This window comes from Sebastes fasciatus, chromosome 11 (assembly GCF_043250625.1).
Source record: "Sebastes fasciatus isolate fSebFas1 chromosome 11, fSebFas1.pri, whole genome shotgun sequence".
Taxonomy (NCBI): Eukaryota; Metazoa; Chordata; class Actinopteri; order Perciformes; family Sebastidae; genus Sebastes; species Sebastes fasciatus.
The window spans coordinates 6,113,254-6,185,342 of record NC_133805.1 but is presented as its reverse complement, the minus strand read 5'-3'; the positions used below and the strand labels follow the sequence as shown (position 1 = coordinate 6,185,342).

At 40.7% G+C, this 72,089-nt stretch overlaps 2 protein-coding genes across 3 annotated transcripts; both read right to left on the bottom strand.

The window, feature by feature from the left end:
* Nucleotides 1-35,047: 35,047 nt before the first annotated feature.
* Nucleotides 35,048-49,422, bottom strand: klhl20 (kelch-like family member 20). Of its 2 annotated transcripts, XM_074650192.1 has the most exons (16): nt 49,325-49,403; nt 46,122-46,185; nt 45,567-45,636; nt 45,114-45,371; nt 44,913-45,021; nt 43,368-43,574; nt 43,068-43,226; nt 42,836-42,930; nt 42,518-42,633; nt 42,137-42,320; nt 41,887-42,030; nt 41,612-41,745; nt 41,124-41,332; nt 40,856-40,962; nt 39,059-40,496; nt 35,048-38,484 (listed from the first exon to the last, which is right to left on the bottom strand). In XM_074650192.1, the coding sequence occupies exons 3-15, from the start codon at nt 45,596-45,598 to the stop codon at nt 40,412-40,414; spliced, it is 1,839 nt and encodes a 612-aa protein (XP_074506293.1). In that variant the 5' UTR covers nt 45,599-45,636; nt 46,122-46,185; nt 49,325-49,403; the 3' UTR covers nt 35,048-38,484; nt 39,059-40,411. The 2 variants fall into 2 exon arrangements, with proteins under 2 accessions (XP_074506293.1, XP_074506295.1); XM_074650194.1 differs by lacking the exon at nt 45,567-45,636 and having other exon boundaries at nt 49,325-49,422.
* A 1,547-nt stretch (nt 49,423-50,969) lies between these two features.
* LOC141776540 (LIM/homeobox protein Lhx8-like) lies at nt 50,970-57,720 on the bottom strand. The gene is made up of 8 exons (XM_074650191.1): nt 57,294-57,720; nt 55,935-56,093; nt 54,624-54,745; nt 53,844-54,064; nt 53,573-53,676; nt 52,354-52,449; nt 52,030-52,207; nt 50,970-51,897 (listed from the first exon to the last, which is right to left on the bottom strand). The coding sequence occupies exons 1-8, from the start codon at nt 57,432-57,434 to the stop codon at nt 51,821-51,823; spliced, it is 1,098 nt and encodes a 365-aa protein (XP_074506292.1). The 5' UTR covers nt 57,435-57,720; the 3' UTR covers nt 50,970-51,820.
* Between the last annotated feature and the right edge of the window lie 14,369 nt (nt 57,721-72,089).

Genomic DNA, 72,089 nt, shown 5'->3' with positions numbered 1-72,089 from the left:
ACAACCAGCCAGTACGAAATGGAGGGCGAGGTTCTAACAAAAATTCTCCTCAAAAGAAAAGGTTTATCTGCTCGGCTCAGAACCGCTCGTGTGAGCAGAGTGACGAGAGTGAGACAAGGAAGGTGCGCTCCTTATCTTTGACAGAGGTCAGCTCTCGCAAGGAAAAATGCAGCGGGGGAAGAGACAGAGAGGGATTAGCTCCAATCCTAATTATGGGACGCCTGGAAATGATGTCCCAGCCAATCAATGTGGGAGGTCACAGTAATTCCCGTTTGTGTCACAGCAGGACATGAAATGGAAATTGGTCACACGGATACTTGGGAGGCGACCTCTCGCATACAGCAGCAAACTGCAGACAGGAAGAGCATGTATTAATCATCTGCTTTGGAGTGACTGTAATGTAATTCAGAGGACTGACTATGCTTACAGAATTTATTCATATACAGGATGCCTCTGGAGTTGACAGAATGGATTTCAAGGAAATACCAAAAAGAAGCAATGATGAACTTGATATACATATACATATACATACATACAGCTTTATTCAAGGACAGTATTAGTTGTTTTTATAGTCTGTTTTATTTTTAATTCTGACACCCGTGGGATCACAGGCGATCCTCGACCAACTTTACTGTAGAGTGAACATAAGAAAATCGAAGGAATCAATTTGTACCGACCATGTCATGCTGGCATGCCGGGAAGGAGGCTAAATAACGCTCCAAACGTATGCTACGTTTTGGCGCGGAAAAACTGGCATGGCCATTTTCAAAGGTGTCCCCTGACCTCTGACCTCAAGATATGTGAATGAAATTGGGTTCTATGGGTACCCACGAGTCTCCCCTTTACAGACATGACCACTTAATGATAATCACATGCAGTATTTAAATGCGGTATAAATGTGTTATTTTCTCCTATTCTAAAAATGGTGTATTTTAATATTTCTACATACTGGGGTCCCTAAACAGTCTTGGAATTGTATGAATTTGGTATCACTGTAAAGCTGCGACTCTTGTGGATCTAATGAGCCCAACTGTATTCATGTGTGATGATGTTAGTCCCCATAGTAGCCATTTCATTGTAGTGGTACCATTTCTTTTTTTAAATTCAACCTCACTGTATAAAATGACCTGTGGTGACCTCTAGGATAATCACAGCCTCATGAAACTTCACAGCCACAAACTAGAGACCTAGAACATTCAGAGGATGGATGGCTTTCTTAGGTAGATTGACAATAAGGGGGTTTCTGAGCAGTTTACACAACAGAAGTGCTCGCCATCCAATCGCCAAAAAATGCAATTCTTGCAGAAACCTCCAAATGTCAAATGTTTTGATCCCAAATCACAACATGGCTTTTTCTATGGTGTTCCTCAAGGTCTTGGTGTTCTAATGTGGTATTCTGGATGGATTATTGATCATTTTTATTAATTCTCGAGTGGTAAAAAAATTTGAAATTTAGCACCAAATCTGTGTAACAAATGGTATCAACCCAAAGATTGCTGCAACAACTGATAGTAGAAAAAGTATCCCAAATTATCACAAGCTGACAAAACCATGTTTACCTGTCCAACCTCCTGGGGAGCATGTTTCCCAAAATGTTGAGCTATTCCTTTATTTGGTACAGTTTTGACTACAATTTTGTAGAGTACCAGTCGTCATCAGAAACTACAAGTTCGACATGCTTTGCATTCATGTTTCATGTCTGCCCAATGGCATGTTTAGAAAAATCATACTAAGACTCAACGAGATGGTAGAAATGGTATTTGACATACAGTACCTGCTGATTATGTCACTGAGTAACTGCAGACTCGAGAGCCATGCACAATCCCCCAGCGGCGCCTAATAATATTAATGGTGTTGATATTTATCTTCAAAATGAGTTTAATCTAGAATCTGATTGAATTTCAAGTAAGTAATTAAAGCAAGTAATTTGAGGAAGTAATTGAACCTTATATTGGGGCCAATTATTCTTGGTGTGCAGAAACTTGTTAATTGAGGTGTGAGGAAGGCAAGATCCATTATCACTCTGAACCGTCGGTTTTAATAAGGAAGCCACCGTTGTGTAACCGCGGCGGTACCGGCTTCACTGGAAGAGAAGTGAGAGAGTTGTTAAGGACCAGATTTACACTGTTTGCCTTTGATGATGATTGGCTCATGAGTTGCTATTGGTTTCTCAAATAACTACTTTGTTCTCTTACAGATGATTCATGAGGCTATTTTGGACAGGAGAACACACTTCCATGACTACATAGTCAAATGACCACAGAAATGTCTGTCTACTCCTTTTCTATTTTTAAGGTTGTCACCCTTTTAATGTATAGTGTAGTAATCTGTGTAGTGTGAAATGTACAATGCACTGTAGAAATGAACAGCAAACTTTTTTACCTTTGATATGCAGTCTGGCCAGACCTCAGTCAGAGTAACAAACTATTTTCCCAAACTCTATTGGCAGAACAGAATGATGCTTGCCAGTGAGTGTTGTTTTCCATCTATGCCAGATTAATCAGAGCTGTGGTACACTGCCATGACCAACGATGTGTTTGCAATGGCTGAAGCAGCTCATGGAGAAAATGACTGTCAGCTGAGCCAATCTCGCTCCTCCAGAGTGAAGTGCAGGAGATGAGTGTATGTTACCCTGCCAGCCCTTCAACCACGCACAGTCGCCCGGGCCAACGATGAAATCACATCCAGAGCCTGATTGCACCCAAACACACTGAGTAAAGGAACACCTGGATTTGTGACATTTTCAGATTTGACATAGACATCAGTCGACGATATTGCAAATATTATTTTTAAATGACCTCCTACATTATTCAAATGTTCTATATCAGTACTGGCAAAAAAAAGAGCAAACAAATCTTTTCTACTGATACTTTTTGAGGTCAGCATGTATAAGATCTACACTGGTCGGTACTGTCTCCAGGAAATAGCCACAGCCCTGCGCTCTGAGTCCAACACTGACAAAAGCACACACCCTCTCCTGCTTACTCCTGCCAGCGACTGAGATGGAACAACCTGAAACAATGGTCCAAAATCACTTCAGTACTGTCACAGTACTCTGTAGCTCACTTTGAACAAAACAAGTAACCAGAACGCTGGAACGCTAGGCAATGCACACTAGAGAATCTGGCAAAGAATGAGTGAGACTGGACCAGTATAATGCTGCATTCCAGTCAAATTCAACATAATTCGCCAGTTGAAATTACCAACTTCTGAAATCCAAGCTTTCCAGGTGCATGGTGCCAAACATAAAGAAAAAACATGGCTGACCAGTGGCAAGTGTATACACAATTGAATTCTAAGAAGTTCAGCCTCCTTGCATATACAAACGAAACAGAGGCAGAAAAACGACACGTGACACATTCAGACATTGTTTACCATAACCAGCTACCTAATAACATTGGTAACAAATTTACCGACCACGACAGCGACACTGGTATTGTTTTCACCTTGTGAGTCTGTGTGTGTGTGTGTGGGCCAAATGTGGTCCTTGGGATTACTTTGCCAGGAGTCTATATGCCTGACTGCCTGATTTTGTCACCACGACAGTGTCACAACTGTGCAAGATGCAGTCACAAAACTTTACAGGTGTGTAGTTGAGATCTAAATGAAGGGCGAGTTTGAAGGTGGGTGTGGCAAGGGCATTGAAAGTAGAAGGGTAGGAAGTGGGGAAAACCTTGATAACCTGCCACCCGCTTTCTCCAACCCCTAGTAGCAGAGAGAGTGTAGAGGCAAAGGGGTTGTTTAGTCTACTCTGTCTGACTCATTGATCCTTTATCTGACTGAGGTTTGTGCAAGTTAGAATCTACGGCCCCGACCACGGCTCTGAAATATCAGTAAGTTAGAATCTGTGGCCTCGACCACGGCTCTGAAATATCAGTAAGTTAGAATCTACGGCCCCGACCACGGCTCTGAAATATCAGTAAGCTAGAATCTATGGCCCCGACCACGGCTCTGAAATATCAGTAAGCTAGAATCTATGGCCCCGACCACGGCTCTGAAATATCAGTAAGTTAGAATCTATGGCCCCAACCACGGCTCTGAAATATCAGTAAGCTAGAATCTATGGCCTCGACCATGGCTCTGAAATATCAGTAAGTTAGCAGCCTAACTGTGCTGTGTATTAGTAAATCCACGGAGCTGTCCGTGGTGCTGAAATAGCAGACGGATTTGTATTTCAACTTTCTCTCTGAGTTCTGTCCTTCTTTCAGTTGATTCTTGGATCTATAATACTCGCGGTGAACAAAACAAACCGGGGCTGTCCCCCTTGTTAAAGATTAACGAATCACCTAAAAGTTTGGTTTAATGAGATGTTACCCGTTAGCATGTGTTAAAGGTTATAAGACTAACTCTGCAATTTCTAACAAGACATGAATTTGAATGGCAGTTGAAGGGGAAGACTACAATAAGCATACCAGATGTAAAAATGACTATAACGAATACCACAACATACTGCAACAGAATCACATTTTCATTTTGCCAGCTACCCCGTGAATTATTAAAGACTTGGCCCAGTCTCTCATTCATGAATCACAATTAACACATAGTTAATTGCAGCAGTTGACAATCAAACAAAACAAACAACAAAAAGGCCGACAGCTTACAGCCCACGTTTCAGAGCCGTCTCCACGCTCCAATACCACAGGTGGTCATCCTTCCTTTTTTCTTTTTCTCATTCTTCCATTATTCCTCACTTTGTTCCATGTCAAGCCCAGATAGCTGTTTCAGTGGGCAACAGAGCGTAGCATCACTGCAGGAAAGGAGTAATCAAGTCATGAAAAATGTCCATCTTAAAAGAATGCTGGAGAGAAAGATGGAGAATGAGAAGGAAAAGAGAAATAAGAGGTGCTGAGCCGATTGACATACTGTGGAAATACAGTACTAACGAAATGGATATCTTTCCTGTGAAGCTCGTGTCTCCAGCACAGTCGGGACATCCATCACGGCGCGGCTGGCAGGGTGATCTGTCACATGAATACTTTATAGCTCCAACATTTATTCATTCCGTATACCCTCTCTATTCACCTTTTATAAGAATTTCATGGAGTCAATTCAATCTGAAATGTCACGCTTAAAAAAGTGCCAGAAGAATCTACTTTTATACATTCCTGCAAAAGTGACCATTCTCTGAATCATAGACCTCTAATATTGATATTGAAAATCAAATGTCAGTCGCATGTTGTCAGTTAGGATTAGAGAAAGAGATTGCGGTTGTATGTCTCCACTAACCAGTCAAATTGGAGTCTACATCCATTTTATCATTTGTGTGAAATTGCATATGATTTCTTGACTTATGGCCAAAACCGTGTTTTGTGAGGTCACAATGACCTGGACCTGTGACCACCAAATTCTCATCAGGTCATCCTTAAGTCCAAGTGGACATTTGTATAAGTTGTACTGAGAGTCCTCCAGGCGCTCTGAGATATCGCTTTCAAAAAATGGGATGGATGTAAGGTCGTAGTGACCTTGACCTCTTACCACCAAAAAAACAAATCAGTTCATTCTTGAGTCCAAGTGGAACTTTGTGCCAAATCTGAAGAAATTGCCTCCAGGTGTTCCAGAGATATCACGTTTATAAGAACGTGACGGACGGATGGACAGACAACCCAAAATTGTAAATCCTCTGGCCACGGCTGTCACCGGCGCAGAGGCATGAAAATCATATCCATGTGCAGAAAACGGTGTAGAGGAGTAGAAGTGCTCTTGTTGGCTGAAGGCCTTGGATGTCCAAAATGTAAACTCCTTCAACAAAAATCAAAAGATTAGATAAAGTAGAACATTATTTATCCTGAAGGGATTTGTTTTTGCCCAAGTTGCCCAGTATTCATTGTAAAATAACTAGGGCTGTCAAAGTTAAAGCCATACCGCGTAAATTTGTTTTAATGCCACTGTAACACATTAAGAAGACAAAAGGAAAACCTGAGAAATCCATTGGTACCAACCATGTCATACTAGCTTGTCGAGAAAGAGGTTAAATAACGTTCCAAACTTAGGCTCAATTTTGGCGAGGAAAAATTGCCATGGCCATTTTCAAAGAGGTCCCTTTGCCCACTCCCATGTTGATAAGATACTTGACGAACCTCCGTTTAAGGTACATTTTGAACAGATAAAAAATGTGCAATCAATTTGCGATTAAAGCTGCAGTGGGAAGAAATGGAGCAAATATGATTAAAAAAAGTTATTTTTATAAAACGGTCACTATATCCTGACAGTAGTACACGAGACAGTTAATCTGAAAAAAAATCATGTGCCTCTGGTGTCCTCTGGTGCTCCTAACGGCATCTGCAAGATTTCACAGACCGGAGGAAAACAAGCAGTCAGAGCTGATCTGAGGTCTGCTGTCCAGCTTCCGTCTGTGAGAGCCAGCTGTCACTCACGAACTCCGATCAAACGGTCAAACTAGGTAGCGCTGATCAAATATGAATCAATATTCTGTTACTGTAATTCTTATTTCTCGCCTCAAATGTTATCAGAAACATCTTGTAGTGTACTGTTTAGCTGTAAAATGACAACGTTTGTGACCCGGCAGCCATATTGAGATTAGTTGAAGAAATACAAAGCACCACCCAGCAGCCGGAGCACAGCCAATAGGAACGCTCTCTCTCTCTGAAATTACCTGTGATTGGCCAAAGTCTCCCGTCACAGGGTAGATATTTTAAAGCCTGAAAACAGAGCCATGAGGCGGTGCAGAAGTCTCTCAGAACACTTGAATTACAATATGCTGAAAGGTTAATATGGAATTTTTGCCCAATGATGCCAAGAAATTTCTGCCAACTGAAGCTTTAATCTTGATTAAATATTTTCATAAATTGACAGCCCTAAGAAAAACGTACATGGGACGGGTCGCCTTCCAGAGCAGCTCTGCCTGTCCACCCAAAATTAAATAAATAAGAATTTAAATATTATCAAATTATTATCAAATATTATATCAACAAAAAGATAAGTCCCTTCAGAAACGGCCCTTCACGCTGGTATCAGTTTGTTGCTGAAGGTGCTCCTGGGGTGAGAGGTATTGTTCATGATACTGTGTAGATTGAGGTTGTTGATCTTGTTAGTGCCAGCTGCTCTCACCACACCACAACGTAGAACATGTACAGCATGATACTGCAGACGAGCAACGGGGGGCCTCTTTAGGAGGAGTACAGTATGTAAGCTCTGAGCCCTCTTGCTGTTTTAGCTTGATTAGCATGTAGCTTATAGAGTTTATCCAGTGAAGCTTTCAAAGCCAAAGGACAGATGACACCATTTTTTCATTGAAGTCAAAGATGCAAAACACTCGAGATGGATTTTCTAAGGCTTTCACATGACAGGAGCAATATGTATCTGTCTGTCAATCAGCGTTCCTCCAGCCTTGCTTTCAAAGTGACTTCAAGTGAGTAATGTGAGGAAGGGGACGTCTCAGCAGTGTGCAGCACAGAGTGATAGAAAATACCTATAGATGACCTTCACCTGCCTGGGTTTCAAAATGCACCTTTTTCTGTTTGGTCCACACGCTGAAATCAATGATGGTTCTATCAGTGTGTGTGTGTGTGTGTGTGTGTGTGTGTGTGTGTGTGTGTGTGTGTGTGTTTGTTACTACACTGCCAGCAGCAACATTGAATGATTTGATTCAAAGGGACTTTGAGGATAATGAAATCCACAGGTAGCAAGCAGCCACCAATCGGAACTGTGCCCGAGCGCCAATTCAAGAACATGTTTTTCAGAAAGCGCGTGTGATGGAGAAGCCCAGTCTGTCATATACAGAAGAAATGTCCTTGGGAAAGACACTGGATCCCTACTGGCTTCTATTCTGTATTTGACCCTGACCTCTGAGTGAAGGTAACAAAAAAGATAACAACTAGTCAATATGATTAAAGGTCCCATATCGTGCTCATTTTCATTTTCATACTTGTATTTTGTGTGTGTACTAGAACATGTTTATATGCTGTAATGTTTAAAAAAAAAGTTTATTTTCTTCATACTGTCTGCCTGAATATACCTGTATTTACCCTCGGTCTGAAACGCTCCGTTTTAGCACATTTCAAAGGAATTGTGTTGCTAGGCAACAGCTTGGGTCCATGTATACTTCCTGTCAGCTGATGTTTTTTACATACACTGCAACAGGAGACAAACTGGGACACATTTGGAATGTTTATGTTTAAAACCGTGTAATTGTCTAAATATTGTATATTTGTGACATCACAAATGGACATAAATCCTAACGGCTTGTTTCAAACACACAATTCCTGAATACGGGCTGTGTGTATTTCTCCGTATATTGAGCGTTTTGATAGTTTAACAGTATTTATATAGCACTTAAATCTGCTTTATAATATAAGAGACATATCAATCTTACTTTTTACAATATGGGACCTTTAAGATAAATATGTAAGTAATGAATTTGTATTTTGAATTAGATACATTTATAAGTAATGAATTTGTATTCTTGATTGATAATGAATTTATAGTTTGATAAGGATAATTAAATCAGTTATTAATTTATATTTTTGTATGACAGAGATAAAAGGTAATAATTATTATATTTAGACAAGTTTAGGAAAATTAATTATGGTATATGATTAGCTCAAAAAGGAAGCTGGTTAATTAGCAATGAATGACTTATGGAGAAGGGATGGGATTAAATAAGTTTCTTCTCACTCCTTTTCAAATATGTAAACCAAGGCATCAAGTGTTTGACAATTTATTTTGCTTATGCTTTTCATTGTATGTAAATATTACTTTTTTCTGTCTGTCCACTTGTTTGTATGATCATTCTATTTTTTTTATTTTACATGTTCGAAATAAATTTTGAAATGAAGGTGGGACAGAGAAGGACTCATCATTTTACTGACGTTATAAAATCCGCTGCAGTGTAATTACAGAAGTTCTAAATTGTGTTTGGAAGTAAGTTTTTATACAATGCTTAACTTTGGATCTTCATAAAAACAATGTAAGACATGTAATTACCTAACAGCAGATGGTTATTGAAAAGTATAGGAGTTACAATTCAATAAACAAAATAAATTTTTAGGTAAATATTGGGGTAATTTGGCAGTAATTCTAAAGAAATTTCAAATGGGTTACTTGCTAATTATCACCTAATACCATGAAATTTGAAAATGAAGTGTTACCAAATAAATAAATACATAAAACGTTCTGAAGTATTCTAATCATTATATTTCATGGTGACGTGTTGTGTTAGAGAGTGGGGAAACGCTAAAATCTATTTTTTTTAGTGTTCTAGATAGTTGTTGTTAAGGTTTTACATGATGCATCTTCAAAATTGCAATCTGGATAAAGTGCGGGACACATTCCTTGATAATATAATGTACAATAAAGATACTTTCCGTGCATATTTATGCATGTAATGTCATGTACAGAGAAAAGGCATTGATGCGGCAGGAATGGCCCCATCATGCTGTTTTATTCAGGTTATTATTTCATCAAAGACAATAATATGACACAAAACATCAAAATGGAGCCAGGATAATAACATATCCTGTATAACATCTAGTCATGTTTTGGGTGGATAGGTATATGGGTTGCCTGTCATCAAAATAGCTGTGGCAGAAGCAGCAGCAGAAATGGGCAGACATGCGGCTTCACTTATCTCGTCCTTTCCAGGTGGCCCATTTCCACAAATGTCCAGTCAAGGCAGCACGCCGAGCTCTCTTTTAGAATAAAATGCAGCATCATTTTACCGCCCTGCTTCAAAATAATGTGCGTGTTCAAAAGCACAGCCCTGCAAATGCCGGTGGCAGATTACGTCGAGAAAACAAACGCCAAGGTGGATTTTAACATACCGGTAAAAGAACCTTTTTTGTCTCATGCTAAACCCGTGTTTAGTTTCCATTCCCTAAGACATACCTGAGACCACAATAGGTAGAGCGCCAGATTGAGCACTGAATGTGGTTTAGTTGTATTTTTCCCGTTTGTTCGGTACGTTTGAATTGGATGAATTGCTGTGGTTTCAAGCCAAAGAGCACAGTGGTTGCACTATTATGGATATCTGTGTCTCCCTGTGAGAGGTATCCCTGACGGACTCTCATCTATACAAAGAAACCTTCCGTGACGGCCCAGTATATAGTCTAAGCGTCGAGGGGAGCTTTTACTCTTCACACTTTGCTGACTTTTGCTCAGCTTCTTAAACTCAACTGTATACTGAATGAATCAGCCGCACAAATCTACCCCCACATAACAACTTTTTCTTTCTTTTCCTTCCTAACATTTGCGGGCTTGTATATATAAAAGCTAAAAGTTTTCCTCTCAAACTTCAGTCACTCCCACAAGTTTGTTCCACTTCTGCTCCTGTCACAATCAATACGGTCGCTAGAGGCCGCTGTAGTCTTGTTTTGTTCCTTCTTTTGATGACTGCACATGTGAATTGATGACAAAACCTACTAGTAGGCCCCTACTGACCCACATCTATGAGGCTCATAACCACTGACAACGCCCATTTAATGAACTGATAACAGTTTAACTGGCTGAAATATCTCAGGTTCAAAAAGTGACGCCGTACCAACTTACAGAAACATGGCGTGCAATGGTCAACCTTCTTTTCCCCTCCCACACACACACACACAGCGAGCGTCGCGGCGCACAGTCCTTGTTTCTGTCCTTGTCTTGACAGTTGTGCTACTATAATGCAAAAGTTGGAAAGTTGGGTAAGTAAGGAAACCTTTTTCTTTCATTTTTGTCCCCCACTTTCTATAATGTACTTCTGCTTCTGTCTGTGTTATCAAGCACTAATACAGAAAGTAAGATATTCTTCATAATACTTTAAGTGCATGCTGCAGGCATTGCTCCCCTTACCGGAATACATCCACCAGTGAACAGTGTTTTCAGACGCCGTAGTTATGGACACTGTGTAGCGTCTTTGGCACACGGCCACAGTCCAGCGGGTCCTCTAACAGCGTCTACCGAGACACGGATAATAAGGAGAGCAGTTAATTGAGCGCAGGTGCCCTTCCTGGTGGGTTTCCCCAGACTCCCCCCTTCCTCCTCATCAACAATCAATCCAACCCTGCATGCAACAAATAACACATGAAATATTGCCTGTAGCTAATATTCTAATCTCTGCAATAGAGTTCCCTAAGCTAGTGGGAAAAAACTTTATAGCTGAGGGCTATACTGCTGAACAAAGCTGTTGCAACACTATGTGTATAGCTTGGTGTAACTTTACCTGTGCAAGGACTTTTAAACCACGCTACCTGCGGGGCTCTAGGAATGGCAATGACAGTTAGTTGGTCGGTCCATCATTTTTGGTCCAGACTGAAGTATCTTAGCAACTACGTGATGGATTTCCATGACATTTTGTACACACATTCATGGTCCCCCAGAGGATGAATCCTAATGTTCACCTGACTTTTCATCTGGTGCCATCAGCAGGCCAAATGTATCACTTATCTAGTGAAATATATCCTGCGTGAGCAGACGTGCAGTGAAAAAAATGATCTTTTGATCGTAATATTGGCATCATACCGGCAACATTACACCATCCACTACATTGTCTGCAGACAATCTGTTGAATATGCACAGCAGGGCCGGTTTAAGGCATAGGCCATAGAGGCAGTCGCCTAGGGGACCGCCTTCTGGTATTTGACCGACCGGGCGCTGGTCGGTCAAATAAATAAAGACTAAAAGAACTTTTCACCCCTGTAACTTTCTTTCTAACACAGTGTAAATTGTAGTGAAACTAACTTTAAACACTTAAAAGCCAACAAAATCAGGGACATATATTATAATAAATACAGTTATTAATGGAAAAAAATTATAATTTTTGTCTTAAAACCATTGTGATGTCTGATGTGTTGGGTTTTTATTTTAAAAACAAGTCTTGCTTTTCCTTCGAGGCCAAAAAGAGGCTTGTCGCTGCCACCTTTATGTCTTTGCTGGACTATGGCGATGTTATATACGTGCATGCATCTTCTCAGAGCCAACGCACGCTGGATACTGAATGCTGATGAATGTTTTTTGATACCTTATGACTCTGTAATTTGCTCTTTGTCTTCGTTTTAAATTGTTATGTTTGTTTTATGTCTGCAACCAATTAACGGTGCTGCTGCCTATCTTGGCCAGGACACTCTTGGAAAAGAGATTTTTATTCTCAATGAGTTAAAACTCCAGGTTAAATAAAGGTTAAATAAAATAATGTGTGTTGCAGTTTATGGATTAACTTTGTCAGCCCAATATATATATATATATATATTTTTCCTTTTTTATTTTTTACGCACTGGTTTCAGGTACGTTCAGGTATCGGAATCTGTATCAGGAAGGAAAAAATGGTCTCGTAACATCTCTAATTGTGAGCGTGTTAGCATGCCGACCTTCTTGCTGTGCCTACAGCCTCACACAGTTGCTAGTGCAGCTAATTGCTGCGCATATGCTGAAATCGCAATATCAATAAAGTTCTCTGATGACTAATAGCTGTTTTTCCCTTATTGATTTCCATTATTAAATCAATACTCACAAAGTAGATTTAGATAAAGTGAAGATGTAACATAATATCAGGAGGATGTGTCTTCTATTTTACCACCGACATATATTCTGGGTGTATTATATCTTCTTTTTTTTTTCATTTGATAGACGTGTATATAATGTCTGCCAGCAGGCATCAATCCCCGGCCCTCTAGTTGGGAAGAGATCTCCCTAACCACTTCACCGTCTGCCATCCATCATTCCACAAACATGCCTTCATTTATGCACGCCGCCTCGGCTCGTCACTGTGCGCCATTATATCGAGTCCAACCTCGTTGTCTGGATGGACCAATGAAGCTGGAGGTTGAGGCATTTGGGGGAAAAAAGAGATGAGCAATGAGTTTTCCACGTTTATGGCCCGCAGCATTACAGCGGTTGACACTGAGAATAGGGCCGATGGTAAATGTAGTGACTTTTATTTCTTAACCAATCATCTCAAATGGACAGCCATTGATGTAGAAGAGCCGTAACCCCGGAATGCATACCTCTTTAACTTTTGGAGAACCGACATAAAAGAGATAAAGGATGTAAAGAAGAGTATCCCAGTGCTGATTAAATATTAACGACAGTATCAATCAACGTGCCACAGCAGTAATTGGTATTGATCAACGTTCCCACAGTGCGTAGCTTCCTTTTTACAAATGCAGATTCAGAGGCAACAATTTTTTTGGATATAACCAATTATTTATCCACATTACAGAATGAAAGATATCATTGTACAGTACATTATAATGAAGGATCAACACTTTGGAAATTGCACACTTGAATAATGAGGAATAATTGAGTAAGAATAACACAGTATATCCTGAAAGCTGCTCCAATCAATAGTTTTTATTAACAATGGATCAAATGACTATGAGTAATGTGAAAGGGGCCGTTCGTAGTGATGAACCCCAGAAGAATTATCACCCAAGTCTGCAGTTTACTTGGCTCTCTAAAGCTTTCCAGCTTGTTTTAGCGCATTGTTACAGTATAATGGACCACAACTTTATGTTTGGACCAGTCTTGCCACTCTCATCAACCCCTTTTCCAGCCACAGCAGGCAGCTATATTCTGTAAAACGGTTCTGATAAACCGCTGTTCACGACCTGCTCAGCATCAAACGGCGGCAGACAGAAAAGCGAGCAAATAGCTGGTGAATAAAGTGGAGCATTTGACTGCTAAGGACCTCAAGAGGAAGCTAAAATGCTTTGCCAAGTGCTGCTTTAAAGGATGGGTTCCGATTTTTTGTCAGTGCTCACATGCCATTCGGTATGCACGTTGAAAGACTTATTGGTTGCTTAAACCTGCAATATAACAGTATTGACATATGACCTTCCTTTTAAGTTGAAATGGCAAACTTGTCAGCAAACAGTTGCTCATTTATACATTATACGGAAGTTACGGAGCAACATATATCATTCATTTGGAGTCGTGTTTCTGTCCAATATGCACTGTGTTCTCGCTCAGTTTTGGTCTCCACCAACTACAGAGAGTGATATCTGTCTCTTTAGCAGCTTAATGCTTCACTTTTGTTCACCAGCTATAGTCTCTAACCGTGTCTGTCTGCTGTTTGGTGCTGAGCAGGTGGGTTTACCAGAGCTTTTACACTGAAAACAGCTGCCTGTTGGTCAGGGGCAACAGATGGGTAAAAAAAACACAAGACTTTCACCCAGGAGAACGATGTTCATGTCCCGTGTTAAACCAAAAGTCAATGTTGACATACTTTAAGTTACGTACGTGACTACGCCACTACGCCGGCATCACGGGAGTAGTTTGACGTGTAGGGCCGCCGAGCAAGCTGCTGTATTTGACAAGTTGGGAGTGAGAACATGTTACATGTAACCACAATGATCCTCCACACTTTCTCTCTCTCTGTTTCAGAGTTTAACAGTGGATTTTTTGTCACTGTGGTTCAGGGTAGCGCAACCCCTTTTAAACACACACAGTGTTAAGCCCGGGACAGGAGTGGCCTCGGGGTGAAAGATTCCCACTGAGCTCTTGTTAATCCAAAATGAATTGCCCTCTGAAATATGCAACCAAGGTTGCACTCTGGAGTGATGCAGAATGTGTGTGCACAGCAGAATACAGCCGATACATCATGTCACAAATAAGCGTGCTTTATTTTGTGGGAAAAAACAAAAGAAGCCAAAGACAAACAAAGAGAAAGACAGAGAAGGAAGGCTATTCGAACAATATCTGGAGTGTCAAGACACTTCTATTCAGCTCTCGAGTATGTTCCCAGAGTGAGCAGACAAACATTACCATCCACTTCAGACATGCCTTGAAGACCAGAGGATTTCACTGCATCAGACTTGTTGTTTTAATGACTTTGGCTGTCATTTGCTTTTAAGTTCAAGAAGTTTGTCCATGTTATATAAGATGCTGGTGGTAACCCACTTTCAGCCTTGAAGAAGAGGGTTAAATGGGGTTAAGTGCAGTATGGAAAAAGGCCTCCTGTGTCGGCTATTGATTACAATAAACTGAAGCGCTGCAAACATAAATAAAGCATTGCCGCTATAGTGAAATAATGGATGGGAAAAAGATTGAGTGGTATTTAAGACATATCTAACCTTAGCACGAATCATTCATTGAATTTTCATTCTTACTTTCTCTTGATTCTGTAAATAAATAAATAAATTGGTCCATATTTCATGTCATTAATCACATCACTAGGTGAAACTCATGGAAAGAAACAACAAAAATAAGCAACAAAATTGCCTGTTAGTTACTGAAGACTGAAAGTGTGGGAGAGCACACAACTGTATATATACGTACATGTATATATACAGTATTATCTCTGGCCTCTGCTGACATTCTGAATGTTGGCATTAAGTGCGTTTACATGGACATGAGTATCCCATTTATGATCGGGTTTTTGAAGTATCCCTTGTGTTTGAGCATTAAAAAAACAACATATCCCGTTCAGGAGAAACCTGGATAAGCCCTTATCTCAGACAAGAAACAAGAAACCAGTAAATTCTAGCTGGGATTTTCCAGAAAAATGCGGGATACTGTTGCATGTATAAACCTCATCCAGGTTATCGAGGGCTGCCGACTACTTGCACTGGCGCAGCTTCAGCGATGTGACTTGAAATTAAGTGATGTAACAGAAACACAAACAATGGCGGCAGCAAAAGCGTCTCACTTCTGGAACGATGAAGAGTTTTGTCGTTTGGTAATGAAAGAGGCTCTCTATCTTCATCCACTGCATACAGGCAGGCAGGCTAACCACCAGTAAGGACTGTAGGGGTTAACTCCAGCCACCATCTGCTGCTTGTGCAGCTGAACACCTTCAGGAGAAATGTAGCTGAAAATGAAAAATGCTCTCACAGCAACAAGCTGACCTTCCACTATTACACCCCACCTGTCTTGGCCTTACATTTCCCAAACCACAGCGATGGCATGCGATGCGCCTCTAGTAGCGATTTCACAGATTTGTGTTCTTATATATTGATTCTCTGTGACATCTCAAATGTAATAGCCTATGGCTGACTAGCACATTTTTTGACTTTCATTTTAATCTTCCAATTCCTTTGTTCAGCCTCAGCAAAAAAAGTTTTAAGATTTACTTTGATAAGATTTGACAAATTAAAAAAAAAAAACTGGAAGAAGCAAGTTTGGTTTTAAGTCATTGTACTTTATTTAAGAATTTCCATTTCATGATACCGGAGCTTTGCCATCTCTGAGCTGCTGTCAATCACTTTTTCGCAAACTCCGATCAAACGGTCAAACTAGGCAGCGCTGGTGGGCGGTGTTTGGTATTTCCTCAATTGATCTTAACATGCCTGCTGGGTCACAAACTTTCTCATTTTACATCTACACTACGAGATGTTTCTGAAAACATTTCAGTCAAGAAATAGTCGTTGTTGTAACAGAATGACAAGTGAGAGAGGTCGTGGCATTCAGAAGAAGGTGTTACTTCAGGCTTGGCTTGATGTGTGAAAGCTTGCACGTTTTCACAACTTTGCAAGTTGTAATTCGCCTCCTGTTTGAGGTCGCTGCTTTTTTTTTTTTTCTCTCCCAGCATGAATTCAGGGTTAATTAGAAGTTACAGGGAAGTTCAGGTGAAACTGAAGCTGGAGTTAACGCTGTATACTATTTACAAGTGTATATGACGGAATAACAACATCACTAGATACTGAACGCACAAAGGTGAGTCGGCAGGAGCCATTATTAATTCTGCACCAGTCAAGAAGGAGATGTGGTGAAAAAATAACGAGACAGTTCAATCAATAGACGGTAGAATTACATGTCATTGCAGCAAAAGGTCAGGTGTTATTAAAACAATTATAAATAGCTGCCTGCATACCATTTTAGTTTTGCCAGTCCCATGGCCCCTTGTATTGTACTGTGGCTCACTATTAATAAATATTAATGTGGTGGTTCCCAAGAGGCACGGCACTGAACTTAAAGCAGATGGAAAGCTCACAAACAGATCAGCTGTAGTAGAAGCGGAAGCTCTCAACCACTGTTGATTCTGTAGCTACCGTTGCACAACGTGGTCGCTACTGGTCGTGGCTTTTAGAGCACTTTCACAAGCTATAGTCCGTTTAGCTAGTCCGAATTACAGTGAAATTTATATTTTTGATTAGTTTTCTGTTTAGTCTGGTTCGGTTTCACAAATTAAAGTGGACCAGATAAAAACAACAAGATGCTGGGGACATGTACGAGGGAGAGGATTTATCTTTTGCGTCTCAAGAGCACTCGTCAATTCTATGCAGGGGTTTGCGGACTTTCAAACATTACTGTTTTTTTCAAATCCCTTCTCCTCCAATTCCTTTCGAATTACTTTATAAACGTTACCTTTTTTGTGGATTTTATTTAGCATATTCTGTATGTTCTCTCCGGCCCAGATATCAGGCAAACATCGGACTTCTGCAGGAGTTCAAGTCAGTCCTGTCGTTAACCTGTGTCCATCTCAACAACTGGCCACACAAGCAGCCTGTGTTTTGGTTCACTTCCTGCAATTGGGTTGGATTATTACCATAGTTGTGTTTTCACTGGTGTTGGTTTGTTTGTTTGTCTGTCTGTCTGTTAGCAGGATTACTAAAAAAGTTCGCGATGGATTTGAATGAAAGTTTTCGGAGGTGTGGTGTGTACCACAATGAACAATCCATTAGATTTTGGTGGCGATCCGGATCATGATCCAGATTCAGGAATATTTTAAGGATTCCGATCAGCCTGAGCATTAAGACCACAGGGTATAACACATGCGCAGTGTAACTGATGACGCGTTGATGACGCATGACCCCGCCTTCTTCCTTCTTCGAGCAGAGAGGTAAGTGTGTGGATGCGTGGCGAGACATCGAGCTGCTGTCTCGTAGTGTAACGTTATACTGACATAACAAGGCTGCTGAATGAGAGAGGCATCCGCCGATACGTTACACGGAAACACACCGTGTTAATAATAAGCCGACCACCTCACGGTACCGCCAGCTGTGAGCTGGGATCTGTTTTTAAGGTCACGCACCTTGCCGGACGTCTGCGCTCTCCGAGTGCCATTCTCGTGTTCTCACTGCAATCAAACTGCACTAGGGTACGCTTGGAAACGGTCCGTGACCACCTCTCGCTAGCCGTCTCAGACCAGCTGTTTTGGTCCGCATCGTAGTACGATGGTCGTATCTAGAAGGCAACTCACAAGTTGCGAAACTCCTACAAGATGGTTAAGGTCAGGCATTGACCTCTAAATAAGGTTAGGATAGGTCGTCGGGCAGCGAGTCTCACAACAGTTTTTGCAAGTTTTTGAAATTTGGGTTTGTCACACACCTCCATACAACTTACCTGGTTGGCCAATATAAATATGGTCTGCAGTGCAAAAAAAACTGTGGCGACCCCCTCATTAATGGAACTGAGCCTTCCGTAATGTTATCAGCTACATCTGTGTTTCTTCTGCTATCAAAAGGTAAAATGTCTGCGGAGAGGAAGGTATATTAGAGGAGGATTGTTCAGCTTTGCCCTGCATGCACATCCCTCTGGACTCAGCCTTTGAGTTCAAATCTTATCAAAAAGTTGTGTAAAATAAAGTTACACTGTACAGCTCAAAACTTGGAGGATGAATCATACATCAAATAACACGTCACGTATATTTCTATCTATTAAATGTGAATAGAAAGTCACACATTCCAAAATGAGGGAGAAAAGAGTCTCCAAACTTTTTACTTTTTTACAACAAACTTGAGCAACTTGGCTTTTCGCTGGTGTAGTCGATATAGTGACAGTAATAATGAATGGCTTATTTGTTGATATTTGTCAACAAAGACAGAGTACATTACCGTTTGGGTATTTCGGTTACCGAGGCTGTGCGTGTGTACACGTGTTTGTGTCACTATACGCGTGTATATTGGCCTGCTTACTTATTGTTCCGCGAGCTGATGAAATACTGACACGCCAGACAGAAAACAAATCATGTCAACCCAGAAACCCGGTGACAGACACAGCTGTCACACTCTAATGACTGTTAAAAAAAAATATAGATGCTGAAAATTGTTTGCCTGGCTCGGAAATTTATGAGACGTGCGGCAATTTCCTTTGAGAAGTAGTTTCTTTTCCCAAAGAACATAAATGAGTTACTCTGCTGCTCGGAGAAAGGAGTCTGATAATGGTAATGAGGATGATGATGATAAACAAAACCTCTACAGCAGTGGTAATGCATCAACTACTGTTAGTGTATTGAATTTGGCACAACCTGTCCTATTATTTCCTAGCCTTACCATGCTATTGTTAGCCCTCGCTCTGTGTCTGATGGGTTTAACACTATGATTTATGAATGTTGACTGAATGCACCATATTCTGTCCTGGAGCGGTTGCAGACCAGCTATGTAGACTATTAATGCAAAGATAAATGAGTTTTTATGTGCACACTTTATTATACAATTACTACCTTTTCGTACGTAGTTTTTAATATGTAATAGGAACTGCCCATTGTTCCGATTATGTCGAAACCCAAATAACACGAAAAATGGCCCATTGGACCGAAAGCCCATTTGTCCGACAGCCCATTATCCTGAAAACAAACACTCATCGTTCCGAAGGCCCATTGCTCCAAAAACAGAAGTATGTGACCAATCATTATGCAGAATGACATCATCGGATGGGAGAAAGGGGCGTTGGTTTCAGTGTGTTCAGTGTTATATTGCTGTTTTTAGATCAGCCTACATCTAACAACTCGGGTGACGGGAGCGCGCACCAACTGAGGTCATGATATTTATTCAGAAATTGGCAATTTTTCTGCGACAGTAAAATTGCTTGAAATGTAGTTAAGTGTATAAAGCCCCGGCCGATTCAGCACCATGGACAGGGCCGGCAGCCCTGCCCTATTTATTTACAATTCATTCTGATGTGCTGGAGATAAACAGAAAAAGTAAATGAATAACAAGGAAATATCCTAAATAAATAAAATAAAATAAATCCCATCATTTGTCCTCAGATTATTATCATGTGAAACAAGCTAACAAATTAGATTAATTATCATTTCAAAAAAATTCACAATAATAATTATTATATGTATAATAATGAAATCACAGCAGTTCGTGAAATAGTCATGAAATTTAATCTATTTGATTAAATATATGAATTTCCCTTTTTTTCGTGAAGCTCAGCACGACTTTCAACAACGTATTTTAACGACAATGTATGTCCAGCAACACGTGACACACGTGTCAATTTCTGCTCCTGTCCTTTCAAAATAAAACTACTTAGTTAGGTTTAGGAAAAGATCGACTTGGTTAAGTTTAGGAAACAAACTACTTAGTTAGGTTTAGGAAAAGATCGACTTGGTTAGGCTTAGGAAACAAACTACTTAGTTAGGTTTAGGAAAAGATCAAATTGGTTAGGTTTAGGAAATAAAACTACTTAGTTAGGTTTAGGAAAAGATTGACTTGGTTAGGCTTAGGCAACAAAACTACTTAGTTAGGCTTAAGAAAAGATCGTGGTTCGGGTTTAAATAACTTTGGAAGAGCTGTAACTTAATTACGGAAGTTACTTAACAAATAAATCAACTTTGACTTGTGGTTTCACACGGGATATGAACACCGGTCTCCTGGGCAAAAGTCTTGTTTTTATTTTACCTATCCACCTGACCTCCTCCTTGTGCGGCATTCAGCACTTTTTACAGCCTACTTCCCGGTTCAAAATTACATGGATTACGTACAAATTTATTTTGTGCTGACCATCACGAAAAAAAATGTGAAATTCATGTGATATACATGAATCAATACATTACATTTTGTGACTATTTAACGAACTGCGGAGCGACTGGGCTGTATAATTAGATCCAATACAAAACCAACACTCACACCACACCTGAAGAGCTGAATCAAAACCTCTCTGATGCTTCACAAAGACAATACTCACAGCTCGTCTGTGGCTTGATGATATTGTGTCCAACCTCCCCCCCGGTTACAGACGCTTTCCATTTCACACTGCATTTGAACTCCCTCTGTCTCAGCCCTGGCTAAACGTGCCATTGTCTTCTCCATCACCTTTTTCTGTGTTTGCAATGTAATTTCCCGTCGAAAAATTCATCCCCTGCCGGCGTCTGTGAGGGACTCTGCATTTTATATAATAACCAGCGACCCCGGGACACGGGAGCAGGGAGGGGGTGGCTCTGGAAATGTGCGAATGGTGGGAACGGTGCCTGTAGTCAGTGGCAGGATTCGGGTTTCTATTGCACACACACACACACATATAAGCACACAGAGAAACAAATGCACACATACTGCCTCCCCCTCAGAGCAGAGATAGAAAGGCAGAGCATGGCCTTATTCTCTATCACGATTCACCACCAGCCATGTGTGGGTTGTCTTTTCTCTCATTCTGTCTCCTGTCTCTGGTTGCCATTTCTCTTGCTCTAATTTTCTCTCACATCATCTAACTCAGCAACTCTTTTCACCTCTTTTTCATCCACTGTCTGTGTCTCTATTACTGTGATCTGTTCTCTCCTGGCTGTCTCTATCTCGCTCTGCTCTTTTAATTTCCTCCGTCAGTTTGCATAACCGTGCTCCCATGCCCCTATCATTTGACTGTGTAATCAGACAGTTTTTCCCACTTCAGCTGAACTGAAGAACAGCGGGACTCGCTAACTTTTCCCAAAGGTAAATGAAACAACTTTCAGTCGTGGTGTCAGGACAGATTTGTATGTGAGAGATATTTGTGTCTTATGCAAAGTTTTTTTCAATCTGCCTCAAAGCGTTGTCGAGTCATCGGGTCACACTTAGAGCCAAAATAACAACTTGAAGCTGCATCAAAGTGGAGTACCTCCCTCCCTCAAATGAGACGCTGTGGATCAACTCGAGTCAAAGTAATTCAGAGACTGAGACAAAATGAAGTAAAGTGGCACATTACGGAGGAAATCTTGGAAAGTGGAAAACACTAGTGTGTCCACACTGAATGCAATGTGAATATTAAAGGCAACGTATATATAGAGTGGTGCAGGAATGAATACTAAAACCAGGAAATGAGTTAGCATTTTAGCACTTCCTGTTCCATCGTCTCAAAGTCAATGTGTTTTTTGAATGGGTTTTTACATTTTGAAGCTTTACGTGACTTTATAAAAGGCGGTTGCTAACAAGTGGCTAAATGAGACTACAAAACGTCATCACGCCAACTTGTCCACCTTTACAGCCTCGTTGGTTGGGGTAACTACAGAAGTGCCATAACTTGGTTTTCGGCCGTGGCCATCTTGGTTTTTGGCAGTCGCCATCTTGGTTTTTAGCTGTTGCCATCTTGGTTTTTGGCCGTCGCCATCTTGGTTTTCAGCCATCGCCATCTTGGTTTTTAGCTGTTGCCATCTTGGTGTTTTGCTGTCGCCATCTTGGTTTTTAGCCGTCGCCATCTTGGTTTTTAGACGTCGCCATCTTGGTTTTTAGCCGTCGCCATCTTGGTTTTTAGCCGTCGCCATCTTGGTGTTTTGCTGTCGCCATCTTGGTTTTTGGCCGTCGCCATCTTGGTTTTTAGCTGTTGCCATCTTGGTTTTTAGCCGTCGCCATCTTGGTTTTTAGCTGTTGCCATCTTGGTTTTTGGCCGTCGCCATCTTGGTTTTCAGCCATCGCCATCTTGGTTTTTAGCTGTTGCCATCTTGGTGTTTTGCTGTCGCCATCTTGGTTTTTAGCCGTCGCCATCTTGGTTTTTAGACGTCGCCATCTTGGTTTTTAGCCGCCGCCATCTTGGTTTTTAGCCGTCGCCATCTTGGTGTTTTGCTGTCGCCATCTTGGTTTTTGGCCGTCGCCATCTTGGTTTTTAGCTGTTGCCATCTTGGTTTTTAGCCGTCGCCATCTTGGTTTTTGGCCGTCGCCATCTTGGTTTTTAGCTGTTGCCATCTTGGTTTTTAGCCGTCGCCATCTTGGTTTTTGGCCGTCGCCATCTTGGTTTTTAGCTGTCGCCATCTTGGTGTTTTGCTGTCGCCATCTTGGTTTTTGGCCGTCGCCATCTTGTTTTTTTTGCAACCAGAAGGTGGAGCTAAGTACAGCCGAACGCTGAATAAGACATTTTTAGGCGACCAAAATGTTACAGTTAACTTTGATGAGCTGAGGACACACTGTGAAAGGGTTAAAGTCGCTCATGCGATCGTGGTGTAGTTCGTTCATAGCCTAACGTTAGCTTTTTACTTTCTGCCGATTGGATTCACACTTCATGGGCGTTATAGAAAGTGTTACCCAGTTTTATTTTCAACTCTCTAAATCGAGTCTCAGCACCTCGTATCATTTTCCTTTCAAATTTCCAAACGGCACATACGAACAGCATCTCTGGCTGTAAGCGGAGCGATGATTGATGACGGACAGGATGTGATACTGGGTCAGCGTGATAAATTATTAGACCCACCTTGTCACTTTAAAGGGGGGCGTCAGCGCCACGTTCTCCCCCGACATTACTTCACTGCATATGGCTTCCAACGAGATCTCTGTCACTTTGGCTCTCCCCATTACAGCGATCAGACGTTCAGGTTCAAATTTCAGCTTGCTCAGAGTAAGGTAAGTGCATATATCTCGCCCCCTACCCAATTGACACCCATGGGTTTATAGCAGAGGAAAGGTTGGCTGCTCCTGCTGTCAGGGGGGCTTTTTTCTGTTCCTTAATGAGAACATCTGAGGGAGAGGCAGACAGAGAGAGCGGGGAACGAGAAAGCGAGCGTCGGTGCATGCTTGTAGGCCCAACAGCTGCTATCACTAAGTATGGCTGCTCAGTTAGCCTGGCAGCCTTGATGCTGCCTCAGTAACGAGTCCGGAATAACGAGCAACTCCACACCCAACGCCCGAGTGTGAAAGTTAACACTCTTGTCCCAGCAGCCACCCGGGGAAATATTATAAAAGTCCCACTGCAGTCGCCTTGAATTCATCCTCAATGAGCACTTGATAGGCTATTTATAGGTGTCTAAAAATGAGGAAATGTGAATTGCTCTGTCACAATGGGTTCGTTTTTAATGTTTAATATTTATGAGTTTGCCACTTTTTAGTTTAAAAATTACCACAAATTAACAGTTCTATTGGCCGGGGGTGCTTGGGTGATGCAGAGTTCAATCCCTGGCTGTTGTAAAGTTGTGTTCAGACTAAAGCTGTCAAAGGTAACGCGATAATAATGCGTTAACCAAATTTGTGTTAACACCACTAATTTCTTTAACGCATCAACGCAATCAATGTTCCGAAGGTTGTAGTGGGCTCAGTTTTAAAGCTGGAGTAAAGATACTGGGATCATATGAAACAAGAAAACCTAAGAAATCCATTGGTACCAACCATGCCATCCCATGTCATACTAGCTCGTCGCAAAGGAGGTTAAATAACGCTCCAAACTTGCACAAAATTTTGGCGAGGAAAAACTGGCATGGCCATTTTCCCTTGACCTCTGACCTCATGAAATAAGAGTATTAAATACTTGACAAATCTCCCTTTAAGGTACATTTTCAACGGATAAAAAAAATGGGATTAATCGTAATTAATCATGAACAATCATTCGATTAATTGCATATTATTATTTACATGAAAATGACGATTGAACGATGTGTTTAAGAGCCCCAGACTGTCAATGTACCAACGGTAGCTGTACATTAACCGTGTGAGAGTGTGCAGGTGTGTTCAGATCAGCCTCTCAGACTGAACTCACCAGAAACCAGTTCTTTCTGGTATTTCCCTCCAGCCTCTCTGCTTTTTTTCATCTCGTCTCTAAACATATGTTTATGAGGCGGACTCAAAGCCCCGGGATGAAACTTGTTCAACTTCTGTGGACACATTTTCGTGTTGATTTGTGTCACCTGTGCAAATTTGCATCTAAAATTCTGTACGCACATTAGTCTGGCTGTTCAGAAAAATAGACAAATAAAGAAAAGGTTTAAAAAATTAAAAAAACAGAAAAAAATAAATAAAGAATTAAAGAAAAAAGTAGGAGGATATTATGATGGTGCACATACATATACTGTACACAGACATACATACAAATATAAATACATACACTTACACGTACTGTACATACGCAGGGGGAACAAATCTTCAAAGTCTACAGGGTCCTTTATTATTGTTTAATTATATTTATTTAATTATATAATCCTCCTCCCCCTATTTAATCCATTTATTCCACTGTTGTAAATATCCTTCTTCATGATTTTTGATTTGATTTTTTTCCATTTCTAGAACGCTGTTAACATTTGACTTCCAGTTGTTAAATGAAGGTGGAGTAGGTTTCCTCACCTGTGGAATCGCCTGTCCAGTTTGAATATTTTCATGACCCCCGACTGGCTTCGGCAAGAATTTCATTAACAGATGGTTCATCCAGTGAAATTTGATAGAAACATTAAACAAGGTGGGGGGATGTGCAAGATTGATTCAGGAAGGCCTTTAGGAAATCATCTTGTTCAAATAATATAAAATGTGTGGTTGTTAAAATATGCAGATCAAAAGGCAAATATCAAGCTGGTTAACTTTTATTATCCATGTCAGTCACTGAAAGAGCAGGTGAGAAGAGAAATATGGAGCGGAGACTTCAATGCTCACAACAATTTGTGAGGGAAGTAGTTATACAGATAAAAATAGAGAAGGTGTCGCGACGGCAGCGGGCTTTTTTACTCCGACACAACCTGCCACGAGAAAAAAAAACTGCTTTATATCTGACTGAGATCTGGTTCTCTTACTGACTGACTGACTGACTGACTGACTGACTGAAGGGTGAGAGGTGACTGACGCTCATAAAGAGAAGGAAGTTCTCCTTTGACACTGATAGACTTTCTTTCCCTCTCTGTCTGTGTGTGTAAGCGTGCATATGCATGCATTCTGTGTGAGAGAGATGATTATTGGCCCTCTGTGAGCCGGCCTGTACCTGTAGGTGATGTAATTTTATGTCCGTATCATATACCGTATGCCTCACTATGGGCTTATAATGATTATATGACTGGTAGTTGGTGCCGCAGCAGTCATAAATTAAACTGCTGTCATGAGTGTTGATGCATTATTGTATGCAAATTAAGCGTGGTAGACGTTTGTGCAGGTTGGAGGGGGCAGGATCCTATTTGGCCTTCAGTGGATAGTACATCCTTTAAAAAGAGTAATTTGATTTGATTCAGCAGCAGCTGTCAGAGAAGATCTCACGATAGAAGTTCACGTCATGCTCTTCAGATTACAGAGGGTTAGGGTATAGAAATGTTGGGTCCCTGCTCATATTATGGGTGTTGAAGGTAATCAACAAGCTCAGTTGAGGAAATATCAAGCACCGCCCACCGGCCGGAGAAAACTTTCTAATTTCACAGCTAAACAGTAGCCATTGAATGACCAGCCAATAGGAACGCTCTGCAACTATATCGTACAGGAATTAAATTTAGTCCCTGGTTCCTTCGGTCAAAACTCAGTGAGTTCCTGGGAAAGTTCCTTCTTTTTAGCCTGGTTCACTATCTTGGAACCAAGTCCAATCCAGTGCTCATATACAGCCACAACACTGTGATTACCCATATTCTTAAAGGCAGGGTTGACGATGTTCTCCAGTATACACTATTTGTTATATTAGTTGAAATGGTCTTTACACCCCGACAGTGATCCATTACTGATGAGCTCTGAAAAAGGACCGGAAAAGAGCCGTCATCTGTAGCTGCTGTAATCCTGTAAAAACGTCTACCAATCACTGCCTCGCGGTCTGCTTGGAAAGAACCAATCAGATGCCTCCCTGCCTCCCTGCTCGTACTCTACCCTTGGCATGAACCAACCTGAACTCAAAGCACGTCGAAAACTCGACCCTGCAGTAGCACTGCCGCGGTTACTTGTCATGAGGTAGCGTTGTTGAGTTGAGGTCCTCTCTCCGCTCCGCGTCTGTGAAGTAGTTACGATGCGGCGGTGCTCGTGCATGTGTGTGTGTGGGGGGGCGTTGCCTTGGAAGGAGCCCAGAGGGGAGGGAGGGGTTTAGACAGAGCTCCTGATGCGATGCTACTTTCAACTTGTGCCATCCTTCCAACATCGTCGACCCTACCTTTAACTGACTGAAATTGGCGCAAAAATACAGTGTCAATTTTTTTGAAAATCAAGATTTTGATTTCCGATGGATTTAATTCAAAAGGTAAATACAACAGTTTTGTCTAATAAAATCCTTTGAGCTGCAGTTCAACATCGTCCGTCTTGGATTAAACACGAGGGAGATATTCCCCTGTGGCTTAGAGCATCAATGTTTTGTACTCATTGATGAAAAGTGACCCAAGCCTGCTTCAAATTTGACAGCCACACTGATTCATACCGTCTGTAGACGGAGATTTAATGTCTCTTTTTAACTAGCAGTGTCTTGATAGCTGAGGAGGTTTTGTTACTCTGCAGTGAACATGGAAGATTGTGCACCAGAGGAAGTATCTAAATGAACAGTCAGTCTGTTTATTAAAAAATAATCCTCCACCCGCCAAAAAAAACACATCACATCATTCTACATTCAACATCACAGGCAAAATAATTACAGATGAGTCTGAGCCAGGCGATTAGCATACAGCTCTAAAGCTGGATCGCAGCAGTCCAGCCGTTATGGGCGTTGTAAAAATGGCGATCTGCGAGCTGCTGCAGGTTGCAGCTTCTTCTTGTGTGAGGATTTTACCGTATGGTGAGGGATTGTGTGGAGCACCCTTGAGAAAAGTATTTAACCTTTAACTGCTTCCCTTAATGTCACCCTGTCCCTGATACTGGCCACGGCAACACAGAGAGGGGAGGGTAGAATGCTGTGGAGCTATGCTGCCCCCATCTGGTGATACTGAGAACAACAGGACTACAATGTTTTGGGTGAAAAAAATAAAAATTCCTGCAATCAAATCTCATATTTGTAGGGAAATGTAGGAAACTATTTCTGAGGAATGGGACCTTTGAGAATCATAAATTAACAATGCATTAAGACTGTAGATGCTTTTTCATAAGGAGTCATAAGACAACTGTGTTAAGATGAATATAAATTAGGGCTGGCAAAATGTACCTTAAAGGGAGATTTGTCAAGTATTTAATACTCTTATCAACATGGGAGACAAACAGAAACAGAAACCCTCACAGGTACTGCATTTAGCATAAAAATATGCTCAAATCGTAACATGACAAAATGCAGCCCAACAGGCAACAACAGCTGTCAGTGTGTCAGTGTGCTGACTTGACTATGACTTGACCCCAAAACTGCATGTGATTATCATAAAGTGGGCATGTCTGTAAAGGGGAGACTCGTGGGTACCCAGAGAATCCATTGTCATTCACATATCTGGAGGTCAGAGGTCAAGGGACCCCTTTGAAAATGGCCATGACAGTTTTTCCTCGCCAAAATTTAGTGTAAGTTTGGAGCGTTATTTAGCCTCCTTTGTGACAAGCTAGTATGACATGGTTGGTACCAATAGATTTCTCAGGTTTTCTATTTCATACGATGCCAGTATCTTCACTCTAGCTTTAAAACTGAGCCCGCTACGACCTAAAATCACAAGTTGCGTTAAAGAAATTAGTGGCGTTAAAACTAATTTGCATTAACGCGTTATTATGGCGTTAACTTTGACAGCCCTAAAAACAATACTCTATCAAAATTACACTTCTTGGGTAAATGTATTTTCTAACATTTTTTGCATTCTTATCAAAGTTCATTTCAAGGCCTTGTAGTTTTCAAGCACATTTTTTCCCAGTTGAACATAGAATGAGTTTAAAAAAAAGTATGCGAAACTCTCACAAAATGAAAATGGAATCAGAAGCTTTGACGGTGTTTTATCATATTTGGTGACGTCCCCCGGTGGAAAGGATTATAAATGGCAGCAGCGGAGCATGTATAGCTTGTGTAAACTCTCGCATCCGCGGCTTCTTTATAATGAACTTATCAGTGTGAATTGTGTTTATATAAAGAAACAACTTTCTTTTCCCATGACACCATATGTCATAAGCAACTGTCTATCAATGCAACCTGTCTTTTAACCTACATTGGAATGCTCTTGGCAGAGTATACATGTGTTAATGGGAGTCAGCGATAACAAGTGAGAACAGATCGTTTCTCACATCCAACTTATTATAGGCTCTGTGCATACATTGGCCTTTAGTCGCTACGTGGTGAGATATCTCACATTCTGCAGCTTATTTTCACACCGAGGTTAACAGTCCCTGCACAGAAACACACTCACGGAGCAGATATGATTTACAGTGGCGGGGCCTGCAGGGACTTCTGCCTATTGCAGCGTTCAATGGCAGCCCTATTAGTAACACAGCCCTTTCAATAGAGGTGACTGAGGAATTTTAGCGAGAATGCAAGCTTATCTACAGAATGCCAGGCATGGCGCCAGAAGACACATCAACGTGACAGTTACAACAAAACCTGGCCAAACTTGTTTTGTCAGTGGCGCTAGATTTTAGACAAATTGGGTACATTTCTATGAGCTCACATGAACTGTTCTGAACTAAAGCACTTTTAACATTCCCAATAAAGTCACACGGTAGCTGACGCCTGCATACAGGGTCATAAGCTCCACAGTGTCTGTTGTATTTGGCAGATCTATCCAGTTCTGTCTTTGAAAGTGGTTTTCTAGTAAACAGGACTTACGGATGTTTTAAATGGTTGGTGAGAATGCAAACAGAATAACAAAAACGTAGATCAATTTCATTATACTTTCAATTTCAATTATTTGTTATCCTCTTTCCTTTAAATTAGTTGAGGGGTTTTGCAAATAGTTTTCAACCTGCTTATCCAGTTGTCATTGTAGTCTTCTTGCTTCCTCTCCTCCACCCTTCTTTCATTACCAACTCAAAGAACAAGACACGTTTCACTATTTGTAAGCCGGCTACAACCGTGACCGGAGGCTTAGAGAAGTGAAGTCCCGCCCCTCCCAAGACCTTATTTCGGAAAAAAAATTAACAGTAGTTAACGGCTAGAGACAAATATTTTTTTTGATTCCGTTTGCATTGCGCCATGAATCACACAAATTATTCTGTACGGTTCAGTTTGTCATTTGCTAAGCGATAGTTATACATAGCCTGCTTACATACTGTATATGCAACTGTCTTACTGTACCTAGGCGTGTAAATAAAGAGAGGAACAATTCGTAATCTGTAGCGGAAACAAGAGTCCAGATCGAAGCAGTTGTTGATCACTTATGGCCCCTACCGGCGGAGTGAGGAGTCAGCAGTCAATGATGAGTATAAAACAGTCAATAAAATAAGTTTTCAAAAAGTGTGAATCACCGCAACCACAAGAGGTCCTTTAGCGTACAGTCATAAATAAGCTCTAAAAATATTAGGCTGATGGGTCCAGCAGTATACGAGATTAGCCGTGGACAGACAGACACCGAGATGCACACGCACACTCTGGAACGACCGAATACATAATCTCCTGTCAGAGATAATTAAATACACAAACACATACGATAACAGATGATTACATGATCCCAACATGCACTAGCAGCATCACAAACTGAATCCAGCTGTGGTTTAATGCTATCCCGACAGCCAATGCGACCGTGGTGTAGTTTGTTTATAGCCTAACGTAAGCTTTTTACTTCAGGCGATTGCATTCACACTTCAAAAATCATAAAAGCGGTGTTCATTTGTGAAGATTATCTTGCTGAACAAAACATAACTATCATAAACGTGTGATTGCCGCAGAGCTTATTTTCTGAAATAATCCAAAACCCAATGGAAAAATCCCATTGGCAAGATGCTACCGAACATAGTTTCCAGCTCCACATTTGCCAAGAAGATCTCTTGTGGCGGGGCTTAAAGTCAGCAGCATCAAAGAGTGTGTTAGACCAGAAAGCCCAGGAAGTGTAAGCTACTAAAACATTTACACACCATCTTGTTATTTCCGATTGGACCTGACACGTGCAACAAAGGAAACGATAGAACGAGAGGACTGAGGGAATCAAACACACTTGTTGCACGTTGGTGAAAATGACAACCAGACAAACGAGGCTCTACTGCGACACACATCAGTGGGATTTTCAATGACAATGATCAATCTTAAAATAGACCGGGCTTGTTTGGCTGACATTGTGTCTGTAATCTTTGGTAAACACGAGCAGGAGCGGCTGATTCAGTGTGACCGTAAATGTCATGTAATCCCCGAATACCTTCAGAACAGTGTGAAGGCTTTGGGTTGTGATGGAAAAGCAGGTTCTATAAACAAATAGCAACGATCCACAAGGGTGTACGGTTGATGTCAGAAGTGGAGGGCGGGCCTCATAACTTATGATGCATCATGTTGTTGCATCTTTCCTTTACTTTCTGATATTATACAAGTTAGGTTTAGGCAACACAACCATTTAGTTAGGGTTAAGGAAACGGTCGTGGTTGATGTTAACTTCACTGATGGTACGTTTCCATCGGGGCGTTTTTTATATCGCGAGGGAACGCACCGCTTCCCAGCATTGGACGCTTGGTGGGCTGCCACTAGACACAACACACTCGGCACCTCATTGGACGAACGCTCTCCCTCCGTGGGCTGCTGCTCCCAGCTTTCAAACCAGAACCAACATGGCTGCTCATTTGGAAACTTTCTTCTCTCATTTCATGAAAATACTTCACCGAAATGTGTTTCTGAAAACATTTTATGTGAGAAATAAGTCATGCAGTTGCTGAATCTGTCTTTATTTTGGATCGACAACGGTTAATTTAAAAGATTCTCGGGATTTTCCAGAGGCAGCGAGTCGCGTCGGTCGCTCCGTAATTTGCATAAAGCAGACTAGCCCTCAACTTTATGCAAAAGAGGAAAGGCCGTCGTGACGCTCCGTCTCTTGAATCGTGCCGCCGCGCTACCAGAATGTATTGCACGGCTACTTACATAGACAATGAATGGGAAGCGTGGAAAGGACGGAGGTTGTGGACATGTACCATTAGTAAACAGTAGAAAGCAGCATGGGGGCCGGTGAAAATGTTACAGTGGTAACTTCTCTTTTGAATCTGTTACTTATTCAGTCTCTCTTTCAAACTTGGTGCGGACTAATTTTGAACAATGTTCAAGCGCTGCTTGGAAGGAGAATTTGTGGCTGAGATGACAAAGAGTGGCAGAAGTTATAACATCGCGCCGGAAAAGGGGCAAAAATTAGCGGGTCCATCCAGGTGTCATGTTTCCATCACTGCCGGTCAGAGCTGGAGCTGATAAATACCCGTAACTACTGCAGAGTCATTTGTCCTGGGAATGAGTGCCGATTGTAACCTTTCCCACTGAAGACAAAAGCAGATTTTAGTGGGGGGTTTTGTCCAGTGGGAATTGGACTTCAGTGGCTTTACTCACCACAAAGCAGGAAACCTGCAGGGAGCCAGTTGATTAAAGATCTCTAATGTATGCGCGTGTGTGTGGGCATAATTTAGGCTCCTTATCATTTGTTTACCAGGTTCCAGTGACTGTGATTTGCAGCACTAAGAGTGAATGGGCTTTCATATTCTCAGCCATAATGGAAAATAAGTTGTAAAGAACGCAGAGTCAATTCTTTTTAGAGAAGACTTGATTAAACTTTGTTCTGTCTGGGAATCGAAGTGTATATTGAGATGCTTCTGTATACACAGACAAAACATTTCTCTGCTGGCTGAAAATTAAACTGGACCCAAAACTAAGGCGTGTGTTGTGTTTACTTTCCTCTGGTTTTTGAAAAGCTCAGCTCCAAAATAAGTCGCCTCATGACAAAGAGATCACACTCAAACTGGATTCACACGGAGCTGTGTCAGAAGTGTCATCTGATATTCAGCAAAGCGCTCGAACTTGTGAAATTCAATCAAAACTTTTGTGGTCATCAAGCACAGGGATGTCATAGCAAGACCTACGTCAGATGCGAGCAGCCAAATATACATTCTGGATGGACTGAAGGGGGTTTAAAGCCTCAACCACGTTCTTAGTTTTCAGCTTTTCCATGTACATTTTCCATCCTACACTTGGACACCTCAAAAGGGAGTTCCTTTTTTTTCTTACCATCAATATTGACCCAGACTAATTTGCAGCAGACTGTCTCTAAACCCTGAAGAGAGCCCACTCCATAATCAGCGTCTCATCCCGACAATCAACACTCAGTGACCTTTGTGATGTTCTCGAGGAGGAGAAGCTGAGACCAAGAAAATGCCTGATTAAAAAAGGCAAAACTAGATTTGACTTTCGCTTTCTTTTACCTTGATACTGTTTCTGTAACTTTACAATGTCACCGCATTGCATTTTCCTTAGCTTACTATGCTTATGTTCTCAAAAATAACAGCACACAAGATAACGCCATCATAATGTACATACAGTGAAGAGAGTCTTATTCAGAAGAAATCCTTTCTTTGCTCTGGCTAACAATGGATTAATCCATTAATGGGCTATCAGCTAATGTAAAATTCTCAATTAAGCTGCAATTGTGCATACTTACGGAAGCCCTGAAAGGCAAGTGAGAATTTTTTTTTTTTTTGGTGATCCATTTTCTAAGTCAGATTTTTACAAGTTAGTTTTATTGCGTCTTAGGGAAAACCTGTGAAAAATAAAAAAAAATTGTAGGCAGAAGTGTTTGTTGTTGTAATACTTATTTCAACCACCAGAGTGCACCATTACCCCAGGTTGTAAGAATAACCTGAAAACATGAATGCTTATTCCGATCTTAAAAAAAAAAAAATTTTTAAATTGTTGAATTGAAAAATGATTTTCTAAGAGGCAAAAAAAAAAAAAAGAAAAAGGAACTTAAAAAAATTAGCCTAAAAAAAAAATTAAAAATCTTCCACCCATTTCCCCTAAGAGGCAAAAATATAAAAAAAAAACAGACTTAGAAATGGATTCACCAGAAAAAAATAATTGTCTTGCTTGCCTTTCAGGGCTTCTGTAGTTTCCCCTAAGAGGCAACGAAAAAAATAAAGGAACTAAGAAAAATCTGCCTAAAAAAAACAATAGAAAAAAAGTCTTCTACCTGTTTCCCCTAAGGAGCAAAAAAAACGTAGAAAAATCAGACTTAGAAAATAGATCACCAGAAGAAAAAAAATTCTCGCTTGTCTTTCAGAGCTTCCGTACAAACCTTAAAAGGTGCACTAATCAATATTTTCATACTAGCGATGGATCAAATGATTACGTGAACGCAGCATAACAACCAGAAATAGCCATAGAACTTTGAGCAACCAACATTGTTTTTTTTATGCAAGTTACGTACAAAGACACATCTTCTCCTGCAGCTGAGCTCGTTGAATGAGCATCCAAACAAACACTGACCAGGGAAAAGGTTACTTGCAAATTGTCTGTTTAGACGGTGACCCGCTCCGCTGTCAATCAAACCCAAACATTGACATATTGCATTTAGATCCCAGTTCTGTTTCTAACAAAGGAACCAAATACTGTATATATTCTACTACTAATTATACTCATATCCTACACAAAGTAGTAATTTAGTTAAATGCACTTTAGTACATTGGATTCTGCATAAAAAAAACTCACAGCGGCACTTTAGCAAAGTCAGAAGAGACTTGTTGCAGCATCTCACACTTTTTATGTCCAATTTATGTGCAGATGGACTACATAACCAGCCAGATGAATAAACATAACCTTTACCTTCTTAACGGCGCGTCATCTGTTCCAATGTATTCTCTGTGGAGGAGCTGGTCAAGCTGGGCAGTGGGTAGTATTTCTGGCTCAGTGTTAAGGTTATGCAGTTAAAAACCCAAGAGGCACGCACAGATATACAGGATACATACTGGAGCAGAGGCCAGCTCCAGCTCCGGCTCAGCCACAAACCAATATATGTTTTCATGGTTCAGGGTATATCTCAGAGTAAGGGCGTGTCTTCTGGGACAGACGCAATGAGCCAGAGATTGTTTAGCAACGAAAAGCCTGCGGCCATTGGCATAGTGTACATTTATGATGATAAAAGGAGAAAGAGTTGAGAGAAAAAAGTGGTACTGAAACAGAAACAGAGATGTGTGTAGAGTAGCTATACTGACTCGTCTTCTGAGTGCGTGTTTTTGTAGGTGTGTCTGTCCACCCTTGAGTGCCTTGAGGGAACAGCCGAGCAGAGCATATAGACAGTTCACTGCTTCCACTCCTACCAAGCACGGCCTCCACCGTGCAACAGAAAACTAAAGTTTCTATTAAATTAAACAGCTCAAGCTGTCCTCCTGCACTTCTGTGCTAAAAACAAGCATGCCTGAGAAAGTCACTTATTTTTTCTCACTCAAAATAAATTTTCTGCACAAATACGGACAATTAAAATGAGTCAGACACATTTTTGTTTTTTGTTTTTTTCCCAGGAAAAAAGTTTAATCCTTGTCGTAGTGAACACGGTGAGTCCAGAGCTGCTGCAGTGACCACAGCAGAGAGATGGCTGTTTGATACATGAAAACAAACACCAGAGATCACGACCATGTTTAGGGTCACATGTTGGACACACTGCACACAGGCTACTCAAAAACAAGATATCTGAATATAGGCTACTGACTGAAGGCTGGCTGACTTCTGTTCATCACAATCACAATGCATCATTAGTAGCTTACACGGTTAAAAGGAAACTCCACTCAGCTTGGGAAACCAAACACAGTATTACTTGTCTAGGACGGCCCAATCAATATGTGTTAACACAAATATCTATCGTCGTCTGAATATTAAGAAAAAAGGGGAATTTGGGGGGGGATAGGGATACGCTTCTGTCTCCAGAACAAAACCATGGAATAAGAAACATTTGGGTATAATTCAAACATTTTCTGAGTTTGTTCTGCCTCCCGATTTCTGTTGCTGTTCCCCCTCATTCCTCGCCCTTTCAAAATAAAATCCCCATAAAGTAACTGTATCTTAACAGTAAGCTCAGGATGAAGCTTCTTTTTCAAAATAAAAGCCCCAAACTCTCACTGTAAGTCCATAAGAAACTATGGATGGACCTAATTTTTCAAAATAAAAGCTCCAGAACATAACTATCTTTGCAGGGAACTCCGGATGAGTTTTTTTTCAAAATAAAAGCCCCATAGATTAACTCTCTCCCAACAAGAAGCTCGGGATGAGGCTTACTTTTCAAAATAAAAGCCCCAACTTTCACTGTATGTCTAAATAAAAGTGCTCTTGTCAGGGCTTGGACCTCAGCAGCTGTTTTATCCTTAATGCAACAAAGACAATTAAAGGAAACTTCAACTAAATTTAAGGAATACCTGTGCTACTTTTTAAACTAAATAAACCATTTAAAACCTCATTGGATTATCTAAAAAAAAAAATGCATCGTCACAAAGCTGACAACATAGTGTTTTTCTTAGTCCATGAAAGGTTGACTTTCGAGAAACCCATGGTTTTCACAGGAAAGCTATCTAACAGTAACAGGTTGTCTTGAACCAAAGCAATAACATGTACGGACTCTCAACCTGAGTGGGATTTCCTTGTAATTCTGTGACAGTGAAAAATAGCAACATATTCTTGGGAGGGTTTTCAAGATTCAGGCATACACAGTTCGCCACTCTGGATCATTTTTTGTTCAACGAAACTGCGAGAATATTTCTATGCGACGAAGACTCTGCTTTCACCACAATTGATATGCAACATGTGTTACTTTCTCTCCAAAGTCAAAACCTTAGAAAATTGCACGAAATGGTCAGATTCATCATTTCAAGCGAGCATCAGCATGTGAGACTGCAAAAAAAATATCCCCAAACACATTCACATTCAACATCAAACTGTGATCCTGCGCCTTGAAATCTCCCACTAGCATAGAAAAAAACTAAACCCAGCCAAATCTATGGGTTGCCATATTATTATTATTAAACATTAACACCGATATTCAGGTTAGGACCTGCTCGCTCATGAAAATGAGGTTATAATAATAATGCATAACAACAGCCTTGTATCATTTTTGCCTTCACCTGCTTGTTATTACAGCAAAGCATTTGTTCCACGCACACTTTAAAGTGCAGAAGTGTGATGGACTGTGTGTGACAAGTCAAAACATGTTGGGTTAAAATCTATGAAATTCGTCCGCCGTCCTCAGTGAGGCCTGAAATGTCTGATTCCGATGATGGAAAGTTGAACACCCATAGAAAATATAATTAAGAAAACAAAAAATGGCCAATCACAGTGCAATAAATTCTGAGATTCATCCAAACCAATTTCACCATCTATTCAAACTGTCTACCTCCACTTGTGTTTCACATTGAGATCAGTTATACCACCAGGGATCAGGAAGTAAACTGCAAAGGGGGACCTTTTTTATTATCCATGTCAGTGCTGCACTATAACTGTCCTCCAGCAGGTGGTGCCGTTACACTGTGCTGCATATGATTACATACAAAAACAACAAATGAGGGAGGTGAGAATACAGAACAAAAAGGGACCTTAGTCTCCCATGAATTGCAACTTTATTAATGCATATAAAATGAAGAATTATATTAATGTGGTCCATCCTTTTGACAAAAAAACTGAAGTAAATATACTACTGCATATGTTCTCCAACTTTTTTTGAGTTTGTTGCAGGACAGAGGTCAGACTTTGATGCTATACGTGTTATTAAGCATATAACAGAACTCCAAATACAGAAAGGTGGTTTGATTCTCCTCCATTTAAATGAGAAAACAGCTCCCTGATTTGTGTTATCAGGAATATTATGGAACTTTTATGGTTTTATATACTCCAAAACTGCTGAATTGTGAAACACCCCTTGGCTAGAGAATACTGTCCTATTATTATTATTATTATTATTATTATTATGATGATTATAATAAATGAGAACATTTGTGAACTGAGCTTGGCTCTTGGTGCTGCTTTGCCGTGGTAAACATCTCACCCAGAGGTGATCAGCAACTGAAAATAGCTTCAGGTCCGTTTAGATATTTATAAAGTTCATCCAATTTTTCATTTGTCATTGAACTTATTTCTCGTATCGCGGCTTCGGCCTTGCTTGCGGCTCCTCTGATCAACAAGGCCGTGCCCCCGACACTGAAAAATCTGATTTCTCCTCTAGCTCGCCTTCGGTAAAGGAAGTTTACTCGATGCATTATGTAATGAGAAAGAGACGCTGAAACCGTCTGTGTCCACAGTACATCACTGGCTCCAGTGTTCAGTACCAACACATTAACACGTGTATAGCGATTTTAGGACCTATAGGCTGTAAATGCACAACCACGCACCACTTTTATTGGATGTATTTTCTCCAGAATACAGAGCATTTTGGATTATTAGGAAGGAAAATGACGGCAATTAGCTTTAATGACTAAGTCTGGTGAAATTCTATATTTTTCTTATTGTCAACAAATCCCTAACCTGACCCGCCGGATGGTTTGTTACACAGAACCATCTGGCGGGTCAGGTTAGGGATTTGTTGACAATAAGAAACGCAGTGTGATCGTATGCGGAGACACTGGTAAAGTCTCAGTATGCTTCAAACTTTTGCAACACAGCAGAGAGAAAGAAACAGACCACGCAGGTTGACAATGACTTTGCTGAGCTAAAAAAACAACACTGATGTTTGTCATAGTTGAACTGAATTAGCTATGGATGTTAAAATGAGTTGAATTCTTGTAAACTTTGAGGCTGAGACCAAGCAGCCTCTCCTAGAGTGCAGCAGAGCGAGGAGGACAGAGGAGAGGATCAATGAAGCCACAGGCCAGTTTGCCAGTTTATTGTAACAGTGGAGCTCAATAGCATTAGGTAAAAAAAAAATTGATAAGTCCTACAGTATGTTAAGTTATTCTAATGGTTTTTATAGCCTATTCATGTGTGTTCATAAGGAGAGAAGGTCTGGCAGTAATTAGTCTACAATAACGTCTAAAACAAACTACAGTTGGTACGAAAAAACTAGGGCTTTCAAAGTTAACACGCCACAAACTTTAACGCAATCGATCTTTCAGAGTTTGTAGCGGGCTCAGTTTTAAAACCAGAGTGAAGATACTGACATCATATTAAACTAGAAAACCGAATGAATCCATTGAGACCAACCATATCATACTAATTTGTCGGGAAGGAGGCTACATAACACTCCAAACTTACGCTAAATTTTGGCGAGGAAAATCTGGCATGGCACATCCCTTGACCTCTGACCTCAAAGATATGTGAATGTAAATTGGATCTATGGGTACCCACGAGTCTCCCCTTTACAGACATGCCCACTTTATGATAATCACATGCAGTTTTGGGGCAAAGTCATAGTCAAGTCAGCACACTGACACACTGACAGCTGTTGTTGCCTGTTGGGCTGCAGTTTGCCATGTTATGATTTGAGCATATTGTTTTATGCTAAATGCAGTACCTGTGAGGGTTTCTGGACAATATCTGTCATTGTTTTGTGTTGTTAATTTATTTCCAATAATAAATATATACATACATTTAGCAACATCTTTGCCCACTCCCATGTTGATAACAGTATTAAATACTTGACAAATCTGCCTTTCAGGTACATTTTGAACAGATAAAAAAAATGTGCGATTAATCACAATTATTGATCGACAGCCCTAGTTTTAACACTTTCATAAATGGTTGGGCGACCTAGTTAAGTTTGAAGCATACTGAGGCCTTGAGAATTCAGCCCTGGAGCCAACAATAAACCAGCGACACCACTGGATGATTCTGGTGTCCCGAGTTCTTTCCACTGAAGGGTTAAGATGTCAGCATCTGAAAGCTGAAATCTTTAACGTAACAAAAATGGCCACAGTGGCCTCCTGTAAAGTGCAGCAGCAGAGCCCCATTACAATGACGTTTGGGAGAAAAATGTTGAGTAGCAGTGACTTCCTCATACGCATTCTTCTCATCTTGCACTGGTGAAATAAATTATGATTTCCCTCTCCTGCAGAAAAATAACTGCCTGACAGCTTTCCACTGTTTAATGCTACAACTGAGGCCCGGAGACACGACAGCCACGGCTGAGATGTATGCTTCCAAGCCTAGAGCAAAGTGGATTTACCTCTGACACTCAGTATGCAATGTTGTGTCTCCAGGAAGTAGTCAGCCTCACACAATGAACAGAACGTTTGCTGGTCCGCTGGCTGTTTTTTTAACTCATTGAGGGCGGTGGTCAGTAACCACAATTTGAGGGCTGGCATTTCAAAATTCAGATAAAAAAAAAATAAAACACTTTATTTGTCCCCGTGGGGTAATTTTAAGACAAGGGAAAGTGATCGAGGCTTCCACAGACTGAAAAGAAAGCCCTCTACCAGTGACCTGATGCTTGACCTTCTTGGAAATCTCAGAAATGTAAGCTAATCTCCCTCCAGCAGCAATCTTTGTTAAGTTCCATCGCTCGCGCCGAATCAAATGTCCCAGACCGAGAGGCTTGGAGACGTCCCAGGAGAAGGACCGTCCGCTCCAAACTGGAAGCTTAATGGTAGACTTCTGCTCTCAGTGCACTTCCTGGTGACCAATCGATGAAGACGACCAGGTTATTCCAATGACCTCAGCGTGGGGGTTGGGGGATGAGCTAGAGTTCAAAAGTTTGTTTCTCTTTCCGTCTCGTCTCCCCTTCCCCCCCCCCACACGTCTTTCTCGTCCTCGCGTCAATTACGGCGTCTCTTTCGGAGGCACAGGAGTCGGTGAAAAGAGGCATCCATTGCAACGTGATGAGAAGTGTGAAAGAGTGTGTGTGTGTAGTGTGTGTGTGGGTGGGTGGTGGTGGGGGGGGTTGGTGTTACCATATGTGAGATTCACAGTGAGTCATTTTAATGACGCCCACCCCCCCACCTAGCCGGCGGTAGTTCATTCCTCCGTACAACCTGGAAAGAGAGGTGAAATGATGAGGAAGCAGAAGTTCAGGTGTTCTCTTGTGTGGGATGTGAACATGAAGATAAGGCAGACTGAAGAGAGTGATATATATGTTGCTGATTACCTCCTCGGGGCTTCTGTGCTGGTTTAGTAGGTCTATACTTTTTAAAAGGATGTCCATGTGTGAGTTTTGTTGTGGCGTCTACTGTGACTTTCTTAATATTTGGATGTAAGTGTTAACTTCTAACTCAGTGATTCTCAAAGTTGGGTCCGTGGTAGTCTGTCAGGGAGTCCGCGAAATAATTTGCTATAAATTATAAAACTGTGCTTTTAGAAATCCCAGCATCGTGACAACGCTAGTGCCTCTTACCTCCATGTGTTGGCATCAGGGTCGTAGACTTCTATAGTTTTGAGATACGTCGTCCCATCAAAGCCTCCCACTGCCATCAGCTGACCGTTTACCACAGCCAAGCCCACCTACACACACAATTACACTTAAGCCTAAAACATTTTTGATGACATATCAACTGTGGTAACTAACAGTAACAGTAACCATCTAGTTATAACCTATGACTGTGAAGCAGTAACTAAAACTAAGCGAAAACAAACCTCATATTTCAATGTGCATACACACTCACCCCGCTCCGTCTGGACGTCATGGCCACTACCGGAGACCACTGGTTCGTCCTCGGGTTGTATCGCTCTGCGCTGCTCAGCTCAGTGGTGTCGTCTCTCCCTCCGACCGAGTAGATCATGTCCTGGTAGACGGCACAGCCGAGGTGCTTCCTCCTGGTTCCCATGGGAGACACCGTGTGCCAGCGGTTCTCTTGAGGGTTGTAGCGTTCCACTGAGAAGGAGAACGAGACCGAGAAAAAAAAGGAGAAAGGAGGGGACAAACAATCAAAATATAAAATGATTGCAGTCGACATTTTGACAACGAATCAAACGTGTAGCGGAGCTGAGACAGACCCATGGTTACTTTTACTTCCCGGGGCTACTTTTCAAGGATCTAAAAGGTTCCTTAAGCCCGTTGTTGACACCTTTCCTCTCATTAACTAACCGTCATTCTTGTCAAAGCTCTGGGTTAATTTTATGATTGTACTTCTCACATGACTCAGCACCATACCTGTATTTAATGGCGACGTCCCATCGGACCCTCCTACGGCGTACAGAAAGCCCCCGAGCACAGCGACAGCTACACCCAGTCGCCTGGTGCTCATGGAGGCCACACGAGTCCATTTGTTCTCCTTGGGATCATATCTAAAGCAGAGGAAGGATGCCATGTTACTGGTATTGGTATCAACTACTAAATTTCTGGTGTTGTGACATCCCTATGAACTTGTCCAACTGAGGGAGATGGTGATTAGAGGACATATAATACAATGGACAACTGACAGATACCTTTCTACAATGTTGAGACAGGAAACCCCATCCTGTCCCCCTACAGCGTACAAATAACCACCGAGGACAGCCACCCCGACGCTGGTACGACAAGTGCTTGTGGGGGCCACATCACTGCTCCACTGATTGGTCTTCGGATCGTATCTGGACGGGAGAGATGGAATAAAGATTATATATATGATTATATTATTATAGAATTTCATTTTCTAGATCTAAATCTCTAGACAAAGCGTGAGTGATCGTGCCACACCTCTCCACGGAGTTGAGGTACGACGAGCCATCGTGTCCTCCCACCGCGTACAGCAAGTCATCCAGAACGCTGACGCCGACTCCACATCGCCGTTTACTCATCGACGCTACCATCCGCCACTCGTTGGTCTGCGGGTCGTAACGCTCCACGCTGGAGATGGCGTCGCCGCTGCACCAGCCACCAACTACAGGGCAAGGCGAAGAGACAAAGGAGAGGGTACACAATATTAAATTGGCAGATGACGCAGGTGAGTCATTCCATTCAACAAGTACACTTCATACCATCCTCCATACTGGCAGTGGTGTCTATATACTACTGCATAAGTCTACAGATTTCATGCAATGGAAACTCTGGTATTAATTTATTGTCTAAGGTACTGACCTGCGAAGAGTACCTCTCCACAGCGGATGGGTTTCCTCGGCCGGGTTCTGGGGCCCTGCATCAGGGGCCTCTCCTGCGGCAGCAGCAGGTAATTCTTGGCCTCATCAACCAGGTCTCTGAAAAAATTTATATGATCGTAAATCAAGGTTACATATTGTCACTATCGTTAAAAATGGAGGTAGAAGTTTGACCTATTTTTCAACCTCAACTATTTTTTCAAGTTCAAAATGTAAGCATGGCCATTTTTTTAGATCGACACCAGCAGCATTTTCCCACCAAAAGCATTGAAATGGTTGACAACAAACAACAAGCGCTCACCTGCACTCCTCGTCACTCTTAATGAGAGGGTCCGACCCAACGGTGCCCACCAGGAACTTGGGGCTGAGCAGCGGCAGGCGGACATGCTGCAGGACCTACAGAACACAGGAAGCCCACGTCAGTCCCAAAGTGTTCTCCTGCTATAACGGCAGTCTGAAGTACTGCTGAGGGTTCATGACTGGAATGTACACCAATAACAATATAGGCAACAGACATTTCTCCAGCCACCAACCTGGGGTAGCTGTGGTCTGCGTTCCTGGATGCTGTATTTCACCCAGGCCATCACAGCGTTGAAAACCTGCTCCTCGCTCCGCACGTTCAGCTCATCGCTGGAAATGATGTCGATCAACTGGTTGGCAGGCAGCAGCATGAACTCTTCACTTTCCATTACCTAAAACAACGGAGTAGAACGGTCAGTAAGTCAGCAGCTGTGCCGCAAAGAGAGACCAGGAAATTCAAATTCTCCTCCATCAATAAATCCATCACTACAGTGCTTTCGCAGCTTAAAAAGACAGGAAGTCTATGTTCTTACCTCCTGAAAATTGTGCTGGGTGAACTTGTCTGCAATGCGGAGCAGCTCGCGGCAGGAGTGCGTGTCCGCGAAGGCCCTGATGCCCAGACAGTTGGAGGGATCCAACTGCCTCTTGAGGAACTCGCAGCAGGCCTCCTGGATCTCAGCCAGCTGGAGAAGGCAGGCTGCGGGCAGCAGAGTCTGGACGTTCCCCTCCTCTACCGTCACCTGGGTCCAGGGAGGTCAGGACATCACACACTCTTCACATACACTATTTTTTCATGAAGCTGCGATTGGTGAGGCACTCGTCTGCAGAGTGTCTCCCATCTCAGCTGTGGAGCCCTGCAGCTCCTTCTCTGTCTCTAAAGGCCTCTAGTTTTTAAGGATAACCTGCTCCACTCAGATTTACAGATGCCCCATATTCTGTGCATGTTTGATGACCGATCGTACTGTACTGTGAGGGATATATTGTGTCTTTGAAATGTTGTTGTATCCCTGTATCTCCTGATAACCTTTCACTTATTTGGATGTCGTTTGTTGTTGTGACTGTTGAAATATCTTAATTACAGCCTCTGTTGTAAGTCTTGTTCGGCGGGTTCTGCGAGAGCACAGGGACTTATGACCTGTTTAACTTTCTAACACTAGCTCTATGCAGCTTATAATATATAATAACAAAATATTTTAATCAATAAAAATACAATCATTTATTTCCTATTATTTAAATTGTGTGTTTTTATGCAAATAACCACTATAGATGACAATAACAAAGTAAAAGTATAACATTTAGAATAGGGCTGTCAAAGTTAACGCGATAATAACACGTTAACGAAAAATTGTTTTAACGCCACTAATTTCTATAACGCACTCGATCTTTCGGAGGTGGTAGCTGGCTCAGTTTTATAGCTAGAGTGAAGATACTGCTATCATATGAAACTAGGGGTCAAGGGGTCCCGTGACCTCTGACCTCAAGATATGCGAATGAAAATGGGTTATATGGGTACCCACGAGTCTCCCCTTTACAGACATGCCCACTTTATGATAATCACATGCAGTTTTGGGGCAAGTCATAGTCAAGTCAGCACACTGACACACTGACAGCTGTTGTTGCCTGTTGGGCTGCAGTTTGCCATGTTATGATCCGAGCATATTTTTTATGCTAAATGCAGTACCTGTGAGGGTTTCTGGACAATATCTGTCATTGTTTTGTGTTGGTAATTGATTTCCAATAATAAATATATACATACATTTGCATAAAGCAGAATATTTGCCCACTCCCATGTTGGTAAGAGTATTAAATACTTGACAAATCTCCCTTTAAGGTACCTTTTGAACAGATAAAAAATGGGAGATTAATTTGCGTTTAATCGGGATTAACTATGGACAATCATGAGTTTAATCACGCTTAAATATTTTCGATAAAGAATTGGATGGATAAAATCGTATCAATTCCCATCCATATTACGCATTCTCCTCCGTAGAGGCACATGGCATTTTGTGTTACTATAAACAACGCACCACCAATCCCTAATGCCAAATATAAACACTGTTCACCGCTAATGCTGTTACCTGTGAGGTGTAGGCAAAGTCAATGAGCAGCTCCATGGCTCTCTCATCAATGTCACGGATAACCACTTCAGTCTGCCTGCTCTCTGCCAGCTCTCCAGTGAACATCGCCCTGAAAAGAACATGCAAATCAAGAGACGTTACTGTGGACCCAGTGGATTCATTTCCAGATGTGCGTTGAATTCAATGTTTGTCTCTTTGTACCTGAAGTAAGGGCTGCAGGCGGACAGGATCACGCGGTGAGCGTAAATCTTCTTGGCGCCCACCACCAGCACCACGTCGCAGAGCTCGCGGTGTTTTCTCAACAGGTTGATCACCTCCAGGGTCTGCCGTGGGTGTTTGTCCGAGACGTAGGGCATGCGTGCAGGCTGGGGGACCCCTTCAGGGAGCTTGTTGGGGTCCCCCAGAGTACAGCGGCTGGTGATGTCCATTCCAGTGGCGTCTTGGCGTGCGCTGGTGACCCTAAACATGGATCGGATGGGCAATAATTAAGTGAGTAAATATATCCGTGGTTTTCATTTGACATCTTAACTCAGCTCTGCAGTCATCTTGGTAGTTTAACACAAACTAATATTTTTGTTTTTAATAATCAGGGGAGATTATTATTTCCTGATCGGATCTCAATGCGTCCTCAATGCGTCTTGAGTGCGTTCACACCTGAACTTAGAGCTGTCCACTTGTGATCCCATCACTCAGGACGCATGTTAATACCAGGTCTGAACAGGGCCTAGCAAGGTCGGATACAAATCACAGACATTAAAGGTTCAGCAATGCAAAAGGGTCGGGGTCATATCCACCCTGTCCACCCTCTGGGGGTTGGGAGGTAGGGGGGAATTCTGGGTAGGACCCTCAATGACTAGTCTTTGATCAAGGGGAAACTGTATGGCTGGGATTTATCTGCCTTGTAGACAAGCTTATGTGGTGACATAACAGGTTGGGTGCCACTGAGTCATGGGGGGGTTCACACAAGATCTCTAAATAGACCAGTAAGTTTCCATTATAGTGGATAGTTGTACATTTTTTCCCCTCTTGAGAACAAAGGATTTTCCCTGAGTAAAAAACCTCTTTCAGCCCAGATGGACATTCAATCTGCCATGGTGGTGACATTTAATCTACCAATCAAACCATTCTTGTTTAACAGTCTAGAGAAAGGTCTGGAAATAATACGAACATATTGTTCAAACTTCCTTCATACTTTAATACCACACCTACCTGCGCATTGGCTTTGCGTCCATGCACTGAAGAACAATGTTTGGTCCCACACCTTGGGGTTGACCTACAAAGACAACAAAAACACACCTTTTCTGTAGTCAGTCGCTCCTCACCACAAATGGAACAGAAGGGGAGTTGAGAGAAATTGAAAGTCAGTGTCGCAGCATTTGCCACAGGGCCCTTTCACAAATTCCCCTTTAAAACATTTAGTTTGGTATCTAGTTTTATGTTTCCATTTGGAAAATGGAAGCTGACAAAAACTAGTGGTGTTACGTGATGTACCGAGGCTTCGGAGCATGTGTCGAGTAATCCAGGAAGTTTTCTGTGAAGCGCGTATCGAGGCTTGTATCGTTTAAGACAAATGACGTCAATGAAGATGACCGAAGCCGAAATACCGTTGAGAATTTAGTATTCCTGAATAAAAGCGAATAATGTCTCCCATCTATCATTTTCCTTTAGTTACACGAGCACATTCACTGCCCTGTGCCCGGTTAAACCACCGCCACATATCTGGAATATATGTACCTGTTTTACACTATTTAACCGATAGCTGGTATCGTGTGCATGTGAAGCCCAGATGAAGCCTCGTGAAATCAACCCTTTTGCGAAACCAATTTGCTTCAGTGCTTCATGAAGCTTCATCTCGCCATCACTAATGAAAATGCTACGATAAATCCTCTAATGAGGGCGCACTAATTGCTTTTTCTTTTTATCATATCATCAGTTTGCGCCACACTCCATTTCCTGCTACCCTCCGAATTTGACCTGTATCCATTTCTCGGAGATCCAATTGACCCGTTTGCTTACCCTGAGTATATTAGACACACCTACCTGTGCTATCTATTACAATGTAAGTAGTATTGTCATCCTGCACTGATCCCTGCCTTTGTAAAGTTTATTATGAGTTATTGCTGACACTGCCAAACAGGTGTTAAACTAATTTTGTGATTAGCCTGTGTGGAGACTATAATTATGTGGTGACGTTTATCAAAACACATGAATGGGGTTAGACATATTGTGAAACGCCTTAAAGTGGCAGTAGGCAGAATGTTTTTGGCATCATTGGGCAAACATACCATAATAACCTTTCAGCATATTGTAAGTCAAGTGTTCTGAGAGACTTCTGCACCTCCTCATGGCTCCGTTTTCAGCTTTAAAACAACTAGCCTATGACGGGAGACATTGGCCAATCACAGGTCATTTCAGAGAGAGAGCGTTTCTATTGGCTGTTAATTCAACGGAGGCAGCTGTCAATCACTCGCAAACTACAATCAAACGGTCAAACTAGGCAGCGCTGATCAAATATGAATCAATATTCTGTTACTGTAATGTTTGTTTCTTGTGTAAAATGGTATCAGAAACATCTTGTAGTGTACTGTTTAGCTGTAAAATTAAAAAGTTTGCTCCGGCTGGTGGGCCGTGCTTGGTGTATCCTCAACAGATCTCAACATGGCCGCCGGGTCACAAACTTTCTCATTTACAGCTAAACAGTACACTACGAGATGATTCTGAAAACATTTGAGGAGAGGAATAGGCATTACAGTAACAGAATATCGATTCATATTTGATCAACGCTGCCTAGTTTGACCGTTTGATTGTAGTTTGCGAGTGATTGACAGCTGCTCAGAGACAGCAAGGCTCTGATTGGTTGTTTTCCTCCAATCTGTGAAATCTTGCAGATGCCGTTAGGAGCACCTGAGGACACCGGAGGAGGACAGCGGAGGACATGATTTTTTTCAGATTACCTGTCTCATGAACTACTGTCAGGATATCGTGACTGTTTTTAATCAGATCAGCTCCAATTCTACCTACTGCAGCTTAAATAGAATGAATGGCACATATACTTTTAGCTGCATTGAATGTGTTAATTAAGGTCATCTTATAATAAACTTTGGCATCTTCATTTGTTGTTGAAATAATTGTATATTTGACACTGAACACAGTCGGTTTGGGAATCACTGAATGCAGCAGTTACGTGAAGTGGAAAACAGTTTTCAGATAACATTACACTGAGGTTATTGACCTAATCACACAGATCGGGATTAATTAGTGCGGAAACAGGAAGGGAAAACTGATTAGTGTTGCACGGGATCAGCAAGACAGAAGCTCAGTGTTTGATTTGTCTGTGCAATATATCCTTGATGCAATATACACCTCAAGTGCAACTACCTTTGTTTATATTTTATTTATTACATCGAACCTAACTATTTTACAAGTGCAATTCCCTCTGTTTACATTACATCTATTTTTATATTTTATACTTCTAGTCTAACACTTCTGTTTATATTTATGTATTTATTACATCTACTTTACCTGTTTTATTTTGCTTTATAACTGTGTGTGTGTTTTACCTGTTATATGTTTTATCTGCCTCATTTAGTCTTGTCAAGTATTTGTTTTTAAAGCACTGACCAGAAGTGGCAATCTGTGAATCTCTGAAGTTGTATTTAATACAATAATGACAATAAAGCTTTCATTTCTATTCTATTCTCCCTTGTGAGTGATTTGTTTTAATGCATTCTTGGCATGACTAACTAGTAAATATAAGCTGGTAGAAATACATTTGTCTGTGCAATATATCCTTCATGCAATATACACCTTAAGTGCAACTACCTTTGTTTACATTTTAATTATTACATCTACTTTACCTGTTTTATTTGTCTTATTATAACTGTGTGTTTTACCTGTTATATGTTTTATCTGCCTCGTTTAGTCTTGTCAAGTATTTGTTTTAAAGCACTGACCAGAAAAGGCAACTGTGAATCTCTGAAGTCGTATTTAATACAATAATGACTATACATCTTTCTATTCTGTTTCTACTCTATCTGTCAGTTTGTTGTTAGCAGTTTCAGCAGATAGACAGATCCGGATGTGGAGCTAACCTAGCTAGCTAGCTGACGTTAATCACCAGTGAGGTTTATCTGTTTAGCTGTGACAGAAACTAATACACTAAATAGAAGGAATGAGGCTTATTTTATATGCTCAGAACTATAAAAACCATCTAGTCGACGTATATTAGATCATTTGAATGCTACATGCTAACTAGCTCTGTGTTAGCTGAGTCCACATTCCGACCATAACTCAATAACGTAGGATAAAACCAAATAAAACCAAATATAACAACACATGAAGACATTCCCTAGTTAGCAGACATGTTTAATGGTATATGTAGCCTGTGTTAAAACATTTAAACGAGGTCTTACCTTTATATTTCCATCCCGACAGAGAGAGAGAGAGGAGAGTCCCGGGCTGCTAATGTTTACAATTTAATGCCGTCGGCTAAACACTGGAGCTTCTTCCTAAATACCATGCGCCACTTCCGGGCATTGTGTTTTTCAAAATAAAAGTAGTGGATGATGTCATTGCATTATATGTATGTATGCATCTATTAAAATGAGACTTCTCTGTTGATAAAATCCCGATTAAGTTAGCAAATTTTCATAGGTGAGCACTGACAGCATGGTTATTAGCTTACAAACTTAACTTTTCACTCCCCAACACCGTTTTGATTGGGCTGGCGGCTCATTAACATCCAATACGACTAAAGAAAGGTCAAAGGTCAGACAGTCTGACACTAAATAACTCTAAGCATTTTAAAGGAACTGTTTGTAGCTTCCCACACTGTCCCATGCGCACTCGCGTGTGGCTACGTTGTTCAGACAAGACAACACAAACTACACGGAAGCACCAAAACTGCAAAGTTCTATCTAGTGAAGCCCGTCTTGCAAAACAGTGTTGGCCGCGGTTGGAGGACGCAGGGGAGACCGTAGCTTTGGTCTCCAGGGCCGGAGTCTCTGCTCCTCTGCCTGCACTCAGCTCACGCCACCTCACGTGGATGCGCGCACACTCCACACTGCAGAAAAGTTAGTTTAGCTCTGAGAATATCTAATGAATGTACAGTGGACGTTTGTGCATAAATAACTGCTGCAGCTCCTCCAGACCAACAGAGGTTTCCCGTGTCTTGTGAAGTGATGGGGCTCCGCAGCGACAAACGTTATCGTCTCCGACCGCAGCCGGAGGGAGACACCGGCACCCGGTCAGAGACGATAACGTTTTTTCTTCGCAGGAAAAGCCAACACTAGGATCAGCAGTGATTCATGGAGAGACCGCCGTCTGGTGAACTAACATTACCACCAAGCAGGTGAAATATAGAGTGATATTGCGGTTTTAGCTGACGTGTGTCGCCTCACTGTGTTGAGCGATGCTCATTCATGTCTATGTAGAGCGAGAACAAGCGCGAGCCCAACGCCGACTTTCGTTGACTTAACGGCCACAGGTGTCGCTGTTGACAAGCATTTCTGAATCTTACAAACAGTCCCTTTAACTAGGCCTATTTATTGCTGTTACCATTCACTTATTTATTCTTCCCTATATGTAATGTGTAGGCTGGGCTACACATATAAAAATATTAACAATATGTAGTTATTTTTATGCAGCAGAATGGCTCCTAACAGCAGTTATATTATACATTTATAAGCTATAGTAAGGCAAAAAAAGTATATAAGCAGTATTTAAATGTTGTAAAATGAGCTCATTTAACAGCTTCATATACTGTTGGGAAGTTAATCTGTAACAATGCATCATTATTAACTGATCATATGTTATGAAAAGCCTTAATCTGCAATAACTAGTGACTATAACTGTCGGAGTAAAAAGTACAACAGTTCCTCCTGAAAAGTCGTGGTGTATTAGAAGCAAAAAATGGAAACACTCAACCTAAATACAAGTACTGCACAATTTTACATGCTTGAGTAGATGTAGTTACATTTCCATCAGTCACACCATCTTTGAAGAACACAATTAATTCCAGGAAAGAAAGCCCATTTTAACAAGAAATAAACAAAAAGCTTTTTGTTGCAGCCACAAACTTTATTTTTCAGTATGTCAAACAATTAATGTGAAAGTCTTATCTATCCCCAGTGTGCAGTTCATACATGGCTTCTATCTAACATTCCCAATCTAAGGAAACATTCACACATTGTATTGCTTTTTATCTGTGCTTAACACACGCTCTACTGAAAAGCAGAAAATAAGAAATGTTGTTTTATCCAAAAGTAGACATGTGGATGTTTTGAGAAGAACAGAATGGAGCACTGAAAGTGGAGAACGGTCTGTGTGAGGTGTTTCTACATATTTCAATAACACAGCATGGAACAATGATCTCCAGTGGTTTTAATTTGCAGTATTAACCAATCCTGAATTTTCTAAAGTAGTCTTTATAGAAGAGAAATCTCTCTCTTTCTCTCTCAGTGCCCAAGTGACAATTGTATTATCCTCAAACACATCCTTAAATAAACATCTAACTGAAAACCAAATCTATACTCAGTTTTACATCTTTTTTTTCCAACAAAGTGCCTTATCTCATATTCTCCAAATAAATTAAATATACAAAATATACATTTCAACAAAAGTTTCATCTCAGTTTCTTATATTTTACTTGACATTTTACGATGTCAAAACATTCTCATCTGTGAATCTGAGTGATTAGATTAAATTAATTCTGTGTCTGCTCACACATTAGGCAGTGAAAATTAAAATAATTGTTTAAATTAATTGCAGTTATTTTTGGACAGTTTATGAATTTAAGTCATCCAATCCTCACAGGACTTTTTTTTTTTTTTTATTAAAGAGTAATGATTTACTCTTCATCTTCCCGTCAGCCAATCGTTGTCTTCTGTTTTGGAGAGGCAGGCTGTAGCTCAGGCATGGCTGACTGGCAGTTGTGTCAGCGAATGGGACATGAGTGGCTGAAGCAAAAGTGGGTCTGGACTTTGGACTATAGGGGAGTTAAAAGAATGAAAAAATTATGAATGAATCAAGAGACTGTTAATTAGGAGGTGAGGTGTATTTTATGTATTGTATAAATCTTGGTCAGTACAGTGATACATGTAGTGTACATGTTTCTCACCATCCATATAAGTCAGTGTAGTGAGGAGGGGTGTGTCTGGGGAAATATAGGTGGTGTATTGCAGATCCTCCATCAAAGGTGGTGTCATCTGACCCGGAGCGAACGATGTCATCAAGGAGGAGGCAGAATGTGGGCTGATGTATTTCTTTTGACGAGCTCGACAGTTCTGAAACCAAACCTGAATGCGGGAACAATGGATTGATAACTGGATAGAACTATATAGAGACTCATTACAGGACTTGACGTGGAGTTCGACAGCTTCACCGTACAAAGCCATCAGTCTTTCTCTATTGTGACAATTCATCCCAGTAACAGTTGCTTTACCTGAATAACTCTGCGGCTGAGACCGGTCCTCTCGGCCAGTTTCTGGAGAGTCTGGGCATCTGGGTTGTTATCCTTAGAAAACTGAGTCTGCATTACCTACACATGTAGAGATGACAGAGGGAGATATGTTAACATGGTTGAGTTTGATAATGTTATAACAGATTGGAAGAGACTGCACCGGGAGTGCTCGGTGTACACTAGAGGGCAGAAAACATCAGAACAAGGTGACCAGATATCACTGCTTACTGAAACACAGTATATCAATGAGATGAACAGATGTAATATATGCAATACTGAGGTGTAGTCATGTATTCCCTTATACTAATCGTATCATCAGTGGCAAGTGTTGGCAGCAGATAAAGTTGTGGTTTTAGTGAATAACTTGATATCATTATGGATGTTATGCTGCCATCTACAATTTAAAGCTGCAATTGGTAACTTTAATAAAATAACTTTTGTGTCATATTTGCTCAAACTGTCACTATATTCTGACAGTGGTCCATGAGACCTGCCTCCTCTTACAGCCGGGACACTGCTTAAGCAGTGCATGGCGGCTACCTCGCTGAACTGTTGCATCTCTGCAAGTCACTGCATTTTCCACAACACTGTCCTGCAAATATTTCAGAATAAAAGCCTTAAATGAAGGAATTCTGTCCACAGAAAGTCAAAAGTTGTTTTTTTTCCATGTCTGGAACATATTCTACAGATATGGACATTGAAACTGTAGTAATGTTGCTGGTAGGATGTCTATATACCGTGAAAAGATAATTTCCACTGTCTGTTGTTGCTGTGAACCGCGCGGCATTGAGCAGTATAACAGCAAGCTGAGGGTTATGTGAACTATGTGGAAAATGTGAAATAGTGCATTATGTCAAATTGTAATATTGTGTAATTTTCTGGTTTTGTATTTTTAAGTAGTTGTTGCTGCCCCTTCATTTCTTTCCACCTAAAACACCACCACATAGTATATTATGATAAAACCAGTAGGAATCCAGAGTAAGCCAATAGTAGTGCTGAGCTCAGAGAAAGTGTTCTCAGTCTATTAGAAATGTAAACAGGAGAATGTATCCTATCGTTTAGTTATCATCAGTCCTGCAGGTGGCAGCAGGAGGCCTTACACTTTTGTGGAAGTAAATCAAATTGACTACAGTCAGAAAGAAGAATGGCCCAGTAATGACAGTAGCAGTAAGCAGCACACACAGACTGGTTGGCAGTATACCTGTAACTGGTCAACAGTGAAGCTGGTCCTGGCCCTCTTAGCAGGTCTGGGCATGGTGCTGGACTCGTCTTTGTCTGCATCCTCTTCCTCAGTTTTTGGGTGCTCTTTAAGACAAGATGCAGAACAAGCTCTGTGAATTATTCTGATTAATCTGGAGCATTATTTCCAGAAAGACTATTGTGTTATATTGTTTTTATAAATCAACTTACTGACTGTTGTTTGCCATCATTCAATCGGCCACTTGTTCCATTTATCACATCCATAGACTCACCGTTTTCCTTAGTGCGTTTGATATTCTCCATCATGATGTCATAGTGTGGCCGGCAGAAGACCCGGTTCTCTAGTAGTCCACATTCCTCCCCAGTGGACAGCTGGCGCTTACAGGAGGTGCAGGAGAAACAGGCGAGGTGGAAGGTGCTGCCTCGTGCCCGACGAACCCAGTCGCTAGAGTGGATGTTACGGCCACACCGAGCACAGCGGGTCCCGTACCTCCTGAACAAAAACGTGGAACGGGACGAGAGGTGGAATAGTCTAACTAAAGTTTAGCTGAGCTGGATTGGGGGATTGATTAGTGATAGTTAAAAGAGGACCTATTGTGCTTATTTTCAGGTGCATACTTGTATTTTTTTTTTTTATTAGAACATGTTTACATGCTTTAATGTTCAAAAAACACTTTACTTTTCTCTCTTTTCACCCTCTGTCTGAAACGCTCTGTTTGAGCTCCTGCCCCTTATGCTTGAATTCTGCCAGTGGCATTGCACCTCAAACACAAAGCACACAGTCCTCTTGTTAATAAATGCTCTACCACTTTTTTTTCTTCAAACACAGACCATATGAAATGCTCCTTTTCAGACAGACCATGTGGCACCATTCTCTTTAATAATTATATGGTCAGGTACTGTATGTTTAGTTGAGGAGGCTACACAAATTAAATTAAGACCATTGATGTAAAACAAGAAACCCACCAAAACCCTCTATATTTTATTTTCCTTTATATTATCCTTAATCATAAAAGGTCACTGGAGATTAAACTGTGAAATGTCTGACTTACCTGAAATAGTCGAGTTTGCAGAAAACGTGTTTATCCTTGATGTAGCAGCTCACGTGTCGCCCCAGTGATGTGTTGCATACACTGCATGAGAGGCAGCGCACGTGCCAGCACAAGTCGTTCACCTGAGATGAGATTTTAACAACATATGGCTTACAGGTGCAATTTTACACATCAGTATGTTAAATATCCTTATAACTGAAGGCAATGGAGGTTGCTTAAATGCTTGACAATGTATTTATTTCACTGGAATGACTGCAATTTTGGATTATCCTATTGGTTTTTCAATGTTTGACAAACATATAAAAAACATACACTTCACATTGCACACAAAAGGTGTGCGAAAAAGGCAAACCTAAACACATAAAGGCACTTTGAATATATTGGAAGTAAGGCACATTCTGCTGTCGTACTTGTTGACAAGGTACTAAGATCACATCTTAGTGGAAAAAAAAATCTGACTCTTATTAATAACAAAACCGCTCAGAATTTAAAAAATATTATATAAAATAAATAAAATAGATAAAATAGATCAAATAAATAAAATAATAGTAGTTCACTACAAGGTCTTAGCAAAATCTTTCTTTGCTTGGTCGATTCATGGATTTCCATGACAGAGCAATTTTATATTTAACTTCAAGTAAACAGAATATAAACATCTTTTGGGGTTATTCAATGTTCTTATGAGCTACTTAGCCTACATACTTTATGCTATTATGCTTATCAAGAAATTAAATTATGAGTGTCCAACAATAACCAGAATTAATTTACTGCAGGTTTTGAGTAGCCTATTTTGATGCAGTTAGTGTGCAGTTTTAAAATCCAGGCCCATGTCCTCAATTACAGACTGTAACTGTGAAATTTACAAAATAATTGTTGTGAAAACTAAAATTAAAATAAAAACTGTCTTAGATAAGATAAGATAGAACTTTATCATTCCAGAAGGAAATTCTTGTGCCAGAGATTGCTCAAAATTACAAGTTCAAGTGTATAAAATAATAAGTACTATTTCTAGCACCAGTGCCTAACAGAATAACAATAAAGTAAGATACATTTAGTAAAATTAGTAAATAAGATGAGTAAAATAAAAAAGGTAAAGCAAGCTAAAAAAAACAGAAAAGGAATTAACATTGCACATGATGGACATTAATATTGATAATGCACACAATGAACAGCGATATTGCATATTGTCACTGTAAGAGGTCTCTGGTCCCAAAAGGTTTAAGAACCTCCCTTCTATATAACCTATAAGCTTAATTTTGCAGTGTTGTCAATCCCATCTTGCCATGATGATACAGTAAATGTCAGTCTGACCTTGAGGAGGTATCGGTCCACTATCTCCAGGCCGCAGGAGGTGCACGGAGTTCTGCCCTGCAGGGAGGCCACCACGGGGACGGAGGCCGAGGAGGACGACGAGAGGGAGGACGGAGAGTAGGAGTCCTCCTCGAAGAAATCATCCGGCCCAGAGGAGCCCTGTCAGAAGCAAACACAGGTTGACAATGTAAGAGCAGCGTAAACACAAACAAATCCTCATTTTATATCAACTTTTGATGTTTATTTTCACCCCAGAAGAGGCCTTTTGCCCTTTTGCCAGGCCGCCATTGTAAATATGAAGTTGTTCTTAATTGACTTAACCTTCCTGTTGTCCTCAGGTCAAATTTGACCCGTTTTCAAACTTCATATCAAAAATATGTGTTTCTTTCATCGGATTGCCCCAAAATAACATGGATGAAAGTAATTCATAATTTCTTGTGGGGGGGGGTTCATATACTCAAACAGGAGGTATAATTTCATGTAAATGAAGTTTATTGACCATAAATTACAGAAAAAAGTAGTGTAAAACTTGTGGAAATGAGTTGGATTGAAGTTGGCTTAAAAAGGTGTCATTATGGGCTGCCATTGAAAATGTTTTGTATATTATAATATTTATTATATTCTGACTAAACTTTGACATCTGTGATAATCCATTAATATTATATTCCACTGATAGTCAAAATAATTAAGAATATCTGATTTTTTTTTTACTCAAATTAAGTGTAATTTCATGTAAATTATGTTTATTAACCATAAATTCCCCCCAAAAAAGTGTAAAACTTTGTGGTGATGAGTTGGAACGAAGTTGGCTAAAAAGAAAGTGTAACACAGAATTAGGTGGTAATTTAAAGTTTATGCTTTATATAATAATAATAATTTTGTAGAGCACTTTTCAAGCACAAAGCACAAAGTGCTTTCCAAGGAAATTCACATCATGTACAACAGAATACAATGAAACATAAATAATTAAATAGAAAATTAGATAAAAAAACACAATAGAATGAAAAAAAAAAAAGCATATACATATTCACACAGTTACATATAAACCGTCAACCAGACCCAACAGTTGCAGTGGTCGACGGGAAGACAATAGGAGGGCTAAATAAAGGTTAAAGAAATAAACTTTAGAGCGTCGTTGAATCTTAAAGAAAGTTTACAAAAGCAAAGAATTTTGAAATGTCTGAAACGTCTTTTAAAGTAACCTGTTCAGCTGCATAACATTAATATGTTATTATAGAAGAAGCTATGTCCTGTTGGCCCTTTGAAGTGCTACATTTAGCTACATTTAGACACTTTACGCACCGTCTATAACCTGAGAGACTTCAGCAGAAAGTTGTTGTTTCATATTTAAACACCTACTGTGTCCACATAAATGTGTCCTCCTTGTTGCAGCTGAGTGAAGACAGCCTCCGGAGAAGGTCTCCTATCTGCCTCCGACATGGTGTCCGCAGCTCCGGAATGATGCTCAACACACAACGACGACCAAGTAGTCCCGTTCATGTCATATTTCCATGACAACCGCGCTCATTTAGCCCACTCACTCACTAATAATAAAGGTTAGCAAGAAACCAAATAGTAGCTCAAACTTTTTATAAGCATTTGATTTATTTATTTGATTTATTTAATTTATTTAATTTATTTTATTTTTTTATTTATTTTATTTTATTTATGTGCTGTCATTATATGTCAGAATAGGCTAATACAGTCAAACATATTGATTTAGTAACAGAAGCCAGAACAAAGTGTCTCCATGAGGATAATTAGCAGCTCCTCCTCGAGGGCCTGAGCGGCCTCGCGCACAGCTGAATGTGATTCTGACTAATTGAGTTCAGCCGCGCACGTGCAACATGATAATGAGCCATCAGCTGCGGACGCAGGTGAGTTTTACCTGCAGTAACAGCCCTACGGTGTTCCCCTCACATGTTCACATAAATATCCCCTTTTAATAAAATTAGTTTCACCTGAAAAAGGTCTGTTATTACAAACTGGTCACTTGCAGTGCTGTCTTTTTTAAAAATATTATTATTAGTAGTAGTAGTAGTAGTATTAATAATAATAAATGGTCTTTTTGTGAGTCCAGAGAAGTATAATAATAAAAATAATAATAATAATAATAATAATAATAATAATATATGAACTTTTTGTGAGGCCAGATAAATATAATAATAATAATAATAATAATAATAATAATAATAATACCCTAAAAGCATGCATTTATGTAAAATCACAACTTTATAATTTTCCACATGCTGACACCCTTCAAATTATATTTTGGGTTGAAACAGACTGTTAGAATAACTGATTTTTATTGTTTGATTGATTTGATTGAAGAGAGAACGAAATATAATGTGTAAAATTAATAAAACAATAAATTCTGGAAGCCGTGACCCTGTATTCCTGATATGACCTTTGTTTTGACCGGTAAATAAAAGTCAGATTTTTCTTGGGCCTATATAGCCTATTAGGCTACTATAACCTCGACATTGTTAATGCCACTTTATATGGTTTAGATTTACACCTCCTTATTAGCAGAAAATAATGTATTTCATTGTATTAAACTGCTGCTATTAGAACAAACCTTCATTATATAAATAGGACTATATGATCCTCCAAAATAAAGAAAAAATATGATTTTTTTTGTGTCTAAACAAAAATAACCAGTGTGGTGAAGTCAATTAATGCAATATATGTGAGAAGAGAAGTCAGGTGAAGCCTTTTATAATGTAGATATGTGTGCTAGGAGCAATATTAATAAATGAAATCCACATATTCTAGTATTTGTGAAGCTGTAACTAAGTAGAATAGTTTATATACAACATCTTGTCACTGACCACGCTGTTGGAGACACAGTTAAACATCTTCACGGAGCATCTGCAGCCGGCTCCTCCGGTACATCTCCGTTCAGCCAGATGTTGGTGGTATTCCACAGCCAGATGTTGGTGGTATTCCACAGCAGCACACCTGGAAGCCTGAGCCCGGTATTAGTCCACTGTATTCCTGCTCCCTTCAGCCTGCTTCTTGCTCTTCTGGGAACTTTATTCTCTCACCATCATGTGAGAGGCACAACTTTGTTTCTGGTGATTTTAAGCAGCTCTGGTGAACCTCCCACTGTGATCAGACCCGCCTGCTGCCTGCAGCATCCACCAGCTCTGAAAGATCAGGTTTTCATTGTGAGGAGCAGATGAGACTTCTTTTTTCTTTTTTCTTTCTTTTTCTTATTTGTAATAATTTGTTTTAATTGGCAATATGGGCCAGGCTCTATAGAGCTGCATGATTATGGCCAAAATGATAATCACGATTATTTTTAATCAATATTGAGATCACGATTATTTATCACGATTATTTTTTGATTTTTAGCGAAAACATATTTTTATTACTGCACTTTCACATTTAAAATGAACAGAGCACTGCTTTCACCTCCATGCTGTGCTACATTCCTGGTATAATGTACAAATTAGGGCTGCACCATGTTGGGGGAAAAAAAATGATATTGCAATATTTTTTTTCTGCAATATATGAAAAAATACAGGAATATTCACTCTAACATTTTGCTATTTACATTTTAACGTTAAATGCATCAATATGGTGCACCTTGAGAGCAAAATTAGCTAGATAAACAATTTTATGCTCTCAATTTAATCATAAACACATTGGTTGTGTAGATAATATCTATCGCCAAAAGTGAAGCCAAAACATCTCGATCGCTGATATGCAGAACATGCATTTTAAACGTCAATATCACAGGCGATCATGTACATTTAATTGTGGGAAGCCAAAATTGTGATTGCGATTAATAATCAATTAATTGTGCAGCCCTAACCCCCAATCTGCAACACATATCAGACATCACAATGGTTTTAAGACAAAAAATATTTGTTTTATTTTCATAAATAACTGTATTTATTATGATATAAAATATATACAAAAATGTGTTACCTCAACGAGGAAGGGTGCACACCGGCATTTAAAAAAATATATATATTATACATTTTAAAAGAGATTTTTAGAGAGACTAGAGGGTGGCACCCTAGGCGAGCTCCTACAGAGAGCCCTAAGTCACGCCCCTTCCGGCTTCTTGACTCGTAAAATTATGTTTTAAATTGACAAACATCATATGTGTGATTCATGGCGCAATTCAAACAGGGTCAAAAAAATATTTATCTTTCCCCGTTGACTACTCTTCATATTTTTTCCAAAATAAGGTCCCATGGAAAGGGCGAGACTCTATATGGCCTATGCCTTAAGCCGGCCCTGGAAATATATAGAGTTTGCCTCAGGCTGATTAAAGCAGTAGAAATAAGCCAAACTCTTTTCATTATCATCAAGATTTAAACCTCAAGTCAGACCCATGCATTAGAAATCAGTCAGCAAATATAAGGAAACTACTTAACAGGATTTGTGTTTTTTAATCATTATAGCCAGTAAGACTGTAGGGCTTTAAGAAAATCATGGACCTTCAAAGACCTTTTCCTGTGAGAGGCATTTAGAGTCACTTAGCCCGGTCTGACGTTATCAGTATTTCCCATCTTTTCCTTTCTTGCCATCAGGGACATTATGAACACAGCGCAGGTCGAGTTCGGGGACTGAATTGTGTTTATTTAGACATCTACACCGTCTGACCAGCAGCACTCTCAGGGCAGCTCAACAACACAGCAAAACGTGTTCCTCAAACCCAGTCAGAGTCAGTTAGTGCAACACAGTTTGATGCATTAAATGACATGAGGGTTGACATTCTGCTTTTTGGTATGTAACACTGAACACTCAATCTGTACCTTCACCTTTTCAGCTTTAAGGAGCCATGCAGAGGGGGGATCTGGTAGTGCCTTTACAACAGAGAGAGTGCTCTTGATTCTACAGCGTCCCTCCTCCTCCTCCTCCATGATTACCTTGTCAGACTTTAAGTGAAGGTGATGGCTAACCAAAGACTGGGGTCAAAAAGGCATGAATGAAAACATTCTCAGAGGGCACTTTGTGAATGGCGAGGCAAGAGGCTGGGTCAAGAAACCCTTTGGGTCTTATCTGCATATATGTCTGCAACCCAATACCTCAGTCCCCCAGCCTTCTAGGGTCTAAGATCTACTTTAATGGCTCGGATTTGTAGGAAACCTCTAACAGAAAAGAGTAAAGCATAATAATTAGTATTATGTAGTTATTAATATTTTCAAATTAATCATCTATAACAGTTTCTGGGATGTCAAATCTTTGAAACTCTCCACACAGGAGCATTATAATTCTGTCTCCACCACTTTGTGTGTTGTAAGCTTACAAAATGTGCCTTTTATTTTTGGGAAGATTAAAACAGAAACCAGACATTCTTCTGTCATCGGTAACTTTGGAAAAAAATTAGGATACAGTAAAACCTTGTCTTGATAAAAGAAAGTCTGGAATTTCAGCCGATTAGACTGTTGTCAGGCTATTAAATAGGCGTTACTAGTCGCTATAAGCACCATAGATGTAGGTCATTAGGGGCCTACTACGCCTACTACATTGTGAAAGTGAAAGTGAAACTTAAAAGCAACACGTTCTAACATGTTGAAAACTGAATGAAACGTCACGTTTTGAACACAAACAAAAAGGCTTCTTTAGGTCTGAAATCCCAGCAGCCGATTAGACCGGGTGGCCTTTTGCATTGAAATCAACCTTACTGCGGGTGATGACAACAGCAAATGGAGACATTTTAATGAATCTAGCCAGTGTTGAATTGCTGTTGTGTAATAATATACTAAATTGGCATGGTTGAGTTTGTACCTTACGTTTATTTATATAATTCACACATTCCTGTTTAGGAGTAAAAACACATGCAAACTAGAAAAGTGCACTCAGTCCTGGCATGATCTCCAGAGGTTTACACCTGGCGGAGTTAAAAGTATAATATTTTGTTAAAAAGTGGACAAAAAGGTGTTTCCTTGTTCCACCAGGAGGCCAACTGTTTTAATTTAGACCGGAAATGAAATCCTTTCCCATTACCCTCCACTTCACTGCTAGGCCACTAATCCAGCCCTCCTCACAGGGTCGGAGGATTTAGGACAGCATCTGCAGATTCATTAAAAGAGAGGAGAGGGGGGTTTGTTTGGGGTGGGGGAATTAGCTCTCTGGGTGTTTAACATCATGGCAAAGACTTCATGTTGAGAGGATTGTTTGGCCTTTTGTTTAGACATGTTACTAAAGACTTTGACAGGACAGCTGCGTCACGTGTTGCTGGACATTTGTAGGAAAACTTACAAACTTTTTGTAAGGTATCATACAAACTGTTGTATAAGGATATGTTGGACAAGTAGCCAACCGCTAAATTCATGAATCTGCCGGATATTCAACATGAAAGCATCATTACCTCATGTGGCACAATTACACACGATTAAGGATATTATGTGGCTGCCTTAGAAACGTCCACGAGTCAAGAAGGTCTGAGAGCTCTGGACAACACACTAACTGCAGACACCTGCTACTTCATGAGAGTGAGGTGGATAATTTAGCTGTCAAAATTAGTGTAAGCACTGGTCAAACAGTCAGTCACAAGGAGGATTAATTTGTCTTTATTCAACCTGCATCTGCCTGAAAGTAAATAAATAAATGCAAAAAAACATAAATGAAAACATGCATTTAAAAATAATAATAGAATAAATGCAAAAATAAATAAATAAATGCAAAAATAAATAAATGAATAAATTCAAAAATAAATAAATAAATACATGCAAAAATAAATAAATTAATAAATACAAAAATAAATAAATAAATACATGCAGAAATAAATAAATAGATTAAAAATGGAAACATAAATAAATAAATGGAAACATTATTTAAAAAACATAAATAAATAAAAGGGAAAATTATACAGAAGAGTAAATGCATAATGGAATCAATACAAAGATAAATAAATCAAGAAGAAAACTGAAATATCAATTTAAGTAACATTTAATCAATTAATTAATGGCTACATTTATTTTTAATATTATTTTTGCTACATTTAATGATATATTTATTTATTTATCGAGTCATTTATTTATTTACTTTTTATTTTGGCAGGTTTCGTCCTCCATACACAACAGGAAGAAATGAGGTTAGTGGGAATTTATGGAAATTTTAGTTTTTATGAAATTATACAAGAATGATCTTTTTGAATGTATAATTGTTCATTTAACCTTGTGTTTAGTTATTTAATTATGCAGAACAAAACTATGAAGGCAAGGAAATGTTCAAATATTGATGCATTCTTCTATCTAAAGAGCAATGCTACTGTAAAAATTGGATCAACTAATATCCAGTAACAAAAGGTCAGTGACCTCCTCTACCTTCTGAACTGCACAGTGGCAAGTTTATCATCGTGACGTCAAGGTTTGTGAGCGGCGGCGGTGTTTGTCAGTGGGCTTGGTTTCCCTCCTCAGCTAAAAACATCCCAGCATCCAACAAACATGCAGTTGTTTTCGCTTTAAAGCAGCGGTTGCTTTTGGTTTGGCCACGACATGCCGTGCTTATCTCGCCGCTTGGAAGTGTCACCGCAAGGGTGTGTCGCCGTGCATGAATCTGTGTGCGTGCAAGTGCATCTGAGATTACTTAGCTCGATGTTGGGGTAGAGTTGCTGGTGAAAGATTGGATGTGACTGTGTGTGCAGTGTCTGTGCACGGCGTGAGAGAGAGAAAGAAGGGGAGACCACTTTCCTTGCCAGCTGCCATGTTTCCATTGGTTTCCTGACCCTGGCAGGAAGTGTTTAGTTGTGACAGGTATGGATGGAAAGACATGACTGGAAGATGGTGGTCCTTTCACTCAGTACACTGGAAACTATACAGACGATTACAATTAGGGTGGTCGGCATGTGCATGTGCGGATGGTGCATTACCAGGTGACAGTTTTTCTAAAATTCCCTAATAAACTTTTTTCTTGACAAATACATTAAGTATAAATGATTTTCCAACACTGGAGCAGATCACATGGCACAGTAGTTGTAGATGCTGTACTGACCGTTGGATGTAAAAGCCTAGATTAAGCATGTCTCTAACCCTTTTCAAGTCATTAAAGGTATAATATGCAAATTTTCCTTAAAAAAAAAACAATGTATAGACTGATATAAAAGTGATCCCTCTGTGTGTGGTGGTGTCTGATTCTGCAGAGACCCTGCAGCCCTCTGCCTGGATTTTACTTTACTCTGGACGCTTCTGGGCATCTGTAAACAGCCTTTGGGCCCAAACATGGGGGTGTAACCCCCAGCCAATAACAGCTCACAGGGTGTGCAGCCCGTTCAGGTGGACAAATATAGCCGCTTTTCATCCATAAGGTCTTAAGATTGTCCTGACCAAATTTCAAGTTGATCTGATTAAATCTGTAGGAGGAGTTCGTTAAAGTACACGGCCTATAAAACGCTAAAAATGGGTGAAAATCGCACATTAAATTAGTGTGAGTTTTGGGCATACGTCCAAGAGGCTTTTTTGTGCATCTCCACATGTTAAATCTGTCTGCCAAATTTCATACATGTAGGTGAAACCGGAGCGAGGGACTAAATTTTTCCAACTTTCTAGGCGGATCTAGCGAGCCATTTTGCAACACTCAAGCCCGAGACCCTTAAAATATAAAAAAATGTCACCGCGTCTGATAAGTGTGCCAAGTTTAACAACTTTTTGAGCCCTCAAAAAGGCAATTCAATTTTGTGAAAAAGAAAAAGAATAATTCCTACAGTCAGTAATTCCTACCGACGTTGTCGGTGCTCGGGCCCTAATTATATGACAAGCACAAACTGAGGCATATCTTGTGTCTAGGCAGCAAAACTTTGGTTAACAGCATTTCAGAGGTTGCAAATTATCTGGCTCATTACACACGTCATCGTATCTTTATCCTTGTCCTCGCACGTTCCCTCCTTCCCTCCTTCTTTCAAAATGCAGCTAAGAAGAATATAAACAATCACTTCCTGAGCGAGAGGTCAATCCCACTCCCTCTCTCGACTGACTGGACATCAGAGGGCCTCGCGACACATGTCAAAGTTCAACCAGATTAAACGCAATGTAAAGTGAAACTCGCCCTCATTAACATTGAAACAGAGACTTCTCGTTTTCAGATGAATAATAAGAAATTAGCACATTTTACTTTTGTAATCACAAAAGCCTGATAGGAAATCAGACTGGGCTGGTACTGTAAGGTAATTAGTGCGTGCATGTGCACGTGAGTTTGTTTGTCCGTCTCTGATCTCCCCATCATCTCCAGCTCCTCTTTCATCTTCAGCTACAGGACCCCATCGCCAGGACAACCAAAACAAACAGCGGGATTCTGGGTACTGTATTGCCGTGACAACAAAGGATAAGGGGGCGGGGCCGGGTGGAACCAGAGGAGTGCCACATCTGGGTTTTATTAGCATCACAGGCCAATGACAGATGACTTGTATTCTGCCCAGCGACACAACGTTAGGCTGGAATGGCGGTCTGCTCTGACAGAGAGGGAAATGACATCATCAAGGGAAGCTGATGTTTCCTGGGCCTCAGGGAGCCATTTCTGGACCTGGAGGGATTTAGTGGAGTTGAGTGTTATTGGGACTGCCATTAAGTGATACGCTATAGTGGCCGTCGGCCTGTCGTACCAACAATCCACACAGCGTTGGTTGTCATAAGGCCTATGGCATAAATGTGGATGCTTTGTGTTTTCGTCCTCATGCTCTGTCGCTGTTGTTAACTTTGCTGGTTTCATCAACTGTATCTGTTAAAGTGATGGCTTTTTGTCATTCAGCAACATATTCTCATACCGGGGGTCGTTTGATATCTTACAAAAAGTTATTTTCTTATTTTTGCGCCTTTGAAAATCTAAATTTAGAGATATTATCATACTCTGTTGTGTTTTCTTTACTCGTCATCTGCAGTAAGAGCTCACCGGCTCTCTGTTTCAGTCAGTGGGTTTTTTTCAGAGCTCCCTCACTGCTCCAAAGGAAACGTTCGTTTTCTCCCTCAGAGGCTAGCTAGCGTGCTAGCGCTCTACTGAGATTACTGTGGTCAGCCGAAGCCTCTGGATTTCAGCGGTTTTATTGCAACACAAATGGCCAGTCTCTTTGATGTAGGCACTCTCATCATGAATTATGGATGGTGCTGTCATTTGTCTGGTGAAGCTTAAAAGATGGAGATTTCACTGTTTTTACAATATTCTCATATAAGTAATTGGACCTGCAAGCTCTACAGGGTAATATACATTTCACACTGAAACTGAGAGACAGAGGCAAAACTAAGCCAGGTTTCCACCAAAAGTTCCACCAATAGCACCAAAAACTACTCTTCAAGGAACTAAAAGGTTCCTTCAGCCCACTGTTGTCTGCGTTTCCACCACGGTCTAAAGACCTGTGACGATTAGGCAAATTAGTCCGCTTACGTATGAAAGAGCAACATGACGTGATGACACTCCTGCCTGTGTAGATGCATCATCTGAATAATGCACTTTAGACCAGGTTTTTGTTGGTCAATGGCAAAATCACTTTCTGCTACCTCAGGATAGCAATGTGCAAACAAAAAGTGCCTGACCGCACCTTATCACGCCCATGGGCGCACCGATGGGCGCACCGATGGGCGCACCGATGGGCGCAAGTGCAATTACTACTTAGACAACGTGGGCGCTGGTCGGTCTGAATCCAGCAGTGACAGTTGCCGCTTTGCGCCGGCTGTAAAATAGGGTCCATAATGCAACCGGGCTGGTTGCACTTAAGAGTGTTTGTGGTTGAAAACAATCTGCTCTTACACAACTCTCCATTGTTCATGTACCCCGATGCAATACAGTAATGCCTCAGGATTTGTCCATAATTTGATACCTCACTTCATTTTTCCATGTTAATCATGTCAAAGCAGATTCTAATAATACATGACAGCAAAATAAGTTTTACGTGTGAATTTTTATGTTTCAAGGCATTTTTTTTAAAGGCATTCTTTGTCCAAAATAAAACTCAAGCAACAGAGTTTTTCTCAACTCTTTCCAGTACGTCTCGAGGCCTGACTGTGGTGCTGAGTGCTGAAGCCACAGCTTCAAAGCTCAGTCTGTCAGCTGGTTGGCTAACACAGCTAAAAAATCAGCCTGTTGTTGGTGTTGACAGACCACTTTCATCCCATTTCTGTATTCCACTACTGGCACACGCAGAAACGTTACAATGACTCGGAGAGCTGAGGGCAAAACTTCCCCTAAATGTCTGTGTATGTTGGCCAGCAAGTCTGAAACCCATCTAGATACTTTCTATACCTCCATCACTCTTGTGTTACGAAACATAGTGTACTTCAAACACGCCATCGAAAGCTTATACTTATACTTATTCAGTATGTTAATATTCAAAACCGAGTCTTCCTGTGTATCAAGAGACATTCAGTCATACTTGCCAACCCTCACGATTTTCCCGGGAGACTCCCGTTTTTCATCGCCCTCTCCCGGTTTCCTCCCGGGGTCACAATTCTCCCGTATTTCTCCAGATTTATGGCAAATTTTCACACTTTTTTCCTTTTTGTTATCTTAGCGTGTTTCTGGAACTGAACAGCGTGTTTAATCCCTACTGTTTCCACCCGGGCGACAAGAGAGCTACACCAACTGTCGTTTCCCGGCGGAAAAGAGCAGTCTACCATGCTGTTCTGTGCTCGCGACACAGCACATGTTTAAGCTGCGCTCGCCACAGCGTGCGGCGCCCGAAGTTGGGTTCCCCTGCCATTTACCCAGAACTGAAGAAGCTTCTTGGATGAGAAGTGAAACGTCTTCAAGAATCCATGACCTGGATGATTGAGAACCTTCACAACCATATTTCTACGCATTTTGGGATGGACACCCTCAGAAAGGTACGGCAATATGAAAGGACAGCCAGGAAGATAGCGGATAACAGGAACCATCTACGTTCACCAATGAACTGAGTGGTTTCTATTATCCTTCTAACAACCCCACAGAGGTTAAATTCCTGGGTTCCCCTGCCATTTTGCCAGAACTGAAGAAGCTTCTTGGATAAGAAGTGAAATGTCTTCAAGAATCTAAAGCAAGTCCAGTTGCTGCTGATTTAACCCTTACTCGGAGAGGTTTTTTTTATAGTTTATTTATAGCTTTTATAGTTTTTGTAGAATAAGCATATCATTTTGTCATAGATTGCTACTGACTATTTTACCTCCCAAAAAATGAAAACCACGACAGAGATGGGTTTCCTGGTCGCACAAAAAGACAAAGACATTTAGCATAAGATAAGAACGCCGTTCTTGCTTTAGGCGTGTCATTAGTACGCCATGTCGTCTGTACTGACTGCAATGTAAACGCATCCATGTAAATATGCTACGCTCAGAGCTAGTGACGTAGAATAAAAAATGAGAAAGACTGCATATGGTGAGCGGGAGGGGAGTTGGATGGATGGGTCCAACAAACACAGAACTCGTAACCAGGAGACCTGTTATATTTGTGATGTGTTTTCCGTATTTCTGTTACGTTGTTTCCGTACATATTTTTCACGTAGTTAATTTAAGCCAAACCATGACGTTTTTCCTAAACTTAACTAAATGGTTTTGTTGCCTAAACCTAACTGTGGCTGTCGATTTGTTGCGTGGCATACAAACAACATGCGAAAAGCCTAAAGTTCATCCTCATGACACACTACATGTCCTTGTAATATTGTGTTATTTATACGCCTTCCCGTAAGATCGGGTTGTATATTATGTCAATGATGTGTTTATTCACTGACAATTTTCTTTTTGAACGAATGTAATATCCTTCAGTTTGTCCTAAAGGTCTGGATGCTGGGAATCAAAGTTTGGAGATCAAAGCTGCGTCTGTCAGTCTGCTGACTAACGCTGTTAAAAACCAAAAGCTTTCTGTTATTAGAAAACTTTCATCACTTCGTCTGCCGGGGCGCTCACAGGAAGCCACCACTGTTTATCAAATCATATCACAATCACAGCACACCACTTTGAATCTAAAAGTGGACTTCAAAGCTGAAATATTTTTGTCTGTCTTCATGCGTTTTCATTAAACCATCTGTACTGCACAACTTTATTACACCTTCTTTGTTAATCCAGTTTCCTTCCTCCTCTCCTTTCATTCTCCCTCTCTTCCTTTGCCTCATTCACTTCTCTTTTTAACCCCCGTATACCACTTCACTTTACCCTCCTTTTATCTACTCCCTCCATCTCTCCCTCCTGTTCTCTCTCTGACATGTCTCTGTGTTTCCTGTCCTTTGTGAAACCCTCCTCTCTGTCACATCTTGTTTTCCTCATCCTATCCTGTTTTAATCCAGTTCCCGCCCCCCTCGTGCAGCAGAGTCACGCTATTGGAGGAAATGGGTGAATAGTGGCTGCTGAGTGACAGGTTATTCTGGGCCGCCTGTGGAGGTAAACATAGCGAGGTAATGGAGGTAAACGTCCGCTTGGTTGGCTGGGCGGTACACAAACAATAGGCCGGTCACTTCTGGCTGAGCATTGTGAAGTTCGTCTCTCTTACTACGTCTATCTACAAGCAACCTCACCATGTGTTCACACCTTAACCGACCTCGCTGACGGCTTGCTTTGTTCCGACTCCAATCTTTGATTTGCCGAAATGTTGTGCGGCTACATAATTCCAAATTTTTTATGTTGTTTTTTTTAATTAGGATTGGATCCACTATTATGCCAAGATATCTAAACTCACTAACTATGTCAGTCTTTCCACCCTTAATGAGAATGTCAACATTACAAATATTTAATCATGATTAATCGCATGATTGTTCATACTTAATTACGCTTAATCACAAATTAATCGCACATTTTTATCTCTTCAAAATGTATCTTAAAGGGAGATTTGTCAAGTATTTAATACTCTTATCATCATGAGAGTGGACAAATATGCTGCTTTATGCAAATGTATGTATATATTTTTAATTGGAAATCAATGAACAAAACAAAACAATGACACATATTGTCCAGAAACCCTCACAGGTACTGCATTTAGCATACAAAATATGCTCAAATCATAACATGGCAAAATGCAGCCCAACAGGCAACAACAGCTGTCAGTGTGTCAGTGTGCTGACTTGACTATGACTTGTCCCAAACTGCATGTGATTTTCATAAAGTGGGCATGTCTGTAAAGGGGAGACTCGTGGGTACCCATAGAACCCATTTACATTCACATATCTGGAGGTCAGAGGTCAAGAGACCCCTTTGAAAATGGCCATGACAGTTTTTCCTCGCCAAAATTTGGAGCGTTATTTAACCTCCTTCGCGACAAGCTAGTATGACATGGTTGGTACCGATGGATTCATCAGGTTTTCTAGTTTCATATGATTCCAGTATCTTTCTATCTCAAGCTTTAAAACTAATCTTTATTGGGAACTGTCAACAGACATTTTTTTGTGGCACGTACAGTGTGAGCACATAAATCGTGAGCTGTGGCTTTACATCACAAACAATCTACTCTTACAGTAGGAGTAGAAATTACACAACAACATTTCTAAAATCGCCCAGCTTAAGTTGGTTAATATTACTTTCCAGAATTACATTGTAAACTGTCACAAACCACTGACACAAACAAAAATAGTTCAAATCAATGCTGTCAATCTATCCCCTTAAAAATGAAGCTGACATCAATATCCTGTCTCTGTCTGGAGGTGTTAGGCCAAGTGGGACACACACACACATAGAGGAAGTATGTGAGGCCCTGTCTGTCTGGAGTGGAAGACGATTCTCTGAAGGAATGGGACCTCTCGGTAATTTATTCACATTGTTGGCCAATACAAACCAACTTCTAACATTACACTGTCTGATCCAGACATGCAACACGTTTGTGTGATCCCACACACACACACACACAAACACACACACACAGACACACACCTAGTCTTAACGTTTGCTCATATTTTAAGATCTACAACCCAAAATATGTGTATTGCCCTGAGGTCTGTAAGGAGTATGTTGCATTCACTGCCCACACCAGATTCAGACCACCAAACCTTTACCCCACATCCTACCTGACTGCAGAAAAAGAATAAATAAATATATACAAACTCTGAATAAAGCAATATGGGTTCCAGATTGATTTAATCCAAACAGCAGGTTCAGGAGCCGCCATTATTGTTTAAAACGAACCTCTCCGTGTCGCCTCACCAGAGGCCTGTACTCTGAAGCTGGTTCAACACACCCAGGGTATCTTCTCGTTATCGGGCTTAACTAACCCTAACAAACGAGATCCCGCTAAGCGGTCCTACGACGGGGGTTATCAACTCATGGCGATCTACCTCAATAAAAAGTGAACCAGGAGGACGGAAAACCCTAAAGGGTTAAACCCTGAAGTTACCTCACTTCACCCCAAATCATGCTTTTGTAGTACAGGCCTCAGGTGTTTCAAGTGTCAAACGTTGCCATGTAAAGATATAAATGTATTATTTTGGTATGGATAGCTGGCTCTTTAACTCATTAAATACTAAATTAAATTTCATCTTTTGTTCCTGGATCTAGGTTCAAGGTAAATAACTTGTTGGGTTGTACTACTACTACTACTACTACTACTACTACTACTACTACTACTGCTGCTGCCATGTTTTAAACAACCAAACATATCCTGGGTTCACAGAAAGAGAGGAGAGGGTGAGCAGGGAAGTAAGGAGAGACCTCTGGACTCTCTTTGAGTGTTTATATAGTGGCAGTAGGATATCCTGCGACATGATGAAATCATTACAGACTTGTGTAGTCTCTCTCTCTCTCTCTCTCTCTCTCTCTCTCTCTCTCTCTCTCTCTCTGTGTGTGTGTTGAGTGATCATGCCAGGGGTCAGAACCCTTTGTTGCATCAAACTGAAGTCACTAAGCGAGGAGGTGGAGGTGGATGGAGCAGAGAGCAGGGCAAGACCACTGAGAGATGTCGGGTCACACACACACACACATAGACACACAGACACACATAGTCGTGTTATCATCACTTTTGAGGACATTACATTGACTTACATTCATTTCCTGGAGACTTACCCTAACCCTAACTGTAACTGCTACTTGCCTAATCCTAACTTTACCCTAACTTTACCCTAACCCTAAACTAAGTCCTCACCCTAAAATACAATGATATATGTTATGGGGACGTGCATTTTGTCCCCATTTGGAAGGCGAGTCCCCACAATGTGACTGTGTTGACAGGTTTATGTCCCCACAACGTGGGTAAAACCAGCCCACACACACACACACACACACACACACACACACACACACACACACACACTTGCTT

Bases quoted from the DNA above. Each gene is read 5' to 3' on its own strand.
- klhl20 (XM_074650192.1), bottom strand. From the start codon at position 45,598: ATGGGATCACAAGTGGACAGCTCTAAGTTCAG. The intron at 42,321-42,517 runs GTCAGTACCTTA...CTTGCCCTGTAG, and splicing joins TGGAGAGGTACTCTTCGCAG to TTGGTGGCTGGTGCAGCGGC. The intron at 41,333-41,611 runs GTATGGTGCTGA...TCTCCTTCTCAG, and splicing joins GACGTCGCCATTAAATACAG to TGGAACGCTACAACCCTCAA.
- LOC141776540 (XM_074650191.1), bottom strand. From the start codon at position 57,434: ATGAACGGGACTACTTGGTCGTCGTTGTGTGTTGAGCATCATTCCGGA. The intron at 54,065-54,623 runs GTAAGTCAGACA...GTTTTTGTTCAG, and splicing joins TGCAAACTCGACTATTTCAG to GAGGTACGGGACCCGCTGTG. The intron at 52,208-52,353 runs GTAAAGCAACTG...TCCCGCATTCAG, and splicing joins TCAGCCGCAGAGTTATTCAG to GTTTGGTTTCAGAACTGTCG.